This window comes from Eptatretus burgeri, chromosome 16, assembly GCF_056783735.1.
Source record: "Eptatretus burgeri isolate ZD-2024b chromosome 16, Ebu_testis_v1, whole genome shotgun sequence".
Classification (NCBI taxonomy): domain Eukaryota; kingdom Metazoa; phylum Chordata; class Myxini; order Myxiniformes; family Myxinidae; genus Eptatretus; species Eptatretus burgeri.
The window spans coordinates 26,998,871-27,061,921 of record NC_140976.1 but is presented as its reverse complement, the minus strand read 5'-3'; the positions used below and the strand labels follow the sequence as shown (position 1 = coordinate 27,061,921).

Sequence of the window (63,051 nt, the reverse complement as noted above, 5' to 3'; positions counted from 1 at the left end):
TCAGCTCTTTACCAATCCCTCTGTCAAGCTCATCCTCATATCGATCTCCTTCCTCTCCACCCTCTTCAATCTCGCTATCCTCTCGACTCAGTTATTTTTGCAGACCTGCAGCGTCTGTCCTCTGTCAGTGCCACCAGCTCCAGACTGTAAAGGTAGGCAGGTGTTACACAAGACCCCAGAACTTTCCCTTTCAATTTCCTTGATATCTGCCTGTCTGCCATGAGTCCCTCCAATTTCCTCCAAACACATACACCCAATTGTATCCTCAGTCACCGTTCCACCGAGATACTTAAATCTGCTTCCCTGCCAGATGTTCCCCTCTGAACTGATGTTTGTGATGGTCTTCATCTCATGCACTCCTCTTGGTGCCATCTCATATCTGTCTACTGCATGGAGTGATCACATTGCTGATGTGGAACTGGTCAGGACATGTGGATTCACTAATTCTCACTGGAACTTGCTTGGTGGCACGACATTTGCTTGTGCGATCGATCCTGCTACATGAAGACTTTGCCACACAATGCTCTGCAGAACTGATGACACCAACCTTCACATCGGGAAAAATTCAGCTGTCAACGTAGGTGCTGGAGAAGTTGCATGAATTGTCATCAATAATTATAATTCATGTGGAGCGAGCAATCAGATGTCTCAAAGAATACTCTTCACAATTCTGCAGAACACTCTTCCAGTATCGGTGGTTAAGTGGTGCAAAGATTAAGCCGAAAAAGCAGAGTTCACCAGCATTGATGGTTCGCTTTAATGTTTGTGCTATCTTGGTTAATCTTGATGAAAGCATTGTATTTACAAGTTGATGATCAAATAGGAAATTGTGATGTGTGCTGCCACTGTCCGGTTGATATATCAGATGTGAAACTGAAAAGAATGACATAAAAAGAAGTAGATGGAACTTGGCAGAGCGCATACCTCCGCCAGGTTGAACAGTTTACGGTTTGTATCCACTGATATATCGGATCTGGATCTATACCTGATCCAAAATCGAATCTGCTTGTTCTCGTCACTTACCCAACTCATCCACCAATTTTTTTTATATAATCCGTCCACAATTTTTTAAGATATCCTGCCATATCTTTTGCCATTTTCGCCATATCTCTCAATGGTGAGGAATGACTTTAAAAATGATCAGACCCGGATCCGGATCCTCGGTATTCCAAGTAGCCAATACAACTGTTTCTGAACTAACGGGTCATAACGGAAAGTGGAAAGGAAATTGATGCAACTTTTGCATCATGAACATTGTGATTCATTCAATGATGTATAGGCTGTTTTATTACTGCATGTCATTTGTAGTTCAGTTCTTCCTGCAATCTCAACCCATCGATGGTAATCATTCAACATATTGATACCAAATGAAAGAAATCATGAAAATAACGTCGCACAATGTCAGGTAGCTGCAGGTGAAGCAAACAGGGTTTTCTGTTTTATTCGGAGGGGGATCGAAAGAGCTGGTTTGAACACTATAGGAATTTATTGAGGCCTCATCTGGTACGTTTTGTGCAGTTTTGATCACCTCATCTGAGGAGGGATATATAGGCTACCACGGAGCGGGTACAGCGTCGAGCTACGTGACCGATTCCAGGAGGCAGGACTTTATACAATGGAAAGGAGGTGATTGCGAGGAGATTTCATTGAGATATTTAAGATAATGAAGGGTGTGGACTACATAGTTACAGTGGAGTTTTTCAGCAGAGTGGACAATGTTGGGACCAGGGGCCGTAGCTGGAGGGGAAATGTGATGAGAATTAGGACAGTTTTAAGGACAGGGTCTTTCTGTGAACAAGTGATTAATGCATGGAATGGTCTTGCTGGAAAGTTGGTGGTAGTGTCGTGGGTGGATAGGTTTCAATTGGAATTAGATTGGTACAGTACCTGGATGCATTGACCATAGAGGGGTCATGAGGATATTTGCAGGGCTTCAAGGTATTGCTTGTGTGTGGATGGGTGATGCTATTGGTGCCATAATGGACCGAATGGCCTCCTGTGCCAAAGTTTTTTTTGTTCCAAAGCTGCTTCGATATCGCAAGTCATGTCGAGAGGCCCAGGTTGTTTGTTTTTTTTGTGGGGACAAGGGTTGGGGTGCACTTGTGGATCATGCCTGGAAACGTGTCATTTTTCTCATTACGGTCGAGGAATAAAGCCACGCGCACACGACATGCTCGGTGTGAAATGGAGACCCTGAACCGAGCCGGGAGTTCTTGGCACGACTCGCACTTAGGCAATGGCAAATGACTTCAAAAGGCTTTTGAGAGACTTATACAGAAATCAAATTCCACGACGGGATCCCAGTATGCATCCGATAAGCAATCCAACACGTGATGCCGAGACCGATAGGGTTAATCGACTCGTTGTATTCGTCCCCGACCAGTTTCACCGGAGGGAACTACACGTTTGCTCTCGGTCCGTCTGTCCGTCCCTCCTGTGGTTTCCCAGACATTTTGGCCATACCCTTAAACATCTTCAACTGAAACTTGTTGCACGCTCTCATTATGATACGTCACAGAACAAGTTCGAGTTTCACGCCGTTTCACAGTTATATCCTTTTTAAAGTTAGAAAATACCACATCGGTAGGGGACGTGTATTGTAAAGCAAACCATTGCTCTTTTTGTGGATGAAATCACCACGACGTTGATTGAAGGATGATAACCGCTGTGGGAGGCTCGGAGAAGCTGACGTTTCGGGCATCAAGCCTCTGTGATGGACGGATGGGATGGATGTATTCCAAATGGATACATGGGGTGGGAGTGAGTCAGAGGTGTGTGTGCGTGAGAGCGGGGTCAGGGAGTACGTGCGGGTGAGAGTGACTGCTTTTGGCAGTTGGAGTCCGGGTTCAGGAGGTGACTGGGAGAAAAGTGACAATAATAGAGGAAGCAAACGAGTGAAAGTTAAGGACGTTCGAGAAATAAACTAAACTAACTTCAAAAGGTGATGCAAATTCAAAACTGAAAAGGAATGAATAATAAAAAAGAGGAAATATAAGGGATAGGAGGAAAAGGAGAGAGAAAATAGAGAGGGAGGTAAGGCAGACAAAATGAAATAAATTAAAATAAAAGAGGAAAAACGGAGAGAGGGGGAAGGATTGACAAGTTTTAAAACACAGAAGGGTGAAATGAATGAAAAGAGCTCGTTGATCCCAGAGGGAGCCAACGTGCCGATCCTGAAGAGAAACCGTTGCTCTTTGTAAGTCTGTCCATGATGATGTCCATAATGATGTCGATGATGTCCATGATGATTGATGATGTCCATGATGTCCATGATGATTGATGATGTCCATGATGATGTCCATGATGATGTCCATGATGTCCATGATGATGTCCATGATGATGTCCATAATGATGTCGATGATGTCCATGATGATTGATGTCCATGATGATGTCCATGATGATTGATGATGTCCATGATGTCCATGATGATGTCCATGATGATTGATGATGTCCATGATGATGTCCATGATGATGTCCATGATTGATGATGTCCATGATGATTGATGATGTCCATGATGATGTCCATGATGATTGATGATGTCCATGATGATGTCCATGATGATTGATGATGTCCATGATGATGTCCATGATGATGAAATGTGGAAACACAGTGGAAAGGGGAGACTGCCCTGTGATGGAACGTCTGTCGAAAGACATTGAAGTGTTGAGAAACTGTCTTGTTGATTTGTACATCGAGGAAGTGTCCACGGAACCGATGACCGGGTTTTTACCCGGTCTCACCGATGTACGTTTTCTTGTCGAGAGGGCACCCGATTCCGTGGATGACGTTCGTGGACGTGCAGTGGACAAAGTGGTCGATGATCTTAGAAATATTGCTTTTGGGTCTTGAGAGTGAGGAGTGTGAGGATGAATACAGAAGGGTAGCCGTGGGAATCCATAGGGTTGTATTGGACAGGTATTAGCTCACCTGCAACAGGTTGACTACAGGTGTGGCACAGGTGGACTACAGGTGTGGCACAGGTGGACTACAGGTGTGGCACCATCGAACAGATGGAAATTCTGTTTCTCATTTAAACCCACAATAACATTTGCATAGATAGCTTGGAAGAATTTTGATGCCCACCGTATGATTTTTAAGATTTGCCGATGAACGAGACGAACGGCATACCTACATACCTACCTGCGTACCTACATGCCTACCTACCTGCATACCTACCTACCTGCGTACGTACCTACATGCCTACCTACCTGCATACCTACATACCTACCTACGTACTTACCTGCATACCTACCTACCTGCGTACATACCTACCTACCTACATACATACATATGTACCTGCGTACCTACATACATACCTACCTGCATACCTACCTACCTGCGTACATACCTACCTACATACCTGTGCACCTTCCGTGGGCATTCCATCCGCGTTGTGTACTCGAACCTGACAACCGATAAACCTTCGAGTTGGTTCGATAAATAAAATAAAACGTTCGAGAATATTCATATTGAAGCTCTCGAGAAGTTTAAATTTAATTTTTTTTTCCCTCCACTCGAAGTGTAATTATTTAATTTCTTCGTTTCATGACCTGCATTAATATAAACGTCAAGGTTTTTCGATTTAATCAGGTCAGGTCAGGTATGGGAGCATGTGCCAGAACAGTGCGTCGCTGCGTCCACTTTCCGCCGGTACTCCAGGGGCCTCCGTCTGGCCATCCCCCAGGCAGATGCCAGGCCCATCCCCATCTCCTTGAGATGATGGTCAACCTGCTGCAACCATGAGGCACGTGGTCGACCCACTGGCCTCCTCCACTCATGAGACTCCCTCGCTGAGAGAATCTGGTGAGCAGGATCAGCGTCAGGAAAACGAGCCACATGTCCATACAGCCGCAACTGACGCTCACGGACTATGCAGGTAACAAATCTCATCCGAGTCTCTCTCAGCAACCGCTCGTTGGACACAAAATCCGACCAGCGATAGCCAAGGATTCTCCGAAGAGACCTGATAACAAAGGAATTAAGTCTCCGTCTCAGATCCTTGGTCAGAGTTCAAGTCTCGCTTCCATAGAGCAAGACTGGAAGTACCAAGGACCTGAAGACTCGGACTTTCGTCCTCCCGCACAGGTACCGGCAGCGCCACACCCCATGATCCAGTGAATCCATGACTCCCCAGGCCCGACCCAGACGTCTATTGACCTCTGACTCACAGCCAGCAGAGACATGAATATCACTGCCAAGGTAAGTGAATCTCTCCACGACCTCAACATCCTCACCACAAACAGACACAGACAGGACACAGCAGCATCCAAGATGTCACCGAAAGCCTGGATCTTAGTTTTGACCCAAGAAATCCGTAATCCCAACGGCTCCGACTCCTCATTCAGCACCTCGAGGGCCCCCAAAAGGATATCTAAAGTCTCCGCAAAGATGACTGCATCATCTGCAAAATCAAGGTCTGAGATCTTGACATTCCCAAACGATGCACCGCAACTTGATCTCTCTGACATCCTCCCTAAAATCCAGTCCATACAAGTGCTGAAAAGTGTGGGAGCCAGTACACACCCCTGATGAACTCCAGTAACAACTGGAAATAAGTCAGAGATGGTACCACCACACTTCACAGCACTCTCAGTACCAGAGTAGAGTTCAGACATCAGATGGATCAGTTTTGGTGGCACCCCACGAAGACCAAGAATCCTCCAGAAGACATCCCGATTCACTGAATCGAACGCTTTACAGAGATCAACATAGGCTGCAAGCAGCCCCTGCCGAAACTCTCGTCTGCGTTCGGTGAGGACACGAAAAGCAAGGATACGGTCAATCGTTGACCTCTTTGGTGTAAAGCCTGACTGCTCTGGACGCTGGTGCTCAAGCAGATGGTGGCGAACCCTCTCAAGAATTATCCGAGCAAAGACCTTGCCGGGCACTGAGAGCAGCGTCACCCCTCGGTAGTTGTTGCAGTCTTGGCGATCACCCTTCCCTTTCCAGAGAGGGACAACAAGGCCCCTCTTCCAGTCAGTTGGGATGATGCCTGTGTTCCAGGCAGAGCACAAAACTGCATGCAACGACACGAGTGCAGCATTTCCACCAGCCTTGAGAAGTTCAGCATGGATGCCACAGATCCCTGGAGCTTTGCCCTGTTTCAATTGGTTCACCGCAGCCTGTGTTTCCACAAGTGAAGGTGGACCACAGTTGATTCGAGGGTCAGCAACAGGGATTGTAACACCCTTGACGTCCAACTCGACAGCTGGGGGATCAGCCTGGTACAACCGCTCAAAGTAACCGGCCCAGCGGGCCTTCACTTCAGACTCCTCTGTCAAGAGCCTACCACTCTCTGCTTGAACTGCAGTGCTCCGAGGGATGGGCTTGGATGAACGTAATGCGCGAATTCCCCTGTAAGCGGGACGAGAATCACCTGTCCACAGGTGATGCTCTACCCCCTCACAGATTCTTCACACATAGGCCTCCTTGCCAACCCTCAGTGCACGTACAGTTTTACGCCTCAGCTCCCTGAACAGCTCAGCTCTGCCATTCAGCCTGGCCCTGCGACTCTGGTCAATGGTATCCAGTGTCCCTTGAGAGACAAAATTCTTCTTTGCCCTGCGGTGAGCTCCAAGATATCCACTGGCAACATCAAGGACGGTGGTCTTGAAGGCACTCCACAACTCTTCAGGACCCCCCAAAGCACCCAGACCCCCCAAGTGTCCACTCAGCCTGTTTGCAAACTCCTCAGCGACTCTCTCATCCCTGAGCTTGCCAACATCCAGCCTCGGCTGGGATGGTACCATTCTCACGGATTTAAGGTGCAGCTTTAGAGTTGCCACAAGAAGCCTGTGGTCAGTATTGAGGAACTGAGCACTCCGGTAGACCCTGCAGTTCTGGATCATCCTCCAATGACCGTCAATGAGGACATGGTCAATCTCCTTTGCCACACTGCGAGCGTTGGAATACCAAGTCCAGCGATGAGCTTGTGGGCGCTGAAACGATGAACCAGCCACCCTAAGTCCATGACTTCTTGCAAAGTCAAGGAACTTAGTGCTATTCTGGTTCATAGTTCCTGACCCATGGGGACCAACACACACCTCATAACCATCCCTATCAGTTCCAGTCGATGCATTGAAATCCCCCAAGACTAGAAGTGTATCTCGTCTGGGGCACTGATCAACCACAGACTCGAGTGTGGCGTAGAATGTGTCCTTCACGGTGAGATCACTCGCCTCAGTTGGAGCATAAACAGAGATCAGGGAAATGACACCTAAGGAGTGACGAATCCTTAATCTCATAATACACTCGTTGACCGGTGTTACCTCAATTATCATTGGGGTCAGCTTATTGGACACAGCTACAGCAACTCCTTGGGTATGGTAACCATCAGAGCGACCAGACCAATAGTAGGTGTAACCACCCACCATTATCTCGCCGCAATCCGGTCTCCGAACCTCAGAGAGAGCTGCAATCCCGACGTCCAAACGCTTGAGCTCAGATGATAACAGAGACAGGTGATCATCCTCTCTTAGGGATAGGACATTCCAGGCACCCACCCAAAGGGACCGCCTCAGGTTAACCCAAGGAGACCGCCGTCTGGTGGACGACACCTCAGCACCACTCCGACACACTCTCCCGCAATCTGACCCAGGGATGTTACCCCGTGGTTTTGCTCCTATCAAAGATTGGGGGTCCCGAAGGCTTTGCCCCAATCCCGTCATCCGGTGAGCTGCCCTGCGAAGGGAAGCTGCACAGGAGGTACTCCCACGGAGTGGGTTTTCAGATTTTTTTGCGTTTTGCGGAATGAAGGGTTTTACGGTGGCTGGAGTGCAAATCCTGCCACCAACCTCCTAATAAGAAGTAACCCAACTGCAGGAGGACGTCCGCAGACACAGTTGTGCACTAGATATGGATGGCCGTTGGCTCACAAGGAGCTCATCCGCCCTTTGACAGGTTTTGTTTTTAATCCTGCTGGGTGTCCATATCCAAACACCCTCCTCACCAGAAAACCTGGTGGGGGAGACGGTTTAGTCGCCGACAACCCGACCATGGAACAGGTTAGTACAGGTTTACATGGTACCTGTAGCAGGTCACAGATCGAACCTGACCTGAATAAAAAAAAAAAAATTTTCGAAGTGATCGATTAAGATCCTTAAACATGTTAATCATTATTTAATATCGGGTCTTGCAATTAATTGCGCGATTTCGTTTCGATCAGTAACAACGTGTGGACGGGAAGGCGAAGAAAGCGAAGACGAAATTTCCAAAAACAAGAACTTTATCGACGTGAAACGATTGGCGCGGGCGTGATGACGTCAACGCGTCGTGTGACGGCGTGATGACGTCTACGCGTCGTGTGACGGCGTGCAGGTAAAGCCACGCCCACGTCAGGGATCCCCTGAGTGGATTTTAAAGGTTGTGCGCAACAACCGTCCCACTTGTTATCGGAAAGTAATGGCGGGTTCACGGCCGGAGTCGTAGCTCGGTGATCGGTTCGGAAAGTACTCGTGGTTCGTGGGTTTCGGAGGATTAGGGGAAAGTTTTTAAAACTCCGCTGGGTTCACGATAATCGAGCTCACCTGCTGCGCACCTGCTGCACGATTAACCCGTCGTGGGTTCGCGATATGACCGAGACCGTTTTGCCCGCGGGGGATCCGCACGACGAGTACGAGCAGTGGCCCTGCGATGAGGAAGGACTCCGAGCCGCCTTGAGCGAGAAGGACTCGGAGCTTCAACTGACGGCCCGGTTAGGGAAAGCCTTACTCGAGAAGAACGAGGAGCTGATCCGTGAGGAGGATTTCATGCGGGCTGAGCTGCACCGATACTCTGAGGTACTGAACCCGCGAGCACCCCGACCCGGTACTGAACCCGCGAGCACCCCGACCCGGTACTGAACCCGCGAGCACCCCGTCCCGGTACTGAACCCGCGAGCACCCCGTCCCGGTACTGAACCCGCGAGCACCCCGTCCCGGTACTGAACCCGCGAGCACCCCGTCCCGGTACTGAACCCGCGAGCACCCCGTCCCGGTACTGAACCCGCGAGCACCCCGTCCCGGTACTGAACCCGCGAGCACCCCGTCCCGGTACTGAACCCGCGAGCACCCCGTCCCGGTACTGAACCCGCGAGCACCCCGTCCCGGTACTGAACCCGCGAGCACCCCGTCCCGGTACTGAACCCGCGAGCACCCCGTCCCGGTACTGAACCCGCGAGCACCCCGTCCCGGTACTGAACCCGCGAGCACCCCGTCCCGGTACTGAACCCGCGAGCACCCCGTCCCGGTACTGAACCCGCGAGCACCCCGTCCCGGTACTGAACCCGCGAGCACCCCGTCCCGGTACTGAACCCGCGAGCACCCCGTCCCGGTACTGAACCCGCGAGCACCCCGTCCCGGTACTGAACCCGCGAGCACCCCGTCCCGGTACTGAACCCGCGAGCACCCCGTCCCGGTACTGAACCCGCGAGCACCCCGACCCGGAACCTCGGTACTGAACCCGCGAGCACCTCGTCCCATGTGTGCACTTCTTCAACAGTTAAAACCTTCTTGTTTTGTTCATCTGGCTTCTGTTGTCTGACTTCCAGGTTCAAATCCTGACCCCAACTGGAAGCCAATGGCAAACCACCCACTGTGTTTTAATGGCCCACAGCACAGATTTTTCAGTCCTTTATTTTGGGATGATACTTGAAATTACCCCAGGGTTGATATAATTATGATTGTAGTTGGTACTGGTTTTGGTGAAACATTAATAACTATGCTTTTGATCTGAGGCTGTTTACAGCATTGTTTGTTTGAATGTTTACACTAAATATTCCATAAAAGCTGGTTACTGGACTTGGGGCTGGTAAATATTCCATAAAAGGTGGTGACTGGACTTGTTGCTCATAAATATTCCATAAAAGCTGGTTCGTGGACTTGTTGCTCATAAATATTCCATAAAAGCTGGTTCGTGGACTTGATGCTAGTAAATATTCCATAAAAGCTGGTTCGTGGACTTGTTGCTCATAAATATTCCATAAAAGCTGGTTCGTGGACTTGATGCTAGTAAATATTCCATAAAAGCTGGTTCGTGGACTTGTTGCTCATAAATATTCCATAAAAGCTGGTGACTGGACTTGTTGCTCATAAATATTCCATAAAAGCTGGTTCTTGGACTTGTTGCTCATAAATATTCCATAAAAGCTGGTTACTGGACTTGATGCTAGTAAATATTCCATAAAAGCTGGTTACTGGACTTGATGCTAGTAAATATTCCATAAAAGCTGGTTCTTGGACTTGTTGCTCATAAATATTCCATAAAAGCTGGTGACTGGACTTGTTGCTCATAAATATTCCACAAAAGCTGGATACTGGACTTGGGGCTGGTAAATATTCCATAAAAGCTGGTGACTGGACTTGGTGCTCATAAATATTCCATAAAAGCTGGTTACTGGACTTGGTGCTCATAAATATTCCATAAAAGCTGGTTACTGGACTTGGGGCTGGTAAATATTCCATAAAAGCTGGTTACTGGACTTGGGGCTGGTAAATATTCCATAAAAGCTGGTTACTGGACTTGTTGCTCATAAATATTCCATAAAAGCTGGTTCATGGACTTGTTGCTCATAAATATTCCATAAAAGCTGGTTCGTGGACTTGTTGCTCATAAATATTCCATAAAAGCTGGTTCGTGGACTTGATGCTAGTAAATATTCCATAAAAGCTGGTTACTGGACTTGGTGCTCTTAAATATTCCATAAAAGCTGGTTACTGGACTTGGTGCTCTTAAATATTCCATAAAAGCTGGTTACTGGACTTGGGGCTGGTAAATATTCCATAAAAGCTGGTTACTGGACTTGGGGCTCTTAAATATTCCATAAAAGGTGGTTAGTGGACTTGGTTCTGGTAAATATTCCATAAAAGGTGGTTACTGGACTTGGGGCTCTTAAATATTCCATAAAAGGTGGTTAGTGGACTTGGTTCTGGTAAATATTCCATAAAAGCTGGTGACTGGACTTGTTGCTCATAAATATTCCATAAAAGCTGGTGACTGGACTTGATGCTTGTAAATATTCCATAAAAGCTGGATACTGGACTTGGGGCTGGTAAATATTCCATAAAAGCTGGATACTGGACTTGTTGCTCATAAATATTCCATAAAAGCTGGTTCATGGACTTGTTGCTCATAAATATTCCATAAAAGCTGGTTACTGGACTTGGGGCTGGTAAATATTCCATAAAAGCTGGTTACTGGACTTGTTGCTCATAAATATTCCATAAAAGCTGGTTCGTGGACTTGTTGCTCATAAATATTCCATAAAAGCTGGTTCGTGGACTTGTTGCTCATAAATATTCCATAAAAGCTGGTTACTGGACTTGTTTGACATAATTACGACCATCTCAAGTGTTGAACACAGAATCCACAATCTGATAAACATCCCAACCCCTCCATTCCCAAACACCCACCTCGTCACCCTTCACACTCTCAAGGCTTCACAATTACAGTACTTGGTCGCTGATCATGTTCTACCCGTCGTTCTTAGTGGTATTCAACTATTCATTGATGTAATTTTACTTGTGTTGCCGTTCATCTTGTTCGCGTGAAAACGTGTTGCCATTCTTCTGTTCGGAAGCTGCCGTTTGCTTTTGAATCCGCATGCGGTTTTTCTTGTGGTTTTTGGAGTTAGCATTGCTCGAGTTGGACAGGAAAACCTCGTTATTTTGTTCGTTGATTATTTATTTATTTATTTTTGAAGATGCAGTTTCAATCCGAGTGTAATGCAATTGACAAAATAGTGCATGGAAATTTGAAGCCACCCTCACTCGTTGAATTTCTATTTAATTTCTCCGTCGTTTGTGTTACATATTAAAAGTTGTTTGTTTCTCTATTCGAACTCAAGTGGTACTTGCAAATGAGATGTGAGAAACCAAAGCCTTTGAGGTCATTGGAATCGCTCACTCGGAACTTGAGTCTCTGGGCCTATCGCTTTCCCATCTCAGACGGGTTGTGTTTCTCTATTTTACAGCCTCCTTTTCTGGTCTTGCACCCTCTGTCCTTTCCGTGCTCTGTCCTTACCCCCTCCTTCCTCGCAGTGGAACTAAGGGAGGAACTTGTGATTTGTTCAGAGTGCCGGCGATGACTCTCCTATTCTTTGTGAAAGACGCCATGGTATATTTTTTTCAACATCCACCGATCAGCAGCAGTGACACATTATTCATCGGGTTTAACGGACATGGAAGGTATCGCCCTGCATGTGAAACACCAGGATGGAAGTTTATAGTTGGGCTGAGATGGACCCAGGTGACCGTACGTTCCTCAAAGCTATCTTACCCGTCACTCAGAGTGTACGTACATACCCCTTTGAGTTCTACATGAAACCAAACCGTCCTTGGTAAGAGACTCTAAGGTACACAAGTGTGCATGGACGTCGATTTTTCATGATTATTCTGAATGTGTGAGAGGTCTAGAGCCCGAGCCTCCAACGTGCTTTAATCAAGATCTCGATTACCACAATAAAACCATCTGACATTTGATGGGAATCTCATGACATGTTTGTTTTATTTTTATTAAGGAAATTTTCTTCCCTTTCGACACTGAACCGACAAACCCAAGCAGACATTTTAAACTTCTGATCAATTGCGATGCTTTGTCTTGCTATCAAGTACATTTTGTGACCTTCACTGTTCTAAAAAAACAAGTTTTTATTTTGCTGACATAGACATCGGTATTCGGGAATGTTGAATGTTTATTATTATTATTATTATTATTATTATTATTATTATTATTATGGTACCCTGTCAGTACAGGGTACCCTATTGTTTTTCTTCTGTTTATTATTACGCATTATTAGGGTACCCTGTGAGTACAGGGTACCCTATTGTTTTTCTTCTGTTTATTATTACGCATTATTATTATTATTCTTCCGCCGGCATTTTGCACCCTTTTTCGCTTTAAAAATCATTTTCTCTGGAACACTAAGTCCGATCGACAGGAAATTTTCACCATAGTATGTATCTTTTTTTGATAGCACAATCACGTTATAATTATGACGTCATTGGTCACGTGGTACGGTCGCCATCTTGAAAAAAGCGATAAACTTTGGACATCTGTATCTCGGAAACCGTGCAATGGAAAAAATTTTCGTTTGATACATTTTACTAAGCTCCCTATGGGGAACACGTGTGATTTTTCGTGACGTCATAGGTGAAGCGATATACCGGTGAAAATTCGTCAAGTAGAACGCCATATGGGAAAAATCTGAAAAATTCTGAGCATCATCTACGCCAAAAATCACTGACGAAAATGTTTTTTTTGACGTCATCGATGACGTAATTCGGCCGCCATCTTGTTTTTTAGTGTTTTTTTTTTAAAATCTTCTTCTCCAGAACGGCTATGCAGATTAAGGCGAAACTTTACACGCACATTCCCCCTGAGGTCCTCTTTCAAGTTTGTTAATTTGTTGTTGATACGTCACATGGTTTGGCGGCCATCTTGAAAAAACCCTAAAACCTTCAAACATCTTCTTCTCCAGAAGCGCTGGTCCAATGAAGGCGAGATTTCAGAACTATATTCGTGACATGTATGCGATGCAAGTTTGTTAATTTCAAAGTGATAGGTCACATGGTTTGGCCGCCATGTTGGATTTAAGAAAAATATTAAATAAAGTTTTCTCTGGTATTTCATAAGCCATCGAAGCGAAAATTTGCAAGTGCCTTCCTCCCTCAAGTCTGCATACATGGTAAAAAAAATTTACCTCAGAAGTCACATGGTTTGGCGGCCATCTTGGATAGAAAAATAGACTTTATCCGATTTACACAAAACTTCACACACTTGTTCGGGTCGACGATGGAAAGCAGAATTTAAATTTATGATATCATAGGTCACAAGGTTCGGCAGCCATCTTGGATTGAAAATGAATAAATTTTAAAAATCTTCTTCTCCAGAAGGGCAAGACAGATGAAGACGAAACTTCACACATATATTCCCCATGAGGTCCTTTCTCAAGTTTGTTAATTTGTTCTTGATCGGTCACATGGTTCGGCGGCCATCTTGAAAAAACCCTAAAACCTTCAAACATCTTCTTCTCCAGAAGCGCTGGTTGGATGAAGGGGAGATTTCAGAACTATATTCGGGACACGTAGGCGATATAAGTTTGTTAATTTCGAATTGATACGTTAGACGGTTTGGCCGCCATCTTGGATTTAAGAAAAATATTAAATAATGTTTTCTCTGGAACCGCTGAACCAAACGAATCGAAAATTTCTAATTATCATCTACCATCGTGTATGCACGCATGGTAAAAATTATCACATCACACGTCACATGGTTTGGCGGCCATCTTGGATAGAAAAACGCACCTTTACCGATTAACACGAAACTTTACAAACGTGTTCCAATACCCAGTTGGAAGCAGAATATAAATTTCTGATGTCATAGGTCACATGGTTCGTCAGCCATCTTGGATTGAAAATGAATAAATTTTAAAAATCTTCTTCTCCAGAAAGGCAAGACAGATTAAGCCGAAACTTCACACATATATTCCCCATGAGGTCCTTTCTCAAGTTTGTTAATTTGTTCTTGATTGGTCACATGGTTTGGCGGCCATCTTGAATTTACCTTAAAACCTTCAAACATCTTCTTCTCCAGAACACCTGATCTGATCAAGGGGAAACTTCACACCCCTATTGCACATGAGTAGGGAATACAAGTTTGTTAATTTCTAATTGATCGGTCACATGGTTTGGCAGCCATGTTGAATTTAAGAAAAATATTAAATAATGTTTTCTCTGGAACTGCTTAACCTATCGAAGCGAAACTTTGCGTCTGTCATCCTCCATGATATCTGCATACATGGTAAAAATTATGAGGTCACAAGTCACATGGTTTGGCCGCCATCTTAGATTGAAGGATAAATATTAATTCATGTTTACTCTGGAACCACTACTTCTATATATGCGAAACTTCATATTTATAATTTAGGCTACATGTGAAACAAAAGTTTAAAATTTCAACCTGATCGGTCGTGTGGTTTGGCAGCCAGAATTATTTAATTATTTGAATCTGGAAGCCAGTAATAACGAAATTGAATGCTTTGTGCTGCCCGGTTCGTAACTCGTCTGTTCCGCTCCCTCTCGAAGCAGGCCTGTGTTTGTATCACTATTAAATAATGTTTTCTCTGGCAACGCTTATCCTTTCAATGTGAAAATTGCGACTATGATTTAAGTCTCACGTTGAGTCAAAGGCGGACGCGGACTGGGTACCCGGTCATCACTGCCAGCAGTTATAAAGTGGCAGTTCTAGTTATTATTATTATTATTATTTGCTGATAAATCATTGCTTCCGTCTGACGTGCTAACGTACAAGTTTAATCCTCGTGATGTATTTTGTTCTTGTTTGCAGATGCCGACACATGTTTTGCACAACGCTGTGCAGAGTGATGTTGTTAAAATGTATTTTCAAAAGTGAAACGAGTCTGTAACAAAGCTATCTTTAAACCAGATGTGTCGTGTTCTGGATAATGAGAATTTTCTGAATTGCACGTGTTTGAGTGATTTTTATTTATTTATTTATTTTTGACCACCCTGGCATTGAGTGCGTCCAACTTGTGGCTTTGCAGGCCTTGGCACAAGAGCGCTTTGAGGCTATTCGCAACCAGGAGTCGAGGGAAGCCGAGTGGGAGGCAAGGACCGCCGAACTGGAGTCCGAGCTGTCTCGGGCCCACTGCGACCTCGACCGGCAGAGGCGGCTGGGCCACCAAGCCGTCGAGGCCCAGGAGGCCTGTGCGCAACAACTGGGGGAAGAGAACCAGAAGCTGTTGCAAGAGCTTGCCGGTGTAAGTGTGTGGTTGCACCATTTGGTTGAATGTGAGAATCAAAACTGCCTGAAATTGCGTTTTTGCCAAAGGTGCTCTATCTGAAGCAGTTGTTTCCATTTTGTAATGTTGCTCCATGCTGACAATAATACACAACGATCCCCACCCATTCAAATTATCATCCATGGATATTTTGTTTTGATCTAGGATCAGGACGGATAAACTATTTGGAATCCAGATGAGTGGCTCCGAGGGTCTTTGCACTTATCGGCTAATGGTTCTTGAAAAGCACTTTGGTCGTTTTGAGCGAAACTAAAACTGGAGAAAAATGGATTGGATTGCTATTATATTTTATTGGAAGTAACTTTTGTACGTGGAAATGTGCAGATGCGTGCGTGTGGGATACACAACAGCAAGTGTGTAATTTGTTTTAAACGCTGCAGTGAAAAATTAATTATTTTTTTTTTACAGCTCTGTGTACTTAGTGTGTTACCAGGGTGAGGATTGAAGTCCCACTCTTTAGTTATGTTATCTCATTGGTCCTCTTTTACTCTAAATGCTAGCTTGTGTTGAAGCATGTTTGACCAACTTGAAATGCTCCCACTGGAAGCTTCTTGCGATCTGTCATAAACGTGCTAACTTAGATGAGCATTTATGACACAAATGCACATCCTTATTCTTCTTCCTCATTTCCTTTATATTGGGTGAGGCCTAATGGGTACAAAGCTGCTGCTGCCCCACTTTTGTACAATACTCCTCCATTGTCCTCTCTCCCCTCTCACCCCCCAACACTCTTGCATCCCTCCGCAAGCTATCTTCCCATCTCAGCCAATTTTTACCTCTTTCCCTCCTATCTTGTTCCCCTCAATCCCTCTGCTTTCTTTACCATCCTCTCTTCCTCCATCTGCAACAGGTGCCCAGTCCACCTCAGCCGGCTATTTACCAATCCCTCTGTCAAGCTCGGCCTGGTATCGATTTCCCTCGGTTCATCCATCCTTCTTCGAGCCACACTTTTCACTCCCGCAATCCTTCTGACCCAGTTGTTTTGTTGACCTGCACCCTCTGGTGTTGCTTCTCTGTCAGTGTCACTATCTCCAGACCATAAAGATAGACTGGCATTGCACATGACCCCAAAACTTTTCCCTTTCCCTTTCAATTTCCTGTCCGTCCTTAGTCCCTTCACTCCCTCTCTGCAGATGCACCTACCACTATCCTCTTCCACACCTCACCTCTGAACTACCATCCTCGGTCATCCTTCCACCTCGAAACTCAAATCTGCTTCCCTGCCAGATCTTCTTCCCATCTAAATTGATGTTCAGTTCCTTTCTCTGCTGTCTGACCCACATGAACTCGGCCTTCTCCAGGCTCATCATCAATGTATGTCTATCGAGCTCATCCTTCCCACTCTTCAAAGGCCTCCTTCATTTCCTGCTGACTCTCTGCTACAATAACTGGTGTGTGTGTGTGTGTGTGTGTGTGTGTGTGTGTGTGTGTGTGTGTGTGTGTGTGTGTGTGTGTGTGTGTGTGTGTGTGTGTGTGTGTGTGTGTGTGTCTCAGCATGACTCCCTTACTGACCCTTGACCCTCCTGCTCACCAACTCGATCCCAATAATAAACATGAGAGTGAGTGAACTTCCTTGCCTTCATCTAATGTTCATGCTGAAGTTTTCTGACAACCCATGGCCCACAAAAATTCTTCCCTTCGTTTCCTCATACATACTTTCCACCAACCTAACTTCTAGTTTGGCGCTGCCATCCATCAGTGTTGTTAGCCTTCTCAAGGTCCACAAACCCTAATACCAATTGACCTTGCATCTCCAAACTCTTCTCTACTGACTGTCTCCGCATAAATATCCCACCTGTCGTCCACCTACCCTTTCTAAGTTCATGCTGTTCTTCACCCATTTCCTTATCCTCCCATCCGAAATCCTTTTGAGTAACTTCATGCCATGACATGGAAGTGTGATGCCTCTGCACCTCCCCAGATCTTGTACGTCTCCCTTCCTCTTCCATATTGGAATAATTAGACTGGTCTGCCACTCTTCCGGAATCTTATACATCCATCCATACAACAGTCTCTTTATCCAACTGACTCTGACTCCTTCTACCTCAACTAGCATCTTCGCACATATTTCATCAACACCCGGCACCCTCCCCTTCATCTTCTTTCATGCTGTCTTCCACCATAATCTCCACAAATTACACATAAACCCAGCTCACTGTTGATTGCTCCATCATTTCACAGTTCCTTGAAATAGTCTTCGCATACCTTCATGACCACCTCCCTTTTCACCACTAACTTCCAGTCTCCAACTTGATCTCCCCACCCCACCCCCACATTCACATCCTTAACATCTTCATCCCTCTCTTGGGCCAATTTATAGATCCTCCTTCCCACCATCCTTGTCTGTCTGGCTGTACACATCCCTTTCCATATCATTCTTTGTTGCTTTCTTCTTCAACTAGTACAAGTGCAGTGATCCTGTTCATGGTTGTCCTCCTCTATCGTTGATCTTATATATTCTTGCCGACTGCCTTTGCTATTCCCTCCATCCGCCACACCTGGTTTCTATTCCTTGACATTGTACCCTTTCATGACCACCTTCCACAGAGATTTTCTGCAATTCCCCTAAATTCACCTTTGTACTTCTTCCATGTTTTCTCACCAAGTTCCTCATACTTTACCATCACCCTCACCTTGTATTTTACACTGATCTTATCTTTGCACTTCCACCACTTGATAGTCTTCCAGCTCATGCTATCAACTTCCTTCCTCTTCGGCGTGCGCACAACTAACACCACAGGCTGTGTGCTTGGTTGTGATTTATTCTCCCACCGCCACCTTGCAGTCCTTGATCCTCTACAACGTTTGCTTCCTCAACAAATCCAATTCCGTTTTGTGCTGTCCACTCCTGTACGTGATCCTGTGGCTCTCCCATTTCTGGAAGAACGAACCAGCGATGCTCAACCGTTACTCCCCACCAGTTCTACCAAATATCTACCTTCACTATTTCTCATTCCCCATCCAAATCTACCAACACATTGCTCTTCATCAGACTCCATTACTCCTACATGTATAATGAAGTTGCCTCCGGTTCAACCATTCCCAACATTCTCTTGAGTGCATCCCTGAACTCTTGCTTCTTCACCTGTCCTTCCTGTCTGTGGCCCAGACACCGATATAACGCACACCATTTGTTTCTGTATTATCAACCATGCCATAACTATCTCGTCTTTCCATCTCTCTATTCTCACCACCTCACTGGTCTCTTCTGAAACGATTATTCCAACTCCATTACTTCTATCTCCTGCGTGTAACATCTTGTATCATGTCACCAACCTCCTCACTCTGTCCCCTATCCATTTGGTCTCCTGAACAAACAATCTAACCTCCTTCTCTGCATCATGTCCACAACCTCGACTCCTGTCGACTCCATTGCTACTTACTTCGTCTGACCTCACATCGGAACCACTGCCGGTCTGGCAGAGCTCGTATCATCTTGGATAGTTTGGGATGTCGTGATCACTCGGCAGTGCTGCCTGGGCTGACGTGCATCCATAGGGTTTTAAAAGTACATCCATTACATATAAAAAAATTTTTTAATTTACTTCTGTTCTGAATACAGCATTGTATGACATTTGTTGAAATGAGGATGTGAATTGCTGGTGTGAGGACATTTTTTTTTTTGGTGGGGGAAGCGGGGTGGGCAAGTGTGCGTGGATTACGGTGAGCTCACGCATGAGACAGATCGGCGTAGATATGATGAGCCCACAGGATTGTTTTTTTTTCGGAATTTGATGCATGTTCTACGATTAGCCTCGTGCTGTTTTGGGCCAAAACAGATGGACTGTGTCAAGTGGTATAAATGCCAACGTTTTGCTTGTCTAATTGCCTCGTTCTTTTCAGGCATGCATCAAAATTCCTTTATATTGACAAAATAATTATTCATTTGATGACCTTTGTATAAAAATAAAAATGTTAATTTTACCAGACTCAATGGTGTAATGGTTCGAGCATCGGCTCTGAGTCTGAGATGTTGGTGGTTCGAACCCGACCCTGACTGAGTTGTACCAAAGATTTTCAAAAATGATGTGCTGCTTCGTTGCTTGATGCTCAGCATTTCAAAAAGGATGGAGCATGAACAAGCAACCATTGCACAGGCTTCATGGGTCTTTACAGCGACTGCCCCCTTCCTCCCTCTTTCTGCCTCATTGCTGTCAACATGGCTTAAAATTAGGAAAAGTGAGCCTCCTCCTGCATTGAACTTCCTTGTTGGGGAATTTGTGTGTAATTTAATTTATTTCTTACATCCAGTGCCTTCAGAAAGTATTCACATCCCTCAACTTTTTCACATTTTGTTGTGTTACAGCCTGAATTTAAAATGAATTGATTTTTATACGCCCGATATATAGATATATAGATATAGATATATATATATATATATAGATATATAGATATATATATATTGGGGCGTATTATGTGATTCCGGTCATCCGTCCGTCCGTCTGTCCATTCCTGTCCGCACTCTAACTCCCAAAGTTTTCAACGTTCACGTTTCATATTTGGTATATAGGTACAGACTTCATTTGTATACCCCGGTTAAAATAGGTGTACCATATCCCTGTGTAGTAAGAGGCGACCAGGGTTGCGTCAGGAAGGGCATCCGGCGTAAAACATGTGCCAAATCACTATGCGGATCATACGGATGATCCGCTGTGGCGACCCCTAACGGGAGCAGCCGAAAGAAGAAGAAGAGGTACAGACTGTGGAGACAGTGTGTCGCGACATACGTTCGTCATCTAAAGTGGTTGCTGTTTTTCCATGTCGTAGCACAATTCTGTATATACCTTCTTGTTCGGGCGTATATTGTACTCACTTGAGCTCTTGTTGAATTTATTTTTGTCACCAATCAACGTGAAACACCCTATAATGACAAAGTTAAAGCGTGTTTTTAGAAATTTTAATAAATTTATTGAAAATTAAAAGCTGAAATGTCTTGCGTCAATAAGTATTCAACCCCCTGAGTCAATACGTAGAAGCTCCTTTGGCAGCGATTGCAGCTTCGAGTCTTCTTGGGTATGTCTATCAGCTTTGCACATCAGGATTTGGGGATTTTCTCCCATTATTCCTTACAGATTTGTTCAAGCTCTGTCAACTTGGATGGGGAGTGTCGGTGAACAGCAATCTTCAAGTCTTTCCACAGATTTTCAATGGGATTCAAGTCTGGGCTTTGGCTGGGCCACTCAAGGACTTTCACGTTCTTGGTCTGAAGCCATTCCAGTGTTGCTTTGGATGTATGCTTGGAGTCATTGTCCTGTTGGAACATAAATCTTCGCCGCAGTCAAAGATCTTTTGCACTCTGAAGCAGGTTATCCTCAAGGATTTGCCTGTATTTGGCTCCATTCATTGTTCCCTCTATCCTTGCAAGTCTCCCAGTCCCCGCCGCTAAAAAGCATCCCCATAGTATGATGCTGCCACCACCATGTTCATGGTCGGGATAGTGTTAGCTTGGAGATGAGCTGTACTCATTTTCAGCCAGACGTAGTGCTTTGCATTCAGGCCAAAGTTCAATTTCCATTTCATCAGAACACAGAATGTTTTGCCTAGTGCTTTCAGATTCTTTCGCATGTCTTTTTTGCAAACTCCAGGCATGCTGTCTGGGGCCTTTTTCTCAGGAGTGGCTTCCGTCTGGCCACTCTCCCATAATGCCTAGATTCATGAAGTGCTGCAGAGACTTTGTCCTTCCAGCAGGTTATCCCATCTCAGCCAAGGAACTCTGTAGTTCTGTCAGTGTGATCATTGGGTTCTTGCTCACCTACCTGACCAAGGTCCTGTTTGGTCAGATGGCCAGCTCTAGGAGCAGTCTGGGTCATTCTATATTCTTTCCATTTCTTAGTGAGGGAGCTCACTGTGCTCTTGGGAACTTTCAACACTCCAGAAATTGTTTTATATCCTTCCCCAGATCTATGCCTCATCACAATGCTATCTTGGAGTTCTACGGACAGTTCCTTGGACTTTATGGTGGAGTTTTCTGCTCTTGCATGCACCATCAACTGTGGAAGCTCATACAGGAAAGTGTGCTTCCTTCTAAATCATGTCTAATCAATTGAATTGGCCACAGGTGGACTCCAATGAAGTTGTTGAGACATCTCAAGGATGATCAAAGGAAATTAGATGCACCTGAGCTCAATTTGGAGTGTCATAGCAAAGGGGTTGAATACTTATTGACTCGAGACATTTCAGCTTTTAATTTTTAATCAATTTGTAAAAAATTCCAAAAACACGTTTTCACTTTGTCATTATGGGGTATTTTGTGAAGATCGGTGAAAAAATAAAAACAAGTTTAATTTAGTCCATTTTAAATTCAGGCTGTAACAACAAAATGTGACTGAGTCGAGGGGTGTGAATACTTTCTGAAGGGCACTGTACATCCCGTTCATTTACCTAATTTCTGATGGAAATCCGATTGCGATCTCATCGGATATTGTGGGAAACTTAGTAAGCATTTGTAAATAATCCTCCATAACAACTCGGTAAATTACGTGTGAAATGGGGTTTGGCCTGCTTGGTGTTTCCACCCAAGCATTTACCTCGCAATCCCGGGATCTCCGGTTCATATCTCTCGTACCTCGTCGATTTGTCTGTGATTTAGGAACGATGTCTTCTTTTGCACAACTTCCAAAAAAAAAAAAAAAAACACTGATGTTCCCTGATGTCCTTGTCCTACGTGCAATGTGTGCAAGCATCCAACAAACCTTGGGTCACTGAAAAGTGAGACAACCGCGTGTTTCCGAGTGTGTTTTGGACCTGAAATTTTGCGCACATATTTTACTCTGACGCACAAAACACGCGTCCGAGCTGCCTTGAAGGGCCGCTCGTAATGTTCGTTGGAAACCTGATCGCCCGGCTCTGTGTCGTTATGCAGTGCAATTGACAAACAATTTGAATGGGTTGCTTGGTGGTGTTATCTGGCATACGTATTTTGAGCAAGCTGTTTGTTTGTGTGGGTTTTGGGATGCGTTGGTGGGGGGGGGGGATTGTTTTGACCTATGGAGACCATAGAAGCCCAATATAGTTGAATCAAAATGCTAATTTGATGAAATTCCTCAAGACTTTTGTTAGGGTTTTTTTTTCTCTCCTTCTTCTTTTCCTTGCTTGCTGCCTCAATGCTGCCAACGTGGCTTAGAAATAAACAAAGAAAGAAAACCACACATAACTTACGCTGAGCCCCCATGTTTTACGTGACGCATGTTTTACGTGTTTTTCCCCCTTGGAAACATTTGTGTTTAAATGTATGCAAAGGGTGATGTGTACAATGTTGTTCAACTGCATTCTTGCTACGTAATTTGCTGACGGCTTCAGCACGGCACTCTTGACGTCAGCCTTTGTTGGTATGGTACCATGTTGATTGCACTTGATAGTTTAACCCAAACATGGGTTTGTCTATTCTTGTGAAATTGTGTATGATTCTTGTATTGCACAACTTAAGCCTCAAAGGTGTTTTTTGGAATTCCTAGTTCTCCCAACACTTTTTCAAAAAAAAAAAATAATAATAACGGGGGGGGATTACAATTGGTATTGTAATCAGGTCTGTCTGTCCACGTGTCTGTCCGTCTGTCTCACTATCTCTTAAATGGTTGTACACAAATTCACTAAACTTGGTAGATATGATCACCACATGGCATGACTGTGTAAGAGCAGTGTCAGTTTTTTTTTTTTAGCCCTTCCCCATGGGGTGGGGTTAAAAGGTCAAATAAATTTTTTAAATTCAATTATGGGCACATTTTTATCCCTTTTTTTTTATTTATGAAAATTTGTTTTTTTCCAATCAGCCTTGGGGGATGCATGAAATATGTAACGATGTTTTTTGTGGATGTGATCCCCGGTTCAGCCCCAGGTGTGGAGACTTTTGATGTCACACGGGTCAAAACGGGGGGAAAAATATTTTAACTCAAAATTTGATATGTGGTCAATGCTGGTGGAACTTGATGCCATCTTTCAACTCTGCTTTAGGTGGGTAGCATGGGGATTTGTGCCGGCGTGCCATCGACTTAACTCTAGTTGTGTATTACGTGTGGTAGAATATCCTTGCAGGACGGTGCAGAGGTGGTGCACTCACCTTTGAACTGTCTACTCTGGGTTGTAGCGCAAAGTGCGCCATCCCTCGGATGGACGTTAAGCTGGCTGTCCCGTCCACTCACATTCGTTGATGGCTACTTGAGATCCCGAGGTGCCTTCCGCAAAGAGGAGCCAAGTTATCGATGGCACCCTGAGCAACTTCCTTCCCAAATTGCCTTCAGTCGAGCATCAGGCCTGGCCATCCTGTTTCTGAAAGCATTAGTGCTCTCTCGTACCTTGGATGATTTCTTCAGGTATGAAATCGAAGCTATACCTGTTCTTTAAACATTCTTTCTTGTGTTTTGGTCTTGTTTATATGCAGCATGATTAAGTAAATACACCAACCATACGTCTCGAAGCTTACTTGTGCCAATATGTGTGTATTGTTGTATAAAATGACTTGGGTGTAATTATGTTATTGTTATCCTGAAGCGTCGCGGCATAAGTGTTTGTAAACCCCAATTGGCATCGACCAGAATCGTGTGTACAGTTCGATTCCCCGTCGCACTTTACCCTCTTGTCTGTGACTTTCTCCTATCTCCCATTTGTGTTTAATCTCCAAATCGCACTCATTAATGGCTGTTCCATTGTTACTACAGAGCCTCGAACATGGGTTTTACATCCATGGCTGGTTCTCATGTGCTACCTCGCACAACCAGGGCAACAACAACAACAACAACGCATGCGCAACACCTGTGCAGCAGGGGGTGGGAGGTCTGGCTATACGAGGCCATGATTGTGTCTTGTGCAAGCCAGATTGCAAATAGAGGCCCAAAAGAGACTTTTTCTTTCTTTCTTTCTTTCTTTCTTTTTGTCGACAATGTCGAGGTTTGTATGAGAGAGACTTAGCCAGTGACCATGAACTCTTTGCATGCAGAAGGAAAAACTGGAAATTTGGAAGGAGGTGGTCTTGGGGTGAGGGGGTTAGTGGAGGGTGGGAGGGTCGATCGACTTCAAGTCGATTTGACATGTTGTATGAAATAAAATTGGACTTGTGGGAAATCTTATCCCCCTGAGCGTTATCCCCTTATCCCCTCCCCCCAGTCATGTCTGAGCTGTCTATCCTGCGTTCGATTCTCGGGCTACCTATAAACCATCATCTTGTGGTTTCGCAGGCAGGGCGAGGCATCGTGTGTGCTGTCCCTCTGATGGATGTTTCCGTCCTCTTTCACCATTACTTGGTTGATGTTATAGATCCCATGATGTCCTACACAAAGAGTAGGTGAGCTTTCACTGACACACTGAACAAGTTACAAGATGCTGCTCTAACTTACTTGGTTTGATGTTAGGCCAGGACAATCAGTTCCTGAAAAGACTTTGGCAAAAAAGCAAACATTCCTCAGAAGTTGGCATTAAGCTGGGTGTCCCGTCTGCTCACCTCTGGACACCGAGTCGGTCACAATGTGGGCGAGACATCACGTTTAGACCGTCCAGGTATTTAACTGGTTAAGTGCAGACAGACGTATTTAAGTGTTCCGTGATGGTCATTGCAGGAGCCACCTGGGATTTGACATCGGCAATCTGACATCGCCATTCTCCTGAGGTGAGCGTGCTCTCCAGGACCTTGGAGGTCCAAACCTTTATCCTGCTGCCTTCTGCCGAATTTACACCTGCTATTTCTCAGTGGACCATTGGGCACGCTCGCTATGAGGCCACCATCCGAACGGTTTTCTTGTTGAACAATACACATGGAAGACGAAGAATCGACACAAATATAAATCTCGAGTTGGGCAATTTTCAAGCCTTAAAAAAAACACATGTTGTGCTTGTGTGAACACTGGATGAAAGCAGGAAGGAGCTTTGCCACAGTTGGATGTCTTGCCGGCATCGTGCTTTGTTTTGGAACTTCACCAGATTCGGTGGAGGTATAATATTTAAACTTTTGAGCGTTCGCTCTGAATCTGGGAGTTCAGTGGTTCAAACCCCTGTGGTTCCCTGGTTGGCGCTTCTTCTTCTTCTTCTTCTTGTTCTTCTTGTTCTTGTTGTTCTTGTTGTTCTTGTTGTTCTTGTTGTTCTTGTTGTTCTTGTTGTTCTTGTTGTTCTTGTTGTTCTTGTTGTTCTTCTTGTTCTTGTTGTTCTTGTTGTTCTTGTTGTTCTTGTTGTCCTTGTTATTCTTTTTGTTCTTGCTGTTCTTGTTGTTCTTGTTGTTCTTCTTCTTGTTCTTGTTCTCGTTCTTCTTGTTCTTGTTCTTCTTGTTGTTGTTCTTCTTGTTCTTGTTGTTCTTGTTGTTCTTGTTGTTGTTCTTGTTGTTGTTCTTGTTGTTGTTCTTGTTGTTGTTCTTGTTGTTGTTCTTGTTGTTGTTCTTGTTGTTGTTCTTGTTGTTGTTCTTGTTGTTGTTCTTGTTGTTGTTCTTGTTGTTGTTCTTGTTGTTGTTCTTGTTGTTGTTCTTGTTGTTGTTCTTGTTGTTGTTCTTGTTGTTCTTCTTCTTCTTCTTGTTCTTGTTCTTGTTGTTCTTGTTGTTCTTCTTCTTGTTCTTCTTCTTGTTCTTGTTCTTGTTCTTCTTCTTGTTCTTGTTCTTGTTCTTCTTCTTGTTCTTGTTCTTGTTCTTGTTCTTCTTCTTGTTCTTGTTCTTGTTCTTCTTCTTGTTCTTGTTCTTGTTCTTGTTCTTGTTCTTGTTCTTGTTCTTGTTCTTGTTGTTCTTGTTCTTGTTGTTGTTCTTGTTCTTGTTGTTCTTGTTCTTGTTGTTGTTCTTGTTCTTCTTGTTCTTGTTGTTGTTCTTGTTCTTCTTCTTGTTGTTGTTCTTGTTCTTCTTCTTGTTGTTGTTCTTGTTCTTCTTCTTGTTGTTGTTCTTGTTCTTCTTCTTGTTGTTGTTCTTGTTCTTGTTCTTCTTCTTGTTGTTGTTCTTGTTCTTCTTCTTGTTGTTGTTCTTGTTCTTCTTCTTGTTCTTGTTCTTGTTCTTCTTCTTGTTGTTGTTCTTGTTCTTGTTCTTCTTCTTGTTCTTGTTCTTGTTCTTCTTCTTGTTGTTGTTCTTGTTCTTGTTCTTCTTCTTGTTGTTGTTCTTGTTCTTGTTCTTGTTCTTGTTCTTGTTCTTCTTCTTGTTCTTGTTCTTGTTCTTGTTCTTGTTCTTGTTCTTGTTCTTCTTCTTGTTCTTGTTCTTGTTGTTGTTCTTGTTCTTGTTCTTGTTCTTGTTCTTGTTCTTGTTCTTGTTCTTCTTCTTGTTCTTGTTCTTGTTCTTGTTCTTGTTCTTCTTCTTGTTCTTGTTCTTGTTCTTGTTCTTGTTCTTGTTCTTGTTCTTGTTCTTGTTCTTCTTCTTGTTCTTCTTCTTGTTCTTGTTCTTGTTCTTGTTCTTGTTCTTCTTCTTGTTCTTGTTCTTGTTGTTGTTCTTGTTGTTGTTCTTGTTGTTGTTCTTGTTGTTGTTCTTGTTGTTGTTCTTGTTGTTGTTCTTGTTGTTCTTCTTCTTCTTTCGGCTGCTCCCGTTCGGGGTCGCCACAGCGGATCATCTGTATGATCCACATCGTGATTTGGCACATGTTTTACGCCAGATGCCCTTCCTGACGCAACCCTGGTCGCCTCTTACAACATAGGGATATGGTATACCTATTTTAACCGGGGTATACACCGGCCCAGTACACTGGTACTCATTTCGCCGACCTCGGAAGGATGACAGGCTGAGTCAACCCCCTGGTGTATTAATTCAGTGGCCCAACGGGGCTTGAACTCAGGACCTTTTGGATCCCAAGCCGCTGCCCTAACCACTGCGCCAACACCAGGCTCAATCGCCGAATATCGATATACCTTGGTATTCGAGCGGGTAACCTACCGAGGGACCGTACCTCGGCGAAGGCCTGTTTGGACACGAACCGCTTAAGCGGTTCGTTCCGTTCTGGGATAACTGAGCGGATATTATCGCCAGACCTCGCCGGACCCAATTCTATTTATCGGTATTCAACAACCAACTAGTATTCCGAAAGCAAGATAGCAGTTCAATTTGGGGAAAAAGGACACGACGAATGGGTTAACATTCACACAAGCACATTTATGATACAGCACATATACAAACAATCATACAATCATACAATCATGCAGTCATGCAGGTAAGCAATGATGGAAAAACACGCGTGCAGTTGTTTGTTGAAGACTGCGGGATGGGGACAAAACACGAGCAAGGTAACGCACTACGACCGTCTATGATTTACCATGTACATTCACTTGACAGGTTTTACTTACGTGACTCGGTGCCACCACATTCACTCAAAAGAAAAGACACCCTCAAAGACAAGGGAGTCAGACTGGGCCCTTGGGCCTTTATAACGTGGGGCCTTGGTGACCAAAAGGGCCTCACGAGACCTTTGCAGGTAAACTGCACCCTCGTGGTGCCTTGACGGGGAGAGTCGCGACGTCCCGTCCCCACGGCTGCTAGCGTAGCCGCGGTTGCGCCCAGGCCTTGCCAAGCAGCAGGCGAGCTCTCTCCGGCTCTCCCCACACGCACGCGCAGGTTTGCGCGACACAGCAGTGCTGCGCCTCCAGCCCGCGTCTCCCTCACGACACCCGGATCTCCACCAACCGACCGCTCCACGTTCCTGACTCGGACACGAGCCCAGATCTTCACGCAGCTCCTTGGTGCGATTCTCCTCCACACAAGCAGCAACCACACCAGCAACGACGGCAACCCCAGCAGCAACTCCAGAGAGAGATTCAGCGATGACCAAGAGTTTCAGCAATGACAGCGAGAGAGCGGCAGCAACCCCAGAGAGAGAGAGAGAGAGAGAGAGAGAGAGAGAGAGAGAGAGAGAGAGAGAGAGAGAGAGAGAGAGAGAGAGAGAGAGAGAGAGAGAGAGAGAGAGAGAGAGAGAGAGAGAGAGAGAGAGAGAGAGAGAGAGAGAGAGAGAGAGAGAGAGAGAGAGAGAGAGAGAGAGAGAGAGAGAGAGAGAGAGAGAGAGAGAGAGAGAGAGAGAGAGAGAGAGAGAGAGAGAGAGAGAGAGAGAGAGAGAGAGAGAGAGAGAGAGAGAGAGAGAGAGAGAGAGAGAGAGAGAGAGAGAGAGAGAGAGAGAGAGAGAGAGAGAGAGAGAGAGAGAGAGAGAGAGAGAGAGAGAGAGAGAGAGAGAGAGAGAGAGAGAGAGAGAGAGAGAGAGAGAGAGAGAGAGAGAGAGAGAGAGAGAGAGAGAGAGAGAGAGAGAGAGAGAGAGAGAGAGAGAGAGAGAGAGAGAGAGAGAGAGAGAGAGAGAGAGAGAGAGAGAGAGAGAGAGAGAGAGAGAGAGAGAGAGAGAGAGAGAGAGAGAGAGAGAGAGAGAGACAGAGTGGCAGAGAGAGAGAGAGAGAGAGAGAGAGAGAGAGAGAGAGAGAGAGAGAGAGAGAGAGAGAGAGAGAGAGAGAGAAGACGAGAAGACGAGAACGCTCCGTGCGCCCTTTTTGTTACCCACGCTCCACCCCTCCGCTCTCGCCCCGCCCTCCTTCCAGAACATGCGGGAACCTTTCCGAACGAAGCGTTTTCCCGCCAAATCGGGGACGGTCCCTCGCCACTCTATTTGTCTTCTTCCACACGCCTGGTGGAATTCACCGTTGAGATGCCATTCGTCCGGGGGAGGGGGGACCGGGGGCCGCCTGCTTTCCCTCGATGAAGGCCAGGCCTCGAGCAACCGTGTGCCGAGGTGGAAACACGGTGGTGTGGTTATGAGGGTTGTGATTTAAGGTGGTTGTGTGAAGCGGTTGGCCCAAAATAACGACAGCAAAGAATAACGGCTAACTCAAAGATCACAGCCCTGTCCACACGGATAATCTCCATTAAACAACGGTGGGGAAATCTAACTGAACACGGACTTATCGGCATAACTAACTAAGGACCTAGATGGTGTTTTGCGAATTTCCACATCCGTAACAATATATATATATATATATATATATATATATATATATATATATATATATATATATATATATATATATATATATATATATATATATATATATATATATTGTTGCGGTCTTCGCGCCCGCCGGCGTGCTGACGGCCACGTAACTCGAATCGCGGCACGTCGCCCACCGGACGGACAATCCAGTCGTGACCCTCTCGGACTAACGCCGGGAACCAGTCACGGGTGGACCTTTCGGTCCCACCGCGATCGAGCCAATCAGCCCCCGCGTGGGATAGGGTTGCTCGCCAAATTCGAACTACCTAAGTACCCACGCGGAGGGTAGACCGGGCGATCGCACCTCGCCGCAGGTCGACTTCGGACACGGGCCACTTAAGCGACCCGTTCCGTACTATCAGAATAACCGAGCGGTGTTATCGTCGACCTCGACGGTTCGATTAATTATCGGGCGTATTCAGCCCACTACCAACCCTTTACGTGAAGCAAGATGGGGATTCAAAGAAAGAAATGACGAAGCGAAGCGGGAAACAGTTCAACAATAAAGCACATTTATTCTCGGCACACGGGAAGCACACAAATACAATTCCACCAAATGCACACAAAAAAAAGAAAACGCAATTCCATTTACACAAAAAGCAAACATAAAAGTGAAAACACAGTGCAGAGCTAATACCGACTACCGAGCACACGGCAACACTTATACAATTCTACTTCACAGACGGCGCCGACAACACATACCCAAAACCAAGGAAAAGAAATACCCTCAAGAATGAGGCAGGCCTGAGGCCGAGACCGGGTCGGGCCTACCCGTCTGGTGATGAGACGCGGAGCGGCGATGGCCCCGCAACCCGCGGGCCTCGTGGACAGTGCCTGGCAGGGGGTGGGAACGGGGCCCCTTGGTCGCACTATCTCAGCGCGGGGGGAAACAGGAGGGGGTTGCTGATGCTCGGGGTATAGAGGATCTTTATTATCCCTGGTGTGCGTCTCCACCTCGGCCAGGTCGCGCTGCCGGCCTCCCTCGGGCGTGCAGCTCCTGGCACCGACGCGAGCACCCCCTCCCTCGTCCGACTCTCTTCAGCTTCTCCAGCCACTGCAGGCTTCGGGCTCCAGACTTCTTTCGTTCTCGACTCCTTCTCGTACTCGTTTGCGACTCTCTTCTGACTGACTGACGAAAAAGTGGGCGTGAAGGCTTTTTGATCCACAAATTTGCATATATCGATCGTTCTGGAGGCGGGGCCAAATCGCCCCTCGCTCACCGATTGGACGGCAAAAAGTGGGCGTGTGTCGTTTTTGATCCGTTTTTGAAGCACAAAATCCGTGATTTTGTACACGCTGTTCGACACGCGTTCTGCATGAGTCCAACACCGGTACCCACAGCGGGGCAAGAACGGTGGCGATGCTACGGTTGCGAGGTGTGACGGGAAGGTCGTGGCGGTTGTGGTGAAGCGGCGTTGTGGTTGGTGGTTGATGTTGTGGTTGTGATCGTAATCATGGCGGTTGGTCCAAAATAAGATAGTAAAAGAAAAACGGCTATCCTGAAGAGTCGCAGCAGGCATAAATGACATGTATTCCCACTAGACAACGGGTTTGGGCCTAACTACACATGCACTTACCGAGATACCTCACCTAAGGGACCTGAATGGTGGTTTGCGAATCTGGTAACCACAACAATATATATATATATATATATATAAAACCGTTTTTACAGCCATTTTTCCCTACTATGCAGGGGTTTGGCTTTTTCTTGAGGCAATGTTTTATGGCCGGATGCCCTTCCTGACGCCAACCCTGGTCGCCTCTTACGACACACAGGGATATGGTACACCTATTCTAACCGGGGCATACACCGGGACCAGTACACTGGCACTCATTTCGCCGACCTCGGAAGGATGACAGGCTGAGTCAACCCCCTGGTGTTAATTCAGCAGCCAACGGGGCCCTTGGATCCCAAGCCGCCACCCTAACCACTAAGCCAACACCAGGCTATATATATATATATATATATATATATATATATATATATATATATATGTGTGTATATATGTATATATGTATATATGTATATATATATGTATATATATATGTATATGTGTGTATGTATATGTATATGTATATGTGTGTATGTATATGTATATGTATATGTGTGTATGTATATGTATATGTATATGTATATATATATATATATATATATATATATATATTGGGTGGTCGCTAAACTACCGTTATTCTCAGGTTTTCTGTCTGTATGTATGTAATGGACAGCTCTGGAGGCCAGAGGAGTCAAATGATTTTGTTGAAACTTTACTGGTAGGTTCATACCAGGATCTAGTTGTATGCTTTTGAGCACCGTTGCTCTGGACGGCACCGTTGCCTAGCAACGGGACTTTGAAATTTTTTGAAAAAATGCGAAAAATATTTATATTTTTTTTTTTCAAAAATCTGCTTCCGCGCTTTTATGTGCACTATAATCAACATCTTTGTCAAAGATTTTCAGCCCGATCCGTCAAAAACTGTCTGGATAGTATGCAATTATATAGCGACCACCCATGTCGCCTTCCGGCGTGTGTGTGTGTGTGTGTGTGTGTGTGTGTGTGTGTGTGTGTGTGTGTGTGTGTGTGTGTGTGTGTGTGTGTGTGTGTGTGTGTGTGTGTGTGTGTGTGTGTGTGTGTGTGTGTGTGTGTGTGTGTGTGTGTGTGTGTGTGTGTGTGTGTGTACATACACTAGGTGAATGCACCCGACGCTGCCTGGGTTCTTTTTGAATGAATTTAATCTTCTATACATATGTCTGACGCGAGCACAGTATCAGTTCCCTATTGGGCCATGGCAGTCATAGGCTAAGGGGATTGGTGAGGGAGAAACACACCCCCTTCCCCCCCTCCCCCTGGCCGAGGGGCCTTGCCACATGCCTATAACCTTCCTGGGGCCCATCCCAACATTTTTTGTTTCAGTGGTTCGCTCCTATCTTTCACCTTTCAGGAGATTAGCGTGTGCAGACAAACAAACAAACAGACAAACAAAAACTTAAAATCATATGTTAGATATATTGTATATGGCGTTGGCCCCATGTCAATCGGCTGAACTTGAAAGTTAACGTTACAAAATCAGGTGATGACGTTATAATTCGGAAACTGAAAATCGGAAGTACAATTCTTTTACATCGGGACACTCCCGGGTTCATGTTCTGTCAGCATGTGAAGTTTGGTGAGGATCAGTCCAGTACTTTTCGCATGCATTGGTCACAGACAAACACACACACACACACTTTCAACTATATATATATACATATATATTTTTATATATATATTTTTATATATATATACACACATACACACACACACACACACACACACACACACACACACACACACACACACACACACACACACACACACACACACACACACACACACACACACACACACACACACACACACACACACACACACACACACACACACACACACACACACACACACACACACACACACACACACACACACACACCTTCTTCTTCTTCTTCTTCTTTCGGCTGCTCCCCTTAGGGGTCGCCACAGCGGATCATCCGTATGATCCGCATAGTGATTTGGCACATGTTTTACGCCGGATGCCCTTCCTGACGCAACCCTGGTCGCCTCTTACGACACAGGGATATGGTACACCTATTTTTAACCGGGGTATACACCGGCCCAGTACACTGGTACTCATTTCCCTCGACAAAAAAATAAGAAAAAGTGTGTGTGTGTGTGTGTGTGTGTGTGTGTGTGTGTGTGTGTGTGTGTGTGTGTGTGTGTGTGTGTGTGTGTGTGTGTGTGTGTGCGTGCGCGCGTTTGTGTATATGTATATCTCTATTATAATACCAAGCTTGCACGCTAAAAACTCGGCTCGCTGTGGCACTTAGCGGACATGCCGAGAATGTTTGGGAAGTCTTGGCGTTCCATAGTACCACTTGCATTTTGCACAATGCATACATACATATTGTTTTTGTCATTCCCCGTGTACGGTCTGTCGTCTGCCACCAGCTATGTTGTACTGCTATCCCGTGCATGTGCACGGGTATCGCTAGTGTATATGTATGTATATGTATATATATATATATACATATATATATATATATATATATATATATATATATATATATATATTGTTGCAGATTCGCGCCCGCCGGCGTGCGAACGGCCACGTAACTCGAATCGCGGCACGTCGCCCACCGGACGGACAATCCAGTCGTGACCCTCTCGGTCTAACGCTGGGAACTAGTCACGGGTGGACCTTTCGGTCTCACCGCGATCGTGCCAATCGGCCCCCGCGTGGGATAGGGTTGCTCGCCAAATTCGACCTACCTAAGTACCCACACGGAGGGTAGACCGGGCGATCGCACCTCGCCGCAGGTCGACTTCGGACACGGGCCACTTTAGGCGACCCGTTCCGTACTATCGGGATAACCGAGCGGTGTTATTCGTCGGCCTCGACGGTTCGATTAATTATCGGGCGTTTCAGCCCACGACCAACCCTTTACGTGAAGCAAGATGGAGATTCAATAGAGGAAAAGACGAAGCGAAGCGGGAAAACAGTTCAACATAATTCGCATTTATTTCACGATGAACGGAAAGCACACATATACAATTCCACCAAAAGCACATGTAAAAGAAGAAGACAATGCAATATTACACAAAAAGCAAATGTAAAAGAAGAAACACAATGCAGAGCTATCCGACTACCGAGCATACGGCAACACTTATACAATTTTACTTCACAGACGGCGCCGACAACACGTATACCCAAAGCAAAAGAAAAGAACCACCCTCCAGGATGAGGCGGGCCTGGGGCCGAGACCGTGTCCGGCCTACCCGTCTGATGATGAGACGCAGAGCGGCGGTGGCGCCCCAACTCCGCGGGCCTCGCGGACAGTGTCTGGTAGGGGGGTGGGAAAGGGGCCCCCTTGTCGCACTATCTCAGCACGGGGGGAAACAGGAGGGGGTTGTTGATGCTCGGGGGGGGGGGGAGGAGGAGGATATCACCCTGTCTCGGGTCCCGCGACGAGCGTCTCCACCTCGACCTCGGTCGCGCCGCCGTCCTCTCCCTCTGCAGCTCCCGGCACCGACGCGAGCACCCCTTCGTCCGCCTTCGCCGCCGCCACCTCTCCACAGCTCCGTCTAATCGCCCTCTCCGTCTCCTCTCTTGGCTCGTCCCAACTCTTCACTCTTGACTTCTCCCACTTCTTTCCAGCTCCACCGACGACTCTCTTGAACTCCGCACAACTCTCTTACTGACGAACGCAGCCGTTTATATAAGCCCCGTGGCTTCGCTCTTTCACCCTTGACCCTTTGCCTCCGACCCTTCACCTCTCTAACTGGCTCCCCATTGGACCGAGGAAAAGTGGGCGTGAATGCTTTTTGATCCAGGAATTTGCATATAGCGACCGCCCTCCAACGCCCTGGAGGCGGGGCCAAATCGCCCACGCTCTCCGATTGGACGGAACAAAAGTGGGCGTGAGTCGTTTTTGATCCGTTTTCTGCGGAAAGTCCGTGATGTTTTTGAACACGCTGCTCGGTGCGCGTCCTGCACGAGTCCAATATCGGTGCCCACGAGTGGCGCGAGATGGTGTGGATGCGATGGTGGCGAGTTGTGACGGTAAAGGTCGTGGCTGTTGTTGTGAAGCGGAGTTGTGGTTGGTGGTTGTTGTTGTGAAGCGGCGTTGTGGTTGGTGGTCGTTGTTGTGAAGCGGCGTTGTGGTTGGTGGTTGTTGTGAAGCGGAGTTGTGGTTGGTGGTTGTTGTGAAGCGGCATTGTGGTTGGTGGTCGTTGTTGTGAAGCGGCGTTGTGGTTGGTGGTTGTTGTTGTGAAGCGGCGTTGTGTTTGGTGGTTGTTGTGTGATGGCTGTTGAGATGTGGTTGGTGGTGGTAATAATGGCGGCTGGTCCAAAATAAAGATAGTAAAAGAAAAATGGCTATCCTGAAGAGTCGCAGCACGCATAAATGACATTTATTCCCTCTCGACAACGGGTTTGGGCCTAACTACACATATACTTACCGAGATATCTCACCTAAGGGACCTGAATGGTGGTTTGTGAATTTCGTCAACCACAACAATATATATATATATACACATACATACATACACACATGTGCTCCTTTTATTGTTACGAGCTGTGCCTACCCATCGCTTCACTGCCTGATAGATCAGATGACCATCTGTCCTGCAGTTTAAGCTGCTTTGTTTAAATTTTTGTTTTAAATTCTCTCACCCTCACCCCCTCCCATTTTTCCCTCATGTTGCGTGGGTTGACATATTTGACGTCAAACCACAATGGTCTTTGCTCGGAAATAATAATTTTACAAATGACTTTGTAAAAAAGAAAAAATGAAAGAGCTCTTGTCATAAGCGACCGTTTTCTCCTTGGAGAGTAGTTCCTCACTTGATAAATTGTGTATTTGATGCCAAAGCATGGAGGGGTGGGGGTAGTGTTGGTACAACGGTTCGTACAAAGTTGTGGATTTGAATAAAGGGTCATATTGAGTTAAAGCAAAAGTGATTATTTTAAGTTTGAATTCTTAGCTTCTCTTCCATGACCCACATTTAATTACCCTTATCATTAGCAAATTAACTCGATCTCCCTTTCCCCAGTGTGAAACGAGTGTTGTGGTTTCCATGTGCATATTTGTTCCATCCAGGCCTTGACTTGCCCACCAGCCAGTGGTGCCGCTGAGGTTCTGGCAGTGTGGAAGAATAAGGGAGGAATGACTGAATCCACAAGAGCTTTGGGAGCATTTTCTCCCAAGTTGCCACTGTATGTATGTTTATGGGATGCATTTTGCACTTGGCAAGCATGCCGTTGGCAGCAATTTGCATTCAGCCACAAAAAAAAAGAAAAAATAAGAGTACAATGAGGTATTTGAGGTTGCTGGCCTTGGGCACACACGTGTTCGGTTTTTAGCACTTCTTATAAATCAGCATTTTGTAAGTTGGCATCGAACGAAGTCATTTTGAACAATCGGCACATGGTTGTGAATTTGTGGAGGCGTGAGATAAAGATATGATGCGAGGTTGGATGGATTCGGATGAACACGATTGACTGGAGGCTGCCAACTCTAACCTCGATCGTCACTGTCAGATGGCAATTGGTAGGGTTATTGATGCGGTGTTCAAAATGGCAACAGCAAACCTCCGTCACGCCGTGCAGCTGCAACCTCGGCCGCACCCCTGGGAACGTCCTTTTAATTTTATTTAATTGTTTTTTCCTCTGGCTGTGGAAGTTCAGTATTTCTAGTTGGATGTGGAGCTGCAACAATAAATAATAGGCCATCTGCATATCGAGCACACTTGATGGGGTTCACATTCTGCCGTTTTGTGTCCCTCTGTAAATATTCCTCCAGCAAACATAAAACTGCACAACTGCCTTTCACTTCCGAAAAGTCAACATTTGTGTATTACACCAAATAATTGCAATTTTTGTGTCGACGCCTTCTAACCTGTTATCTGGAAGGGGGGTAGAGGTGGGGATCATAGCTAGATTGTGTTAAGACTTTAGTATGCTGTAAACCGTGTGAATCGAATAGCTTAGATTTACGCCTGTTTCAGGGACCGTGTCAGAAGCAAGTCGTCTTGTAAAACATGCACTGAGGAGGAATTTCATGTAAACTTTAAAGCAGCTCAAGTGAGATTGTATTGTGTAAAACTGGCAATGCCATGTTACGAAGGACTTGTGGGCACAGAGGCACCAGAAAGCGCATCACGCGGTGAAGGAAACCTCACAGGCCATTTGGCCAGTGCACCATGAGCAATGCTGGTATAGTTGGCTGCAGAGCCTTGGAGCGGGCGGGACGCTGGAGCACGCGACACCGCCACCAGAAGCAGCAGCCAATGATGGCCCACCATGTACTGAGGTGCATAACTGTGGGACCTCTGTGGAAAACTACAGAGTTGGTTTGTAGTTGATCTTTGGAAAAGAAAGGCTAAGAGCTTTCCCTCTGCTTTGCTGCCATTCCTTCACTTCCTGACCTCATTATCATCGCTCCTCGTCACCATTCTTCGCACTCTGAGCCGCATTTCGCGTTGTGCTGCATCATCCTGCAGCCGCAGCCAGCTTGTGTCTGCACAAAGTCATCACCTGGCCCTTTGTTCCTTGTGTGAATCTGGTCCATGTCGGTGCCATTGGTGGGTTACACCTTACTTTCATTGTATACAAGATTGCATGTTCCTCCTTACCCTTTTCTTGTCCTTTGAACGCCAGAAATATACTGCTAAGCATATTGTCGACCCTTTTCCCCCGATTACTTTGTAAATAAACCCCCTTTTAATTATAAGAAGCATTTTTTCCATTTTCCTGCCGTCCTGCATGAACACTGCCAGGTTCTATTGTTAATTGGACAATCCTGAGACACATGCACACACACTTGGTAATATTTTAACCAGTGGCTTCAGCCACTTGCGGAGCTTGCACCACACATGGGAGTTTGTGTTAATGGAACTGTCTGACGCGACACTGTTTGATGTAAGGCCAAAGTTGGACCTGGTTGAAGTTGTTGAAACATTCATTGCAACCAACCTGAAAGCACTTAGCATGAGTTGGTATTGGAAATGCTTCTTAAGGTATGTCCTGTTAAAATAAATAAATAAATGAAGTCTGGGTATGCATGCAAATCTCTTTGTCTTGTAATAGACTGTCTGTCTGGCTTCAACTATGAGGTATAGACCTTCCTTCTTTCACCTTATGTATCTGCAGGTAGCCTAATTTGCTGGGCGGCTTGGCTGTGTCGCTGATTGGAGGCGAGTGTGCATAAATCTAGGCTATGTTGCCAGCCTTGCGATTAGACACATTTTCCATGATCAATTTGAATTTACCGTCGGTACATTTTTCTGCTCGATGCTCATGATATCCAACTGTGAGCATTGGGTCCGGCAAAATAAGATATCGTTTGCTTACAACCACAAACTCCACCGCTCGCCCTCCTCTCTCCCCCAACCTAAAACGTATCTAGGGGAGGAAAAAAAAACAAAAAAAAACAACTTTAAATTAGAATCGTGAGGATATTGGCTTCAGCTTTTGGCCTTTGGAATTGATTTGCTTTGGGGCTTTTAATGGTGCTGTCACATTTAATTCTCTGAACGATGATTGGTGCTATATGTGGTTGTATTTCACTGGAAGTGGACTGCAAACAGTCTAATGACATTCAAAACAGTGTTGCACCATAAAGTTATTTTACAATTATTTTTACGAGAACATTATCTGTAATGCTAAACCTTAATGGTTTTGACCAAGAGAGAAAATGATGTAATTTGCCAGTGAGGCTGTAAGTGATGGGAGTGGCTGCCATTTGTCCTGGAAATAGCCTTGTAGTTATGGCCTTGGAAGTTGGAGCCAACAAGTGACCATTGATACTTTTTATTTATTTATTTTTTCCTCCCAGAGCCGAGAGTCGATGAGATGGCTGGTGCGAGACTTAAATGGGAATAGGTCAGAGTGTTGAGGTCGGGCATGGTTTTGTGTTCGGTTATCTTTGGCTTGCAGCAATCGGCGAGACAAACCACCATGCTGGCAAATCCTTGCTTTCCTTTCCCCTTGTTACAATAGCCGTCCAACATTTTGTGTTTTTTTGGGGGGCATTGTCCCAAACTTATCTGAGCTTACATCGATCTATGAACCAGCAACTCCTGATGGGCTGTTCTCATGACACTGGGGTTGCCATAGATTGGCGTTGGCAGCCTTATGGCGAACAATGGGAGGTGTGGCTCTTTAACGGTGCCTTGGCGTCCTGATGCGCTTGGGCCACCTGTTGGGTGGGATGGAATGGGTTTTTTTTTTTTTTTTTTTTTAAACATTCCTCCCTTTCTGCCATTTGTCACTCGACCAAATTATAACATTACTTGTAATTGCGTGCATTTAATTGGTCATTGTGAACCGAGTTGAACCAGAAAGTTCTTACTAATAGTCCAACCATTTCCAGCCTAATTATTAACTAAAGTAACAGCCAATTATGGCATTCATTTTTTTTTAAAAGCCCCAAAAAACGATATCATTGACTTTTGAAAAGCTGAATACTGGCCTGTCATCCTCGTAATAAGCTTATTCCACCAGGGTGCGTTTCCCATTGAAGATACAAGTGAAATAAAGTCCTAAAAGCGCATCTGGCTCTCATTTAGTTATTTCTCTGTATAAATATCTCTGCTCCTGGAAGAGCGTGATAACAGAGTTATGGGGAGGGACAGGGTTAGGGGGACAGTTAACACAAGCAAGGGAATGAACGAATGGAAGAAACACAGAAACCTGCACGTAAAGGGGTTGGGTTGGTTAGGGTTTATGGAGGTGGAAAATATTCTGGGTTGAGATCGGGAGCGGTGACGTGAGGGAACAAGATTTTTCTTTCCTTTTAAAACTTTCTTTTATGATAATGATGAGGAAAAAAAAATTCTTACAAGGAACTGAAACGCAGTTGGAGGCCATTTGGCCGATCAAGCTGGTGTAATGGTTGCCAACCTATGGTTGTTTGTCCGTGTTCTATCCTTTTTTTTTTTTTTTTTAAATGCTGAGCGTCAAGCAAGGAATCGGCACATACCATTTGTAAAGGATTTGGTATGATTCTGCCAGGGTTGGGTTTAAACCGTCGAACTCCAAGGCTCGGAGCATTTTTGTGATCAAAAAATCCCGTCTGTGTTTATCTGTTGGCAGAATAACTGGAAAACCAGGGCAGCGAGAATCGCCATTTTGGCACAGAGCTTCATATTGTGAATTTTTCGGACGATTTCAACTTTGAGCTCGCAAACAAAAAATAAAAATAAAAAAAAATTAAATTTATTACAGCACTAGATTTCCTCATCATGCTGTGACCATGCGGCAGTATCGGTTCGCACCCTCTGGAGTAATATTGCACAAAGGGAAAACAATGGTGTGAGTCAGCACCTCCATCGAGAACACGGTAGTTACCTCTGCCACCGAAGGTGAAGGATGTTGTGTTTTCACCCCTGTCTTTGGTTTTTTTTTTGTCTTTGTGAGTCGGATATCTCAAAAAGTTGTGGACGGATTCGGATGAAACTTGGACAGGTTAGGTGTGTGACGAGGATGAATTCATTAGGTTTTGGTTTTGAAGATCCGAATCTGGATACTAGAATAATTTAATTTTTCAAGTGATTCTTCACCATTGAGAAATGAGGCCACAAAGGAAGTGTAGCACGATATTTCAAAAATTTATTGGGCCCGATATGTTCCACTGGATCAGGCATTACATGTTTAGATGTCTGCGCTCCGCCAAGTGCCCGTCTAGTTAGTTTTATTACCTGGCTTCCAATTGGTATACTTGCATCCCTGCTGACAGGTGCAGATAGCAGTGAGGACTGTTTTAGGGGTACAAGTCAAGTTTCTTAAGAATGATCGATTGAAAAGTATTTTAGTGATTGCTTTCCAGTTTTCTTTATCTTTTATTTCTTCTTCTTTTCCCCACATTCATACTTCCTTTCTGGCTCACCTCTACTCCATTGTCCCCAATTTCTTCCACTTGTGAAATCTTCTCCGCTGTTAATTAAATCCTCATATTCTTTGCAGTGCTTCAAGGTGGCAGCTTCCTGCTCTTTCTTACCTTCTGCTTCCCCTTTCCCTCAAACTCATCATCTTTCTTGCCTCTGTGCCTGACGCTTGTCTCTGAACCGTCTCATCTTGGTTCTGGACTTGGTCGGACAACTTTTTGGATTTGTCCTTAACAAGCAGGGTATTGTATTAATGAGCGTGCCATTACCTCTACTCAGACGGACGTTGGGCAACAGACTTGCCCACTGACATTACGTGGTGGACATTAATGATCCCATCGTATGTTGGAGAGTTATCACTGGCATCCTGAGCAAATTATATATAACAGTCGTGCAACCAGCCAGTCGGAGCCGTAACGGAATCCCAGTCCCATGTACAATCGCTCACGATGGCCTATCTCCGTTCATCTCCCACCACCCCTTCCATGGCCACCTGCAGATGTCTTCCCACTCTGCTGTCATTAAAATATTTCTCTACTCCTACAACTTATTGCTGTTTAACAATTTGACATTTAGCAATTGCAAGCGTGTTCTTCCAAGGAATGTCTTTCATTTGCCTTTGCAGGCAAGGGAGCGAGAAGCCAGACTTGGCACAGAATTGGTTCGGCTGGGAAACGAGGAGCAGGAATGGAGCAGAGCCACACGTCTTTATAATGTCAAAGAACAGACTCTCCAAGCAGAGGTGAGGGATCTAACGGCTCTCAGGTCCTTCAAGACTTTTGCCACCTCGTACTATGAGATCATGTCTTTCAAGGCCTCGTGGTTAATCTTGCGGAAGTGAGATCTGGACTGCTTTTGTGGGTCTAAATAATAATATTTCAACCGACTTTGGAAGCTTGAGAGAAAGTAGTTAAGTATGGCAGGAAAATGTCTTTAATGCAAAAAAACCCCCCAATGTTTACGCCGACTTCGGAAGGATGACAGGCTGAGTCATACCACCTGGTGTGATTTAACAGCACGAGGGGGTATCAAATTCTCGACCCTGAGATCTTAAGCTAACACTTGATCCGGAATGCCTTCCTACCATTGTCATTGTTTGCGTGACATGATTTTCTGATGCACTTCTGTTTTGCCATTATCCCTGTGCAGCTGCAGCTGGTGTGTGCTCAGAGGGAGAGCCTGCAGGACCAGCTCAAAATGGTAAATGAAGAGAATGAGGAGCTCAGATCGGAAGCGAGACAGGACCAGGAGCATCTCTCCAAACTGCAAAAATGCCAACAGAAGTTGCAGATGCAGGTGTGTCGGTTGTAGCCAGCGGGCTACTCTTGTGTCGTAAGATTTTCAGGAGTTGTAGTGGTTTGGTGAGTGTACGTGGCAATCGGGCAATGTTATAACACCAGCTTTGAACGTTTCAAAAACCACGTGCCATGTACGATAGAGTGTATATAGGTAGACCTGCCATATTTCTGTCTTGTAGGTTTGATTTTTATGAACAACTTTATCTTAATCTTGTATCCAGGTGGTGGCTTTGGAGGAGGACCTCCTGGAAGCCAAGAATCAGCTGAACCTGCAGAACGCTGACTTTTCAGGAGATAACACAGATGGAAGGCCGAACAATGTACGTGGCCTTTCTTTTCTGGCCGAAACTGAGCTCTTTGTGTGCTCTCAGCGTGAACAAGTGAGTTGTTGGACACAATCGTATTACATTTTGGGACAGAATAGTAAAATTATAAGCTGAGATATGATGAACGCTATGAACCTGAACTTGAGGTTTTGTCATCAGGATCTCACCCCCCTCCCCTCTTTCTACCATGTCCCTCATCATTCCAGGAAAAACAACACATCTACAGCCAACTGCTCTCACTTTGCGAGCAGCTAAAGCAAGGCAACAGCCATGATGCTGAAACCACCGGTTTGCCTCCCATCTCGGGAAGCGAGCATGTTTCATTACATGAAGCATTGACCAAGGGAGAAGAAAGTGAAACCCTGGCATCCGATAGCGGCAGTAGTGACTCTGGCATGGATGGTGAGGATAATCCAGGGTCTCTGCGCCCTCTTCTGGACGAGATCCAAGGGCTCCTGCAAGCTTTGCTCGACAGTGCTGCTATGAAGGTGATGTGTCTTTCATGAAAAAAAAAATCCATTTGTTCTATCGTTCTCACATCCAATTATCTCTTTACGTGCTTTCATGTTAACCTGCATTATCCGTAAAATCCCCACGTTGTAGCTTCCAAGATGGTATCTGCTAATATCGAACCGTTAACCACACAACTCTGAGCCGAGCACACTATCGACCGAGCTGTCCTGCTCTTTTACAAAGACGTGGATGGTTTAGATTTGATCTGAACTAATCTATACGCATTGTTCTGATGGTTGTCCAGGTCAACTTTGAACCACGAATGTATTTGTACGCTCGAAATTGATCAAACGGTTTCCAATTTTTACCTCTGCCACCGAAGGTGAACGAGGTTTTGTTTTCACCCCTATCTGTTTGTCTTTGTGCAGGATATCTCAAAAAGTTGTGGACGGATCCACATGAAATTTTGTGGACAGGTTGGGTGTCTGACGAGGACCAACTGATTAGATTATGGTGAAGATCCGGATCCGGATCCGGATCCGACTAGTATAATTTTTTAAGTGATTCTTAGCCATTGAGAGATATGGCCAAAACGAACATGTAGCACGATATCTCAAAACGTTGTGGACGGATTTGGATGAAACTTGGTGGACAGGTTGGGTGTGTGACCACGACGAATGGATTCGATTTTGAAGATCCGAATACGGATCTGGATATGAGAATTATTTTATTTTCAAAGTGATTCATCACTATTGAGAGATGGGACCAAAAACGATATAGTACTGCATAGCATGATATTTCAAAAATGTATTGGGCTCGACGTGTTCTCGTGGATCAGGCATTACGTGGCGGAGGTACGCGCTCTACCGAGTGCCCTTCTAGTTACACCTGTGGTTACGTCACAGAGAACCTGAGTTGTCTTACTGCTTCAGGGTTGCCATGTGCTGTTTTGTCCATTCTCTTCTGATGTCCTTGTAATTCAAGTAAAAGTATCACTGATGTCTCTTCTGATATAAAAGGCTGACAGGATGGCCTAGAGGTATCACACACTTGCCTCTAACCTGTCTAGCCTGGGTTTGAATTCCGACCCAGCTATGAACTATCATCCCGGTGTATTTGTAGCGAGGTGATTCATCAATGTGTGTGCCGTCCCTCGTACCGACGTTAAACGGGTGTCCCGTCTCCCAGAATTCGTTGGTGGACGTTAAAAATCCCATGTTGTCCTTCGTGAGGAGTAGCGAGCTCTCGGCGGCACCCTGAACAAATTCCAAATTCCTGTCCTTACCAGTAGAGGGCATTGCATCGGTGGCACCGCCGTGCCCTCAGCCAATGACGCTACCCCGCAGCCTTGTGCTGCATACGAACGAAGAACAATCTCGTATAAACACAAGCTTCTCCACGGTCATTAAAACAAACAACTAAAGTTTGTCACAAAACATTTTCTGTGGGTATCAATTTATGGCTGACTCTTGTTTGTTATGTTTTGCTCGCAGGCTGGGGAGGACTCGTTGGAAGAGCTACGGAGAATGCATTGCAGTGTAAGCAACAATCTCTCGTTATGTGCTTCGTGAAGGTTTGCTTGTGACGTTTCATAAATGCTCGAATTATTTTCATGGTAAATGGAGGTTTTTTTTTTTATGTGTGATTATCGCTTTCCATCCGCAGACTGATTTGGATGCGTCTGACCTCCTTGAAGAGTTGCGCATTGTCAGACGGGAAAGGGACGATGCTAGCGAGAAGTAAGATTTGGCAATCTCTTCATCCAATGAATCGTTTTTTTGCTACGATGTGTAATTGCGCTCATGCTTGAGGGCATCTTTTCATTGGACAAGGCGTAAGCGCCGCGGTTTCAGTACCTTGAAATGTCCTGATGAAATGTAGGACCTGCAAAACGGGCCTTGAACACGTGTTGTAAAGTGGAATGGCGAGTTCGTCAGTGTCTTGATTCGCAAAAGAATACACCGATTTATTGTTCTCTAATTTTGACATAGGGTAATTTTGTTTGCCTGCATTGGCTGTTCACACTTGCTGGCATTTTAATGCCCTTCCCAGTGTGCCCTGAGGGCATCAAAAGTCAACCACAGTGTGTACTTGGCACCACAATGTACCTGGCCGTGCAGCCAGATACCTCTTCCCTGAAGCTTGTCGGTGAGCCAGTTGCGATCTCGCTGATGATCCGATAGCAACATTGCAAGCCTCCTGCAACGAGCTTGTGTTCGGGAAGCTTGGAACTCAAACCCTTAATACTGGTGCTTTCTGTCAGATTTGAACCTACAACACGTGGGATGTTGGTGGTGTTCTGACTACTATGGCCTTAATGTATAATAATACTGCAGGTGGATTGCCTTTGTCCCTGTTAACATTAATGATCCTCAATGTTGTAGGAAGCATGCTATGGAGGAGGAGATGGAGAGGTGTCGTGCTGACATGGCCTTGCTCGATTCCCAACTGATGGAGGCCATTCAGCAGAAAGTGTTGCTTTCTAAAGAGGTGGAAGCTTGGCAGGTTGGTCCTTTCTTGAATCCAACTTGTGAATGCTTGGGGCTGATGGAAGGGAAGGGGGGGGGGCAAGAAAAGAAAAAAAACCCATCTTTGGTCAAGGTTTCTGTAGTCATAGACAACATTTTTGGAGAATAGTTGATTGAAAAGTTCCCACCATTCGATTGAATGGGAGGTTTTCCCCTCTCAAATTGGGTTTGATGATTTTTTTTTGAGATCATGTTTTACATTCTTCATCATGCTGAGGGAAAGGCACCCGAGATAGAATAAAAACTGTTCGTAGTCTGTTTCCCTGACTTGGAAGCAACCCAGTAAATCTACAACGATAATTGTCTCGAACACACATCGAATGATGTAAATGAAGCTCCACTCCATTTTGTTGGTGCATACAAGTATTTTGCGCTTGCCATAAATGACAAAATAAGGCGGACACACAGGAACTCGTCGACGTCTGTTTTAACCAGGCCGTATAAGGCCTGAGCAGTCCGTCGCTTGTCGTGACTCCGTGTACCACCAACGGAGGAGACATCTGCTCATCTGTCGGTTCAAACGATGGTCTCGAGAACAGCTGCTACCGCGTCGGTTTAGGTGGTTAACCCCTGAAGTGCATCGTTAAATCAAACCGCGAACAAGACGTCGTTTTGTGAGAAAACGGCTGTATTAATCGCTCAACATAAGGCAGAACACCACACAACACAGATTGCCTGGAACTGTGAATGCCACTCAAGTGTGGTGAGGACCCATCACTTCCCTAACATGCATAAATTAATACTGGCGGGTGGGGGGGGGGGCGGTTACAGGAAGAACTGATGAATATTTTAGGAGCTGGTGAGGGTCAGACCGTGGAAGTAGCAATATTGGAGGAGAGACTGTGAGAAAACAGAGGCCACTGACCTGTACAAGATGGTTTTCTTTAACAACCTTCTTTCTTTCCTTCCTACCTACATTCCACAGGATGACATGCACGTGCTTATTGACATGCAGCTTCAAGAACAGTATCGCAGAGAATCCATTCGCACCTTCAGCCTGCCTCGTATGGTTTCCATACCACTGTGTGATCCAGAGCAAAGGAAGCCAGCATCTCCACCACAGGTGGCAGGAAGAAAGGGCTTTTTCTTTTCATTCAGCAAGTCCTGAACCTTATTGGTTGTAAGGCCTGTACTGAACCTTTGAACGTGGCATCAAGCTAAGCCTCGACGCTCAACTTTGATAGACCTGTCTGTCGTCGGAGTAACTGGGAAGTATTCCAGAGTGAAACGCCTGGTTAAAAAAAAAAAATCAGGATAGCGGTGTTTTCACCCACGTGATCAACCGAATACTTGTAAAAACGCTCGATTGTATAACATTCGCATGGCTGGGTGAGACGACGTCACTTCAGTGGTGCCATGTTTTAAACTTTGTACTGTTAGACGAGTGGGGTTAAAAATATTTAAATTCTCCCCAATTTCCTTCATCTCCCCAGTCCGAAGTGGTCATCCTTATTACGATGAGAAGAAGGTGAATGTACCAGTAACAGTTCAGGGTGTGAAGGATTTTTGTTGTTTTCCAATTTGTTGATGTTGATTTTGCTCTGGTAGGGCACTGTTGGCTGTTTCCTTATCTTACTTTTAGTTTTAATTTGTTCTGAATTTGTATTAAAGAAGGGGGAGAGATGTCTATTTTTATTATTATTTTTTGTACAGATCTTGATTGCTCTTGATCAATGCCACCCAATAATGGGCAGCTCATGTTTCCGGAAGGGTGTCACAAGTGCAGCCAAACTGAAGGAACTGCCATCTCGTCACAAATGCTTTATCGCTTTATAAGCCACCTGCAAATTAAGGTGCACGATTCCACTGTTGGTGAAGGCAGCAACCCGATTGATGCTATGGGTTTACTTGTGGGAGCACTTCCACTTATTGCTTCTCTGGTCCGACTGCCGACCCTCGTCAAATAGATCTGTTGTTGGCCACTCGCCGTGCGCTTGGCGTTCCCAGTGCTCTGATGTCACCATTTTGCTGTAGCGGCAGCGTCACACCCTGATCAAATTGCCTTGTGTCACTCCAGCTTTCGATGTCCCTCGTGTTTGTTTGGTCACATAATCCTTTTGGCATTGAGCCACCTGGATGCACGGTGGCAATGTCACTACAAAAAAAAGAAAAGCACCAGCTTGATCAATGCTTGTCAACGTTTTTATTTTGTTGTTATTGTTGTTGATTATTAAATCATGGGAGTTTTGCATTTGCATATTAATTTCATCACCCATTTGAATTGCAAATGTATCTAGCATTGTGAAAGGTACCACATGTAGTTTTGATTGCTGTTCGTGCATGAGTTTCATCCTGCAGATTTATGTACAGCCAATAGTTTTGGCATCAATTTAATGTTTTGTCCAGACATTTTGAATGAATTGGAGCTATAATATATATATATATATATATATATATATATATATATATATATATATATATATATATATATATATATGTATATATATATGTATATATATATATATATATATATATATGTATGTATGTATGTATGACGTAGTAATTTAAAGGAGGAAATGTAGCATTTTGAAGTTTAATCCACAAGCTTTTGTAATAAATGCTGTGGCTTGGATATCTTCTTTTGTTGTTGTCCTCACAAATCATGCGTCCAACAAATCGGTGCAGAGGTAAAGGCAATAACCTATTTTATGTGATGCCTTAATTACGTTTGAACTGTCTTGTCTTGTCTCGGTTTGATTCTTAGCTTGACCATAAACTGTCGGATTGGTGCTCCGTAGGAAGGGTATTGCATCACGATTGCCATCCCTCGGATGGACATTGAACTGGGTGACACGTCTGCTAACATTGGTTTGTTGATGTTAAAGGTCCCAGTTCGTGGATTACAGGCACCCTGAACAAATTGCAAATTACTGCCACGTTCAGTCGAACGTCCGGCCTGGCCTGCCGCTCCGTGAGACTGGTCGACAGCCTTCCCTGGGTGACCCCAAAAGTTTGGAATAATTGTGGCTATTAAAGAAGTAGCTCGTATGCCATGCGTGTTTAATTGTAGTTTGTCATCCATGAGCCCAACCTGGCGTTGGCTTTATGGCTTAGGTGTCTGGCTTAAAATCTGAGGGTCTTGAGTTCAAGCCCCTGTCATTTCGTTGAATTAACACCAGGTGGGTTGACTCAGCCTGTCATCCTTCTGAAGTCGGCGAAATGAGTACCAGCATGCTGGTAACGGGGCACTGCATCAGTGGCAGAGTTGTGCCCCCAGAAGATGATTCGGCGAAGCAGCCATAGGCTGCATATAAATAATCTACGAGCCAAGTAATTTGATTGGGCAGACACATAACTGACAAGCTTCACACATTCTGGAATGAAGTTAGCTGGCTCGTGAAGGCCAGTGCCTATCTGCGTCAGCGGGCAGGTCGAACAATGGATGAAATCAACAGGACATTGATTGAGATAGATATGATAACCGCTGTGGCAAGGAGCAGCTGGAATTTTGGGTGTTAACCCTTTGTCGGAACTCTGCTCCAACGAAGGGTTAATGTTTGAAACATCAGCTTCGCCTTGCTCCCCACAGTGGCTTGCATACCTAAACGTCCCATTGACCAAAAGTGGTTTGACACCATCAAGTACAACATAGCAATATTTAAAATTTCCATTCAAAATACTGATGTATGTTGGCGTTCCACATTGAAATTTAGTGTCCTGCTCGTTTACCTGAGCAATTGGTTTTGATGATGAAATTTTTTTTTTTTTTTTTTTAGCAAATGGGTACCTGCTTATTCAGTGTGGCTCAAAAGGGGGTTGTGGTTGGGGGACAGAGGTGATTACACTGATTTTCCGAAGATTACTTGGTATCGTTTTAATATGGAAGAAAAAACAAGTGACCAGATGACGGCTGCTGGAGAAAGGGCAGAACAATGACCTTAGAATGAATGTTTCAATTAAACAGAGGGGGGGTGGGGGAGAGGGTACAACCTGGCAGATGATTTCCTGTTCCTCTTTATTTATTTAAAATCTCTGGTGTGTTCCCCATTACTCTGAGGTCTTAATATCACTTGTATAAACAGTTGGGTGTACAGGTTACCGGCCTGTCTCCGAAATAGCCAATGACCATTCCTGTTTAACTCTGTGCTCCATAAAAATATAAAATCTTCAAAAGCCTGCACATTCAGGGCTTGGCATTGAGGTTGATTCTTTATTCAATACAACCGGTCCCTCTGGAGCAATTTCGGTTTTAGTTCCCCCAGTGGTGACTCGGTTGTATGGTCTACATATTTCACTTGCTGGACATTTTCATAAATTTTCAAGCAACATCATGCTAATGTTGAAGCAACTTTTGATTACGAACTTTCATGTGGCTGTTGTGTAGCCTCCATGAAGTACCAACGCTTGCTTTATGCCTCATCTAAACTTGTAAAGCCTGGTGTTGGCTTAGTGGTTATGGTGGCTGGCTTGGGATCTTAGGGTCCTGAGTTTGAGCCCCGTTTTCCACTGAATTAACACCAGGTGAGGTTGATGGCCTGTCGTCCTTCCGAGGTTGGTGAAATGAGTACCAGTGTACTGGTATCGGGGCACGGCATCAGCGGCATAGTCGTGCCCCAACAAAATGATAGCTACCCAGCAGCCAAGCTGCCATACGCAAGAAGAATATCTCCACTCATGAGTTCTGAATTAGTTCGGGTCAGATTTATTGTCTCGATGAAGCTGGAACCATATAAACTAGATAATCCTGGTTTGGACTTCTGCTCATGGGAAACATTTTGTTTGGTGCTCGCTCTGACCCAAACTAGTTCAGAACTGTGCATCCGCTGCTCTTGTACTTGTGCCATTAACTGACTGTATGTGGTATCTGATATGGCCAAAGTGAAATACACCGCGACTGGGCATGACGCTTCGGGTTCGATGTTCTTTTAATTTTTTCGCTTTTCTTCGAAGTGACTCTTCATGCATCTCCAGTCATGTGGTTCATCCCAGATTGCGAATTCTATTGTGCACATCTCTGTGGTCATTTTTATCGAACTCGACGTGCAACATTTCTCTTTTTGATTGGGGATTCTTGCTGGGAGTCTCCTTTGCCATTTTTAACCCTTTCTCATTCATTACACGAGGAATGCAATGTGAGGTCAGGTCAGGTATGGGAGCATGTGCCGGAGCAACGCGTCGCTGCATCCACTTTCCGCCGGTACTCCAGGGACCTCCGTCTGGCCATCCCCCAGGCAGATGCCTGGCCCATTCCCATCTCCTTGAGATTCCGATCAACCTGCTGCAACCACGAGGCACATGGTTGGCTCATTGGCCTCCTCCACTCACAAGGCTCCCTCGCTGAGAGAATCTGGTGAGCAGGATCAGCGTCAGGAAAATTAACATGTCCATACAGCCGCAAATGACGCTGACGGACTGTGCAGGTAACAAATCTCATTTGAGTCTCTCTCAGCAACCGCTCATTGGATACAAAGTCCAACCAGCGATGGCAAGGATTCTCTAAAGAGACCTGGTCCCAAAGGAATTAAGTCTCTGTCTCAGATCCCTGGTCAGAGTTCAAGTCTCACATCCATAGAGCAAGACGAAGTACCAAGGACCTGAAGACTCAGACTTTCGTCCTCCCGCACAGGGACCGGCAGCGCCACACCCCATGATCCAGTGAATCCATGACTCCCCAGGCCCGACCCAGACTTCTGTTGACCTCTGGCTCACAGCCAGCAGAGACATGAACATCACTGCCAAGGTAAGGGAATCTCTCCACGACCTCAACATCCTCACCACCGACAGGATAGCAACATCCAAGATGTCATTGAAAGACTGGATCTTAGTTTTGACTCAGGAAACCCGTAATCCCAGCGGCTCCGACTCTTCATTCAGCACCTTGGGGACCCTCAAAAGGATATCTAAAGTCTCTGCGAAGATGAATGCATCATCTGCGAAATCGATGTCAGAGATCTTGATATTCCAAAAATGATGCACTGTAGTTTGATCTCTCCGACATCCTCTCTAAAATCCAGTCCATACAAGTGCTGAAAAGTGTGGGGGCCAGTACACACCCCTGACGAACTCCAGTAACAACTGGAAATAAGTAGGTGATGGTACCACCACATCTCGCAGCACTCTCAGTACCAGAGTCGAGTTCAGACATCAGATCGATCAGTTTTGGTGGCACCCCACGAAGACCAAGAATCCTCCAGAGGACATCCCGATTCACTGAATCGAACGCTTTACAGAGATCAACATAGGCTGCAAGCAGCCCCTGCCGAAACTCTCGTCTGCGTTCGGTGAGGACACGAAGTGCAAGGATACGGTCAATCGTTGACCTCTTTGGTGTAAAGCCTGACTGCTCTGGACGCTGGTGCTCAAGCAGATGGTGGCAAACCCTATCGAGAATTATCCGAGCAAAGACCTTGCCTGGCACTGAGAGCAGCGTCACCCCTCGGTAGTTGTTGCAGTCTTGGCGATCACCCTTCCCTTTCCAGAGAGGGACAACAAGGCCCCTCTTCCAGTCAGTTGGGATGATGCCTGTGTTCCAGGCAGAGCACAAAACTGCATGCAACGACACGAGTGCAGCATTTCCACCAGCCTTGAGAAGTTCAGCATGGATGCCACAGATCCCTGGAGCTTTGCCCCGTTTCAACTGGTTCACCGCAGCCCGTGTTTCCACAAGCGAAGGTGGACCACAGTTGATTCGAGGGTCAGCAACAGCGATTGTAACACCCTTGACGTCCAACTCGACATCTGGGGGATCAGCCTGGTACAACCGCTCAAAGTAACCGGCCCAGCGGGCTCGAAGTGTATCACGCCTGGGGCGCTGATCTCACACAGACTCCAGTGGAACGTTTTGAATATTACAATCAATGGGCACGTTTTTGCTTCATGCACGCAACCCGGGTCTTTTTTTTAAACCGATCTCGAGCGTCAGTTGCTTATACACCGCCTAAATAACGGTATGCATCAGAAGAACGTGTTGCTTATTTGGAACAAGATCGCTCATCGGGCAGATACTCTGCTCGTAATCATAATAATAATCTATTACGAGCCAAACCCACGCTCCGCGCGAAGTTTTGATAGTGAGGGTTCGTTAGGACGTCAATATATCCAGTGTTCACAATGTGATTTCTTGAATCTATTTATATACAATGTTTCTTGTTACATTTTTTGTGTCAAATTCACATTCTGAGGTAGTCAGCATGTGCAGAAGAGGGTTTTACATTGCAGACGCTGTTTTATAGGAGTGGCATTGCGCCTCTCAGCGGTGACGGTCTGTCGACGAAGGATGCATTGACGTCGGCGAATGCCGGATGATGTCATGACGTCATTACGCCTCAGCGGTGACGTCACACGTCGCCACGCAAACTAATGTAAAAATTAGAAAACCGCCAAAAATTCCCAAACCTCTCCGTCTGGCGTGATCTCACATAGCCCATGATGTTCATTAGACCAGAGCACCTGCATGCCGAAAATGGCGACAATCCGTTCGGCAATTTTGGAGGAGAAACGTCAACAAAATATGTCTTAGCGTATTAATATCTATCGATAATTCCAGCAATGTCTGTGACCGCTGTTTCTCGACAACCACCGGTCCGATCTAATTTAAACTTGCCAGGTATATTGCTGGTGATTTGTGGATGTGCCTTTTCAAGGTTTGATATTAATCGGACGAGTGGTTCCCAAGTTATGGCCATTTATTTACCAACCAATGACAGGACACGTTGCTGCAGCCATTTATTTACCAAACCAATGACAGGACACGGTGCTATGACGTCACGATATTACCAACAATAATAATAGTGGTGCTATTTGGCAATATTCATCATAACGAACGTATTGTTGCGAATTCGCGCCCGCCGGCGTGCGGACGGCCAAGTGACTCGAATCGCGGCACGTCGCCCACCGGACGGACAATTCAGTCATGCCCTCTCGGACCAACGCCGGGAGCTAGTCACGGGTGGGGGTTTAACCCCACCACGACCGTGCCAATTGCCCACCCGCGCAGGATAGGGTCGCTCGCCAAATTCGATCTACCTAAGTACCTGCGCGAATGGTCGACCAGGCGATCGCACCTCGCCGCAGGTCGACTCCGGACAGGGGCCCCTTAGGCGGCCCGTTCCGTGCTGTCGGGATAACCGAGCGGTGTTATCGCCGACCTGGACGGTTCCGATTAATTATCGGGCGTATTAAGCCCACTACGAACCCTTTACGTGAAGCAGGATGGAGGGTCAATAAAGAAAAGACGAAGCGAAACGGGAAAACAGTTCACACAATGCACATTTATTACGCGACACACGGAAAGCACACATATACAACCAAACAGTCAAAATGCACATATAGCAGTTAAAACAAAAGAAACAATGACAAAGAGTTACTACCAAATACGCATACACACGGCAACATTTATACAGTTCTACTTTACAGACGGCGCCACCACACATTTACTCAAAAGCAAAGGAAAGAAGCCACCCTCATAGACAAGGGTGCAGACAGGCCGGGAGACCAATATGTGCGCGTGACCTGGAGGAGCGGCCAGGTCCGCGAGACCGGGGGCTCCTACCCGCGTCCTCGTGACGTGTTAGCGGACGAGCCGTAGATGTGGCCAACTCCGTGCCCCGACTCCGTGCTCCTTGGCGGGTTTCGTTGGCATGACGTTTGGAGTGGGGTGGGAACGGGGCCCCCTTTTTGCACTATCACAGCGTGGGGGAAAGGGGGAATTGTTGATGCCCTGGGGGAGGAGAATGGCTGGCTGCCTTGGGTCCCGCAACGAGCAATCTCACGCCGCGACCTCGTCGCCGACCGCCGTCCATCTCGCCTCGGACCCGAGCTCCTTTGCCTCTTCCCGCAACTCTTCTCAGCCGACTGCAGAACCCAACTCGATGCCACACCGATGACTTCACCACCCGACTCCACTCTCTGCCACACCGATGACTTCGCCACCCGACTCCACTCTCTGCCACACTGATGACTCGACTCACTCTGCCCTGCTGACACACACTGCTGTAATGTCGTGGTAGAGGTGCGCCAAGGCAGACACGAGCGAGGGAATAGCACAACCCTGCTTTATTGCCACGAGTGAGAGTGTGAGCGTACGATGCCCGTAACTCCACTTTATTACGTACTCGATGCACTCTACAGCCACACGACCTACAGGCTCCACAGACCACAACGGCTACAACCACGCCTCAGGTGGCGCGACCTCCTATATCTCGTGCAGGCACGTGACCACTCCAAAACCACTCCACCATGCTCCCCGCATCACGCCCTGCCCCCGCAGGCCCAGTACACCACAACTGCTACTGCCACACTCTGCCACGATTCGCCTTGCGCTCGCCATTTTATAGGCCGGCCGGAGAAAACAATATGCAAATATCCGGATCAGGATGACCTCGGGGGCGGAGCCACGCTCGCCAATTAGATGGAGGAAAAGTCGGCGTGAACCTCCCCTGATCCAAGAATTTGCATATATCGATTTCACACAGACGCGTCTGGAGGCGGGGCCAAGCCGCTCCGCGCTTGCTAATTGGACGGATCAGAAGTGGGCGTGTAGCGTTCCTGATCCGAATTCTTCCTCGGAAAGGCCGCTATTTGCACTCGCGGCTTGGTGCGTATCGCTGAATGAGCCCAAGACAGCCCGGCGCTCAGTGTTCACAGGTGGTGCGGGAATGTCCGTAGAAGGAGAGAGAGGTGAGGGTGGTGGTTTGATGGTTATGGTGCCGTTTGGGAATGACGGTGATGCGATGTTTGCGGGATTGAGTTGTGAAGGTAAAGGTTGTGGCTGTTGGCGTTGTTGTTGTCTGAGGGTTGGAGCGTGGTTGTAGTTGGTGACGATAGCTGGCGTGGTGGTTAAGGTGGTTATTGTGTGATGGCGGTTGAGATGTGGTTGGTTCAAAATAAAGATAGAACAGAAAAACGGCTATCTCAAAGCGTTGCAGCCCGAATGAATCACATAAATTCCCTCTAGACAACGGATTTGGGGCTAACTACACATGTACTTAGAGTTATCTCACCTACAGGCCCTGAATGGTGTAATGCCAATTTCCACAGCCGACACAGTATTATCCTCGCCCTGCCCCAGCACATTTGGGCTTGGTGAAAGGCAAGCGAATGCTCAAGCAGTACAGGAGGTGGGTATGATAGAAGGCTAGAAAGACCAACCAATGAAAATTTGGTCCAACGGACCAACGGGACCAGATTCGTCGTCAAAAAGCAACGGCGTTGAAATCGTTGCTCGGGATGTGTTTTCACCTCGCTAAAATGGCGGCGGCCGTCGCTAAGCGGAAGTAGCCCAAGGTGGCGTCCACCCATTACTTGTTATAATAACAGGTTCCATTAATACAAGGAACCTCAACTCAGGAAACCATTAGGTGCATCAAAGCCATAATAAAACTACTGCAATTAAACACCGAGGTGAGTAATAATAATTTACGCGAAAATATTTGAATACGCCGTCGCATTTCGGTTTTTGTTACCATGACCATACCCGTTTATACTATTCCCTTATTCACATCGTTTTGCTTTTCTCGATCTGTTTTGCTTTGTTTGCATATTATATCTTCGGTTTATTACGGTCCTTCTTTACTGTTTCAGTTTCTCTCAAGAGGAAATGCTAAGTAACTTATAAGGCGGTGTATAGACATAAGTACTCATGAAGGATGCCCGTGACGTTTTTATTCAGACGTTGATATTTTTCCAATCTCTTGAACAAAATTAAAAAAAAAAATTTTTTTTTCTTTCTGATATTCGATTGAAGAAGTGAAAAGCGTTTCTCCCTTTCCCAAGGGAAGAGGCGCTTCTTTTGAAAATGTCGTTCGTATTTCCTGGGGGCGTGTTTTAATATCACGTGACATTTTCAAACAAGGCGGGAAAGTCGGAAGAGGATTCAAAAAAAAAAAAAAAAAAAAAGAAGAAGAAGAAGAAAAACAATGATACGTGGTGGTGGTGGTGTTGTTGTTGATCTTTCTGTTGCAGTTTGGTCAATTTGAGGAGGTCGGTGAATTCTAAAGAAATATCTATGAAGTAAATCCGTGTATTCGTATTTTAAATCGTCATTTTTTTTAATTGGGTCGAATCGGCGAACTTCGTGGTTTTGAGACCTGAGGTAATTTTGCTGTTTTTGCGTTTAGTCGATTTCCTTGATGCTCGCGTCATTTAAAGAAGTATTCGGTGCTTGTTGAGCCATTAAATTCGAAAACGTCGGGAATTCATCCGGTGGTGTGTGACTTGCTGAGGGAGGTTCTTCCTCGCCGTCGGTTTTATTGATATTATACATCCGTGTTGTGCACGTGCGACGAAATAATAAACCGTCTAAATGACGTAGCAAGCCGTACGGTCCTCTCAACGATTCCTTTGAACTCGATTTGCCTTTTGTTTCACTTTTCGTCCGTTGCCGAGCAGAACCCTCATCAGTGGCCATTGCATGTCAGCACGGTTGGCAGATCTCTGAGGTAGTGTGGTGGTCGATAGTTGAGTTGTACCAGGAGCCTGGTGTTGGCTCAGTGGTTAGGGTGGTGACTTGGGATCCTGGGGTCCTGAGTTCAAACCCCGTCGGCCGCTGAATTAATACACCAGGTGGGGTTAACTCAGCCTGTCATCCTTCCGAGGTCGGCGAAATGAGTACCAGTTCCAGTGTGTGTACCGGTAGAGGGGCACTGCATCAGCGACACAGTCGCGCCTCAATAAATGACAGCTGCCCCGGCAGCTAAGCCGCCGTACGACCACCACCAGTTGCAGCACGTGTGCCGTAGGTATCTTGGGGGGGTGGGCATTGAGACGAGCCGTGCGAGTGAATGGTATCGGTGCTTGCCATGAGTAAAAGCTTCCATCCACAGGTACCAGGAACTCCACTCAGCAATGCACAAGTTGAAGTTGGAGACGACGAGTTCAACGATGCAGCCAGTCATGAATACTATTCCCAGTCGTCTTTTGCGGCTCAAGCAGATTGTGCAGGTGAGCTGTTTGAGAAGCAGATGTGTGTTAACGATTGGTTTATCAATGGCAATCCTTTGGTTAAAGAGCAGGTTGTGGGTCACCAAACATGTTCTGAAAATTTATCAATATGATTATATGTGCATTAAATAGTTTGATGCAAACTATTGTGGTTGCCTAACTATTGGGAAGTTTAATGAAATTTAACTCTGAAGTTGTTATTTCTCGAGGCTGTTGAAAAAAACAGCCGCGTGCCCATATATGGATGTTGACGCCACGTTCTCCAAAACAAAGCGGACGCTCACTCGCTCATTGAAGAAGTGTCCAGTTCAGCAGGCCGTTCTTTCGCTTTGTTTTGAGCTTGCAACTGTCTATATTATCCTTTTTTATTTTGAATTATTGGAGAACAAAGTTATTTGGATATTTGTACATCATGCCTCGTACGTGTGTCGTCATGTTTTGCGAAAATGGCTGGAAAACGGGTAATCGCTCCCACCGATTCCCAAAGGAATCGAACATTCGCCAGCAGTGGATAAGATTTGTACAAATAAAACGGGCGAATTTTCCCCCAGATAAAACGGGTAAAGAGGACCCTTTGGATCGACTTGTCATTTGTGGTGGCCATTTCACAGCCGAGGATTACGAAGGCATAAACACATCTGATCACCACTCTGTGAATGAGTTGTTGGTTGACAAGTTCTCCAGATACTGCTCTGTCACAGAATCAGTGGTTGAATTTAAGTGACAAAAACCTTGAAATGTATTCTTAAAGAGTACATGGAAAAACACATAAATAAACTTTCTGAAAAACACAAGCATGAAAAAATTTCTCAACAAATCAACTTATTGTTGATTTAAATTACTTTTTAACAGGAAGGAAGATAAGGAGACTTGGTGGTTGAACGAGGAAGTACAGGAAAGTATAAGGAAGAAGGGGTTGGCGAAAAGGAAGTGGGATAGTCAGAGAGATGAAGAAAGTCGGCAGGAGTACAAGGAGTGGCGGCGAAAGGCAAAGGCCAAGGAAAAGGCATATGACGAGCTGTATGAGAAGTTGGATACAAAAGAAGGGGAAAAGGATTTATACCGATTGGCAAGACAGAGGGACCGAGCTGTGAAGGATGTGCTGCAGGTTAGGGTGATAAAGGACGCAAATGGGAATGTGCTGACGAGCGAGGAGAGTGTGTTGAGAAGGTGGATGGAGTACTTTGAGGAGCTGATGAATGAAGAAAATGAGAGAGAGAGAAGGTTGGAAGAGGTGGAGATAGTGAATCTGGAAGTGGGGTGGATCAGTAAGGATGAAGTGAGGACTGCTATGAAGAAGATGAAAAGTGGAAAGGCGGTTGGCCCAGATGGTATACCAGTGGAGGCATGGAAGTGCTTAGGAGAGATGGCAGTGGGGTTGTTAACCAGATTGTTTAATTAAGTCTTGGAAAGTGAGAGGATGCCGGAGGAGTGGAGACTACGTGTACTGGTTCCGATTTTCAAGAATAAGGGTGATGTGCAGAGCTGTGGAAATTACAGAGGGATAAAGTTGTTAAGCCACACCATGAAGTTGTGGGAAAGAGTAGTGGAAGCTCGGTTGAGAGGAGAGGTGACGATCTGTGAGCAGCAATATGGGTTTATGCCAGGAAAGAGCACCACAGATGCGATGTTTGCTTTGAGAATGTTGATGGAGAAGTATAGGGAAGGCCAGAAGGAGTCACATTGTGTGTTTGTGGATTTAGAGAAAGCTTATGATGGGGTGCCAAGAGAGGAGTTGTGGCATTGTATGAGGAAGTCGGGAGTGGTGGAGAAGTATGTGAGGATCGTGCAGGATATGTATGAGGACAGTGTGACAGCGGTGAGGTGTGCGGTAGGAATTACGGACCGGTTTAAGGTTAAAGTGGGATTGCACCAAGGATCGACTCTGAGCCCTTTCCTGTTTGCAATGGTGATGGACAGGTTGACTGACGAGATAAGACTGGAGTCTCCATGGACTATGATGTTCGCGGATGACATCATGATCTGTAGGGAGAGTAGGAAGCAGGCTGAGGCGAGCCTCGAGAGGTGGAGGTACGCACTGGAGAGAAGGGGAATGATAGTCAGTCGGAGTAAGACAGAGTACATGTGCGTAAATGAGAGGGAGGGTGGTGGTATGGTGTGTTTGCAAGGAGTTGAGGTGGGGAAGGTGGATGGGTTTAAATACTTGAGATCAACTGTCCAAAGTAACGGAGAGTGTGGGAGAGAAGTGAAAAAGAGAGTGCAGGCAGGATGGAGTGGTTGGAGAAGAGTTGCAGGAGTGATTTGTGACAGAAGGGTAGCTGCAAGAGTGAAGGGGAAAGTATATAAGACGGTAGTGACACCAGCGATGTGTGGTTTGGAGGCGGTGGCGCTGACAAAAAGACAGGAAGCGGAGCTGGAGGTGGCAGAGCTAAAGATGCTGCGATTCTCGTTTTGATTGACGAGGATGGATAGGATAAGAAATGACTATATTAGAGGGACACCGCTGGTAGGATGGTTTGGAGACAAAGTGAGAGAGGCGAGATTTAGATGGTTTGGACATGTGCACAGGAGGGAAGCGGAGTATATCGGGAGAAGGATGTTGAAGATGAAGCAGCCAGGCAGGAGGAGAAGAGGAAGGCCAAAGAAGAGGTTCATGGATACGGTGAGGGTGGACATGTGGGTGGTTGGAGTGTCAATGGAAGATGTGGAGGATAGAGCGAAATGGAGACGGTTGATCCGGTGTGGCGACCCCTAACGAGAGCTAGCCGAAAGCAGAAGAAGAAGAAGAAGAAATTACTTTTTTAACAGCATCAGCAAATTGGGCTATTTCATTTCAATTGTAAAAAATTGATCAATTTTCCACTTTTTTTTTTTCTAAATTTGGTGGAATATTTCCCAATGAGGTGAAACATGTTTTGGTATTTATATGCCACAACAGTCTCTTGAAAGTTTGGGTTTGTTCTTGCTGTTCACTTTTGTTGGGGTCAAGCTCAGGTGTCAGACTTCAACGCCAAGGCTACGGTGTATAATATATTTGGGTCCATTATTGATTCTTGAATGACTAGAGGGTTAAAAATTATTATATCAAGTCACAGACGAATCAAACTTTACATTATTTTATACATCGAACAAGAAAATGAAAATCTACAAACCAATCTGTCTGGTGGAGGCTCTCAGTGTGAATTGCCGGCAGTCAGTCCTGCCACTTGTACACGAAATAGGCAGTTTCTGGCACTTGCAAGTGGCTCAAATTTAAATGGCTCAGGGCCAGAAACTCCATCGTATAAATTCCCATCATCCGTCTCGTCCTCGGCAATATCGGAATGAAAACACTCAATTTCATCGCCGCTGAAATCGCTCTCTGATTCGCATCTCGCCATTGTTCACACACTGTTTCCGAATGCTCACGAAGTTTTCGGAGAACGTGACGTCATAGAATCTTCGGTAAATTCCGGTCTGTTTTTCGATCACTGACAAAAGTTTTGACTTAAAAGTTAATTTTAGCATATTTTGAGTTTCAGATGCAAGAAAATAATTGCCCAACGATTATTAATGTGATTACAACCTTCGAATCATGCGAAGTCATCAGCGCCCCATTACCTGCTCTTTCAGTATGCTTTTGTGTGTACACACAACACAAAACAAGACACTTGTTACATCGACTTGGTGTTCCCGATGCGTGGCAGGGACGTGGTGTACAACCCCACCAGCTGCGTTATCTTGCTACCCGAGATGGCCTGCTCGACTCCCTTCTGGTGTTGTTCGATGAATGCAGTCGGCCTGGCCTCATGGCCAATGACTACGTGGAGTCCTTCATCAAGAAATGTGCGATTGTGTTGTATTCGAAAAATGTGGCCATAACTTTGCAAACCTTTCACGTCAGCTCAGGTCCATTGTATACCAGTGATGTAGTAAATCTAAGTCGTATGTGTCATGTTTTTGGGTGTGAGAGAGAGGATGATCAGACAAAAATAACGCATTTTTTTACATAATAGTGTTAGTGATTTAAGCACGACTGGAGGTAGTGGGTATTGATACCTTTTTCTTTTCACTGCTGGCAGAAACAGTGTTGCCATTTCCATCGCAAAAAGGAGACTATGTGCGTGCCGTGACGACGAATAATAATAATAATAATAATAATAATAATAATAATAATAAGAAGCATCACGAGCTCGAGCTTTAACGTTTCCTCTTGTTGTCGAATCATAAAAATAGTCCCATTGGAAATCGATTCACTTGGAACAAAAGTTGGTTTAATCTTAAAGATGCCTGTTTTAATCAGCCCTTTTTCCAGAATTGAAGAAGAAGACGACGTGGAAATGGGAGCCTGATGCAGCGTTTCCGAGAGTAACATTTATTATTCGACCAAAGCAGGAACCTTTTTATATAAAATGAGCTGAGTTTCTCCATCTGTAGCACTTTATTCTTAAGGGTTTCTGCTGTCGTAGAGCGCTGGAAAGGTAGTATCCATGAAAATGTTGATTTAATTTGGGCCAGGTTGGGGTAATCGATGAGCTTCGAAAAACACATGTTCGTTTAACCACAAACTTGCATGTTTTAAAAACTTCTTTCCGTGTTTGAAGAACAAGAACCATTAATGGTTTCTTCGCACAGCTTTTCAAACGAAAACTTTTATTATTCTACTAAAGTTGGAACCCTTTTGAAGGACATGGAAGGGACACACTAATGTTCAGCATAAATAGAATAGCACTCAGTAGAGCGCATAACTCCACCAGGCTCAACAGTTTACGTTTTGTATCCCACTGATGAGTCGTAAGTCATGCTGCTGGTGTCAAGATTTCTGTCACATCGGGATTTGCAGACACCGGTACAAGTGGACGAGTGTTGCCAATTATGATTGTTCTGGCCTCCTCCATCAGATGAACTCAAAGTTGTTGTTGGTCATGTTGACCATTTTGATTGTCCAGCTGCCCCTCTCGCTTGAACAAGCGTATAAAGTGGTCGCAGATTTGATAAAAAAGGAACACCTTTGATCGCAAATTTCCACTTCGAGAAACGTATCAAACAATGTTCTCGATGAACGTTCATGCTTGATAGCTAATACGGCTTTGAACGAAACTCCGGATCCTTAACCAATTCTACAACAGGCAAAGTAGGTTTAATGGGTAGTTCGGAATCCCAGAGAAATCTTGGCCCAGACAGCAAAGATGGCTACATCAGGTCATAGGCTTTTATGGAGCGAGTGGCCAGGTCTGCTGGCTTAATGTCGGTTGCCACGTAGTTCCATTGAGAAGGTGATGTATTTTTATGGATTCCTTGAACACGGTTGGCCCCAAACACATAGAACTGCTGATATTGGTTTATTCTATCCGAGCACCACATATCAACCGGATATGTGGTGCTCCGGATATAATAAACAACCGGATATATATATATATATATATATATATATATATATATATATATATATATATATATATATATATATATATATATATATATATATTATATCCGAGCACCACATGA

General features: G+C 45.5%; 2 protein-coding genes across 2 annotated transcripts in view; both read left to right on the top strand.

The window, feature by feature from the left end:
• Window positions 1-8,341: 8,341 nt before the first annotated feature.
• Window positions 8,342-48,295, top strand: BICDL1 (BICD family like cargo adaptor 1). Its single transcript, XM_085860623.1, has 10 exons — window positions 8,342-8,778; window positions 15,540-15,755; window positions 41,744-41,860; window positions 42,268-42,414; window positions 42,638-42,796; window positions 42,949-43,230; window positions 44,689-44,733; window positions 44,861-44,934; window positions 45,580-45,700; window positions 46,649-48,295. The coding sequence occupies exons 1-10, from the start codon at window positions 8,572-8,574 to the stop codon at window positions 46,829-46,831; spliced, it is 1,551 nt and encodes a 516-aa protein (XP_085716749.1). The 5' UTR covers window positions 8,342-8,571; the 3' UTR covers window positions 46,832-48,295.
• Window positions 48,296-56,772: 8,477 nt separating this feature from the next.
• CIT (citron rho-interacting serine/threonine kinase) overlaps window positions 56,773-63,051 on the top strand; it is a 137,823-nt gene continuing 131,544 nt past the window's right edge. Inside the window, 3 exon segments of the mRNA XM_085859015.1 lie at window positions 56,773-57,401; window positions 57,486-57,603; window positions 61,251-61,389. Of these exon segments, the coding sequence (XP_085715141.1) occupies window positions 57,337-57,401; window positions 57,486-57,603; window positions 61,251-61,389 (322 nt within the window). The 5' untranslated portion in view covers window positions 56,773-57,336.

What these genes read in the sequence shown, in the direction of transcription:
- BICDL1 (XM_085860623.1), top strand. Translation starts at nt 8,572, where the DNA reads ATGACCGAGACCGTTTTGCCCGCGGGGGATCCGCACGACGAGTACGAG. An exon ending in TGTGCTCTCAGCGTGAACAA is followed by an intron (nt 42,797 to 42,948) that starts GTGAGTTGTTGG and finishes TCATCATTCCAG; the next exon opens with GAAAAACAACACATCTACAG. An exon ending in AGGGACGATGCTAGCGAGAA is followed by an intron (nt 44,935 to 45,579) that starts GTAAGATTTGGC and finishes TCAATGTTGTAG; the next exon opens with GAAGCATGCTATGGAGGAGG.